Consider the following 72,089-nt stretch of genomic DNA (forward strand, 5'->3'; position numbering starts at 1 on the left):
TAGGAACGGGTCTAAGGCACCAAGGTCGGCCCGCAGTATGAGTTTATTATTAGTTAAGTGTGGGCGGGGCCCGTACCTCTTAGTTAGTTGAGTGTGGGCGGGGCCCGTATCTCCTAGTAGTTTGGTTGCAATACGATTCATGATTAGATGATAGATTTAGTATACTTGTTTCTGTGTGATACTTGTATGTCAATGTAGTAGCTGAGTGTGGGCGGGGACCGTATCTCATAGAAGGCAAGTGTGGGCGGGGCCTGTATCTTAAAGATAGCAGAGTGTGGGCGGGGCCCGTATCTCCAAGTTAGCGGAGTGTGGGCGGGGCCCGTATCTCCTAGTTAGCGGACTATAGGCGGGGACCGTATCTCCATGAGTGTGGGCGGGGCCCGTATCTCCTAGTTGCATGTTATATGTGTATGGTATGTGGTAGTTTGGGGGGGGGGGGGCTCACTAAGGTTCGTGCTTACGGTTTCAGTTTTGGTTTCAGGTACTTCCACTAGCAAAGGGAAAGACTCGGGATGATCGCATGGCACACACCACAGTCTTCAGCCTGGGAGTTTCACTCTGATATTTTGTTATGATACATATATGAGACAGATTTTATGATATGTTATGATACATGATCCACGATTTTTATTTATGATGCTGGATGGTTTATGATTTTATAATGATTGAAAATGAAATTTTTGGGCCGTATTTCTGGGATGTTTTATTTATGTATTTAAACAGATACTTTATAGAAGATCCTTGATTGCACCATTCAACATTAATATGTGTCTGATATCTTTTTAATAGATATTTGTTGTATGGAACAACATTTCTATTATCCAACTTGACACCCGACTTTTCTACAAAATGACCACCGTTTCTTCTCCTATATAACGGAAAACCATTTTGATCAACAGACGAATGATTACAGAATTGTTTTGGAAAGTTTTTAGAGCACTTCTTATCCACCATGCATGGACAATTGATATTTTCAGCTCCACGTGGACAATGAATCATGAACTCATTGACAAGTGAATACAATTCTGGCTCTTCAATTTTGTTAGGTATCTCGGCGGAAATTATCGGATCGATAAATTCAACAGTGGGTAACTTGTTGTCAGAATGCATAAATAAACATATATGACTATGTGGCAAACCTCGTTTTTGAAATTCAATGGTATAAACATCTGCAAAATATTTGGCAAAAAAACAAAATATGATTAGACAATAAAAAGATATAAAAAATATACTATAATAAGAGTAATGTTTTATAAATAATGAAAAAATATGAATTTAATTACATGCTTGAACTTTGCCAAAAATTTGATTCTCCCTTAAGTCTTTAATAAATGCATCGAGCTTGATCTTGAACAACCTACATAATATATCAGGCCTGTCTTCCGGTTGAAGTGAAGTATCCTTAAGAAACCTTTTAATCTCTGGCCATTTGAGATTACACGTAAAGGTTATAAAAAATCTGGATATCTAAACCATTTACATAGTGACATGGCATCCAAATAGTTTTGCAACATATATCGTGCGCCACCAGTAAAGGACGAAGATAATATGACACGCTGGCCGACATTGGAGATATTAGTGGTTCCTTGAGCTTTTTGGTTACGTAAATTCTCATAAGACTCGCATCTAAGAACATGTTGTTGCCTGCGTATGTAATGCAATCTCTCCATTTCCATCATAGTATATGCATCTACCAGAAACTGTTGAAACAACCTTTTTGAATTAAGAATGAGTGAGAACGAATGATCTATATCTTGAATTCTAAAAGCGAAATATTCTCTCATTGTACATTTCGCCCACTTGCTGTTGGTCATAAATGTCACACCTCTATGAAGAATGTCAACACTGTAACCATCATCCCCATATGGAAATAGCAGTGGATATTGAAGAGGAAGGTATGAAGGATGCAATTCACTGATACGCTGTAGAAATCCAGTTTTTGTTTGAACAACAATATCCCTCTTTTCAATTGAATCACAAATGTCACCGACAATTAAAGCGACAACCTCAGAAGCAGTCAGTGGGTTATATGTTCTTCCATCTCGCTCCCTTCTCCCGATAAATCGTAATTGCATATCAACTTGATGATTTTTCTGAAAAGTATCTCTTACCATTCTATAAGATCTAACCAACACATTATTTGAATCCAACATCACCTTAATATCTTCAATAATATCACTATCAATTGCTGTTGATTGATCTTTTTCCCCACTAAAATAAATAAATTTATGTAACATCCAAAATTTTACGCCAAATTTAAACTTTTCAAGCATAAACAAAACCAAATATTAATTGTTTACAAAAGTGTTTTCAATTCATTATTCAATCAGAGTGTCCCAAAACCCAGATCATAAGTATAAGGAGCGGTACGGTCACGCCTTCGCCTTGCCATGAACTCCTGAAGTACCTGAAACAATAAACTGAAAACTGTAAGCCCGAGGGCTTAGTGAGCTACCCCCAAAATTCCAATATCACATTGATAATACCATATCCGTAATAATCAATCAATCAACATGCATACTGAGCCATCGGCCTGACTGGACCGCCCTACAGGGCCTACGGTCCAACTGAATCTATACCGAGCCTTCGGCATGACTGGACCGCCACGTGGGCCTACAGTCTTCCCGGACCGCTCATAGGGTGTGTTGGCCTTCAGCACAAAGCAGGACCGCCTCAACCCAAGCAACAAGCAAATAACCATGTGCGCATAACTAACATTTACTGGCATATACAAACATCGAACATATTTATCTCACTGATTACCAAACATAGCAATCTCTCATAACTAGAGCACTGACCTAGCAGGTCAATAACATATCAATCCCTACGGATCATAAGAGCATAACATACCGTCTATCCTGATTATGATCTAACAGATCATATCCACATGTAGCATACCATAACGATAACAACTAAAGGGCCGACCTTGGTGCCTTAGACCCTATCGATATAGTGAGGATAACTCACCTTGCAGATGTCGACTCGGTAGATAAACTTCAACTATCGGATCAATGCCACAAACTCCACCACCTATTACCATAGTATAATCATACCCACAAGTTCCCAACCCTTCAAGTGTAACGCCCCGGTTTTTCTCGGTACGTTTGGTTATTTTAATTTAATTATCCTTGTAACCTTGGGTTAATTTATTTAACCAATGTCTGATTTCTTATGTTATTGGACTCTTTTGATCATCTTGTAAACTCCTTTTATTGAAGTCCATGGGCTATGGGCCTATTTGCAAGTCCATCTAGTAAATAGTACTTAATGTGTTAATTGAGTCATTTGGAACACACACAAGAAAAACACTCTAAACCCTCCATCTCTCTCTCAAATCGTCCTCTCTCTCTTTGGGATCAAGAGCAGCCAAGGGGCTGTTGTTTGGAGCTTAATTCTTGTTCATTTCCAGCCTTGATTCGTATTGGTATGAACCTCCTTATCATTTCTTACAACTTGATTCATAACCTTGTTCTAGTTTTATGATTTCATCTTCACTTCTTCTCCTTCCTATTTGATTTGTAATTATATGTTATACATCATCTCAAGATCCTATCTTCACCCCATATATGGTGGATGATGGATCTAGGGGATTACATGTGGCAAAAGATCATGGAAACCCTAAAAGGGAGAATGGTGATTTTATGTGCTTTATGTTCATTTTCATGTTGATTATTATTACAATCTTGTGGCAAAATGAAATCCTAATGATACCTAACCCTTTTTAGTACCACCATGATCATGGGGACTAAATTGGGATGATGAACACATCTTAAAATGTGTTTCAAAGGGAGAAGGATGGATAAGCCAAAAAGGAATCACGGGTGGCTACAATTCTGTTTTCCATCAGATCTGTAGTCATTTTGTAAAATTCATATCTTGAGCTCTAGAACTCAAACGGACCCCAAACCAGTTCCAAAAGTTCATAAATTGAGTTGGCTAACTTTCTTAAGCAGGCCAACCTCACTGATAAGGACTTTATCTATGGGAAAGAATGGCATATTTTATGTTAGGTCTGATCTGGGTCTGTTCTGATATGTCATTTTGTTTTCATCATTTCTAAGGCTTGGAAAAGGATCCAGAGTGATTCCAAGTTTCTATATGTTCCTTATATTATGAATTTAAGATCTGGAGCAGATGGGGTGTTATTTCCAATTATAAATTGGTTAGAATGGATCCACACTCCAGATCAGTGGGCAGTCACCAGCTTTTGCTAGTGCTGTGATTGTCCACAATGTGAATTTTATATCTGGAGTTTGGGAGATGCTTTTCATTAAATTCCAACTCTGAGACTTTTATTTGTATGTCCTTTACTTCTCTGAATTTTGGTTTGGACGAATTCTACTCACAAGTTGGGTAGAATTGGCCAACATCACTTGACTGTATTGTTGGACACAGAAGTGATACACCATTTTGTAAAATTCATATTTAATTCATCTTTTGGAGTTAGAAGGAGTTCTTTATAGTTCTGGAATCCTAAACAACCATAGTTTCCTATAAAATTTTGTTAAAGCTATGTTTCTGTTTTATATTTTGGAGTAAATCCGTTTTGAACAGCAGGTCTGTTTTAGAGACCTTGCTGTGATTACTCTTTTCTCAACTCATAGCTTCATTACTTCTCCTTTCTAACCTTTAGTCCTTCTTAGGTGAGGTTTTGAAGTTTGCTCAAGCTTGGTAGCATTATTTGATTGTTAGCTATCCTCACTACTCACTCAAGGTGAGTTCTCTCACACCGTTGTATTGATGTTTGCGTTTGCTAGTTAGCTCGTGTGTGATTATTTGAATTTATTATAAAGGCATGCTATATAACCATTGTTTTAATTCGTACATGTGCACTGTATGTAACTAATTATGGATATGGGGACACCACCAAACGATACAGATTTACCGGTGCGGTGGGTAGGTAATATCACCAACGTAATACTCATCATGAGGTGCGGTGATTAGGGCCAAATGATACGGGATCTTTCCGGTGCGGTTCAAACCTACAAGTCCTTCTTGTATTATAGGCATTGATTCGTTCTTTGCCCTTATCATATAATTATAAATGGAAAATGGATTAGGGTTAGTAAATATGAATGTTAGTACAATGTCTGTGTTTGAATTCACTAAGCTTTGTGCTTACGGTTTCCCTTATAACTTTTCAAGTGTTAAGATTAAAGAGGCTAAGGCTTGACATGGAGCACCGGGACATCGCTACTAGTTATTTTTGTTGGGACCTTATTATTATTATTATTATTACTTCTGCACTTATTTTATATGATTATTAAGTTGATGGATTATGTTATGACTATTTCAGTTGTTTTAATTTAATTTAACATGCGTTTTAAAAGTTTAAAATTTTTGCAAAAAAAATTTGGGTGTCACATCAAGGTACCCCTTAAGCCAACTAATCAAACCCTGGTCAAAGTCAAAGTCATCAGTCAAGGTCAATAGTCCATGTTGACCTTGACTCGCCGAGTACCCCCGGCTACTCGCCGAGTTCCTTGAAGTACTAACCCACTCGCCGAGTCACCTGAGTGACTCGTCGAGTTCCTTTGGTTTACAATCGAGACCCTAAGGCCACTCGTCGAGCTTCCTTCTTGCAACTCGACAGTTACCAGCGCATACATGAGTTGGGGCAACCTCATCCGACTCGCCGAGTTGTTCATCCACTCGTCGAGTCTACGGCAATTTTCATTAGACTCGCCGAGTTGTTCTTCCAACTCGCCGAGTTAATGCCTATCTTCATATGACTCGCCGATTCGACCATGCGACTCGCCGAGTCCCTTCAGTCCTTTTTGCCATACAGACTCATTTGAGCCATGCAGCGGCTCCAAACTACAGATCCAAGCTTCTAAGGCATGCTTTTCACGTAAAGTTGCAAACTTTACGTGCATGCATAGCTACAAAGGCTCTTAATGTCAAATCCTAGCTTACAATGGGGGTTTCATGTTCAAAGAGGTTTCATTCACGCCCAAACCAAAAACTTTATGACTCTAGGACTTAGGAAGGGTCCAGATCTGAAGTTACAACTTCAGATCTAGCCCATAGTCCACCTTATCAACTCAAAGATCCATAAAAGCCCCAAACTCAACCAAAAATAGATCTAGAAGGGAAAAGAAGTAAAGGTGGCGACTTGATACCTCTGGAAGATGCTAACTGAGGTAGATTCTGATTCCCACACTTTCCTTGCTCCAATTCCCTTTCCTTCCAAGTTCCTCTTCTCCAAAGATCTTCCTCCCAAGCTTAATACACACACAAAAGAGCACCACCCGAATTAGGGTTTCTCAAGAGCTCTCTATAACTGCAAAGAGGCCAAAGGAGGCTTATGTTTCCTTAAATAGGGTGCAAAACCCCGAGATTTAGGGTTTCCTCTGCCAGCTCCTACTCGTCGAGTCCCTTCATGGACTCGGCGAGTAGGTCACTAAACACGCGTACCAAGCCCGTTGCTACTCGACGAGTAGGGCAACCAACTCGTTGAGTAGGCCTTGAAACCAATTAAATTCTTATTTAAACAATACCTGAGAATCGGGGCGTTACAATTCTCCCCCACTTGAACTAGACTTCGCCCTCGAAGTCTGCTGGAATAAACAACGCCGGTTAATGCTCCCGCATTTCCGCCTCCGGCTCCCACGTCCACTCGGATCCTCTCCGATGCTCCCACTGCACTTTTACCAAAGGTATTTCTTTGTTCCACAAAATCTTCTTCTTCCTTTCCAAGATGGCTATAGGCCTCTCCACGTAATTGAGGCGCTCATCGACCTGTATATCATCCAACGATACTACTGCCTCCTGATCCGTAATACACTTTCGCAACTGCGAAACATGGAACGTGCTATGAATTCGGCTGAGCTCCTCAGGTAGCTCTAGCCTATAGGCCACTCTGCCAACCCTAGCAATGATCCTGAACGGCCCAATATAACGGGGACCCAATTTTCCCCTCTTCCTGAAGCGGATCACACCCTTTCAGGGCGAGACCTTCAGAAGTACCATGTCACCAACCTGAAACTCTAAATCCGATTGGCGTCTATCAGCGTAACTCTTTTTTCGACTCTGAGCGGTCTGCAGCCACTGTCTGATCTGCTGGATCTTTTCGGTAGTCTGCAAGACTACCTACGTCCGACCCATCACTCTGTGTCCAACTTCACCCCAACAGACCGGGGTTCTACATCTCCGACCATACAACAGCTCAAAAGGCGCGACACCAATACTGGAATGTAGTTGTTGTAGGCGAACTCTGCCAGCGGTAGGTGAGAATCCCAGCTCCCACCGAAATCAATAACACACGCCCTCAACATATCCTCGAGGGTCTGAATGGTCCGCTCGCTCTGACCGTTGGTCTGCGGATGGAATGTTGTACTAAAGTGCAGCCGCGTACCTGTGACAACCGTCAAAATTGAGTCAAGTCAAAGTCAAACAAAGTCAACAAGTCAAAACCAATCGACTCAATTAACCCTTGTATATTAGGGTTTACACTATGTAATTACTGTACAATGCAATATCTTAATGAGAGAAACATCATTTGGAAAGTTCGTGTGTTGAATTTCCTAAGTAAACATTGAACCAAAACGATAAAACATTATTGCACACTCATCGGGTGTGTGTACGACACTAAAACACGGTTTAACGGGGTTTACGAACCTTGCGTTGTGAAGCCGGACACTCAAATTAATCACAAACGAAACCTCTCTAAATCGTTTTCACTCTATCTCTTTCTATTTGAAATCTCTCCCAAATCTCTCCCAAACCTCTCTCAAAAGTTACTTTAACTTTTTGTAATCATTTGGGTCATATCGACCCTTAACCGGGTCAAAAATCGCTTGAAACGGGATAAAAACGGGTAAAATAGCCTTAAGGACCTGGAACTGAAGCTTCAGGACCGAAGCCTCTCATCCGAGGCCTCGGATCCGAAGCCTCTCATCAGGACCGAAGCTGAAGCCTCTCAGGAGACCGAATCCGAAGCCATCAGACAGCAGCCTCGCATGCGAGGGTCCGAATCCGGCCTCCATGCGAGAGGTCTCGCAGACGGCCCCTTTTTACCGGTTTTTCGACTACGACTTCGTTTTAACTCCGTTTTTCATTATTTTAACGTGGGATTTTCACCCAAAACTTTATTTTATAAACTAAGACCCCAAAATATATAAAAATATATTTTGCTTTTCCCCAAGGTTTTTATAAAAATATATTAAAAGAATTAGTGGTTGAACTAATTATTGAGGGAATATTTGCTTTTCCTTATTTTATGACAAAAGCAAACCACCACCACCTCACTCTATGATCAGCCACTCTTTCCCACTACCCTTTGTCACCTTGGTGGACCTTTACACCCAATCTCCAGCTCTTCCCACGTTCTAAGAGCTGGAGAATTGGTCCTCTCTCCTCATTCTCATTAACTTCTTTCATTCTACACTTAGCAACCAAAGAACACTCTCCAAAATTCTCTCATCTTTTCTCTCAACTTCAAGAACTTCAAGGCTTTCTCCAAGGATTTCTTTCTTCAATTAGTAAGTATCTTCATCATTCATATAATTATTACACTTCATTCTACTCAAATCATTGATATCTTACACAAATTCCATCTTATTCGGTGTTAGATTCTCGAATCATCAAGACATCTTCTTAGTGTTCTTGGGTTGAACACTTCCTCTCTTTTACTTTCATCTACTGAAACCACATAGGGTGAGTTCATACCCCTACATTTACATGTTTTTCTTAAGTTTTAAGGGGGGAATACAAGTAAAATCATCAAGAACACAATTAAACTTTTTCTATCAGATTACATCAGAAAAGATGAACTTCGATCACGAACTGTTTTGGTCAACTTAAATATTTTAGTTTTCAAAACTATTCCAGTTTCAAGTAGTTCAAACTCTTAGCTTTAAAATGGCTACTTGCACATCTCCATATGATTTTTCTACAATTTATGGTGATTTTTACAAAACTGCCTATCATTTCATAGGCAAACCCGGACCAGTCTGTGATTATGAACATTTTCACCTCTGTTAGAGATCACTAAAAATCATGATAAAATTTACGAACAAACTAGACTCATATTCCAAACTCTCAGAATTTGTGGAATTAGATTTAGAGCTTTGATGATTTTTCTATAAATTTTCTAAGAACAGCAACAGAAACTGTATTCAACAAAAAGCTGCTGTCAATTTCATTTCACCTTGTAACATGTTGAGCAAGGTGTATATCTTTATGTGATTATATGTTGTTGCAATATATGTCATTTTGTCTTAATATATAGACACACATCAGTTTACAAATGGATTTGGACATATTGAATATAAAGAATAACAAGTGATTATAATCAAAGTACAACCGATATATTCAAACATTTAATAAACTATTTTGAATATAGTTTGCATACATTACTACGTACTACCCTTGGTTGATAAAATATAATAGGTATAGTTTATGATACATTACATAACACATACATTTAAAAAGGGTACATTTATACAAAGAAGATTTTCATTAAGCAAGGTACGGCCATACGGTACCAAGTTTTCATTACACTACACGTAAATTCGTTAATGACTTCTGTGAGACATTCGATTCAATTTACAAATAAGTCCTGTATTATAACCATAGTCTCCTCGAGGGAGAGCGTGATACTTGTGTATAGATCTATATTGGGTTTGACAAACCCACACCTAAACTGCATGCAACAGTTAGACCGATAGGTCTGGGGTGACAAATGTCATAACATTTCTGACGCCTGAAGAACGTCGTTTCAGGACAACTAGGTCATAGCATGGTTATAATAACTCACATGTGGTATTAACAAACATATAATTTACGGGGATTTCACTAAAATCAAACGAGTTTATGTCGATTTAAACTTGCATTGTTTTACTATAAGGAACGAACACTACTTGTACATTTCGGTCTTTGGGTTTTAAGACTACATTTACACATTAAGGAAAATATTAGATTTTCTGGAACGAACACTACTTTTACAAGAAAAGGCTTTTATAATAACTCACATGTGGTATTAACAAACATAGAATTTACGGGGATTTCACTAAAATCAAACGAGTTTATGTCGATTTAAACTTGCATTGTTTTACTATAAGGAACAAACACTACTTGTACATTTATGTCTTTGGGTTTTAAGACTACATTTACACATTAAGGAAAATATTGGATTTTCTGGAACGAACACTACTTTTACAAGAAAAGGCTTTCATAAACTCACATTAAATATAAACAAACATAGAATTTATGGGGATTTCACTAAAATCAAACGAGTTTATGTCGATTTAAACTTGCATTGTTTTACTATAAGGAACGAACACTACTTGTACATTTCGGTCTTTGGGTTTTAAGACTACATTTACACATTAAGGAAAATATTGGATTTTCTGGAACGAACACTACTTTTACAAGAAAAGGCTTTAATAAACTCACATAAAGTATTAATGAATATTGGAATTTACGGGAACTTCATTAAAATTAAACGAGTTTATGTCGATTTAAACTTACATTATTTATTGTAAGTAAGAAAAGTTACTTATACATTTCGGTCTTTGGATTTAAGACTACATATACATTTTAAGGAAAATATTGGATTTTCTAAAACAAATAATACTTTTATAAACGAAAGGCTTTTAATAATACTAAACAAAAGCTTATGAACTCACCAACCTTTGTGTTGACACTTTTTCAAACAACTTGTATTCTCAGGAAATCATTAAACAGGTAACCAAGTGCATTTGAGGATGGGACGCTAAGGCGTCTACTATTTCATATTTTGTCAACATAATGTAATTGATTCGTAAACATGTAATTCATACAATGATGTAACTTTTTCAATTATATATATGTTGGTTGGGTTTGCTTGAATTACTATTACAATTGTTGTTATGATACTATACATGAAGTCCTCCACCCCTGGACGTTTCCGCCATCCTTGGTTTGGGGGTGTGACAGTACCCAGTTCCTCGTGGAACTTCTGCCAAAAACGGGAAGTAAACCTGACATCCCAATCGGAGACAATGGAGACTGGAACCCCATGGCGAGAGACAATCTCGCTGACGTACATATCGGCCAATCTCTCGGCCGACGAACTCTACCGTATGGCCAAGAAATGGGCACTCTTGGTCAATCGATCCATGATGACCCATATAGCATCAAGCCCATTCGCCGTTTTCGGCAACTTGGTAATAAAGTCCATCGTGATCTGTTCCCATTTCCACATGGGAATCTCCAGGGGCTGTAGTTTACCATGCGGCCTCTGATGCTCGGCCTTGACCATCCTACAAGTCAAGCACCTCTCGACGTACCAAGCGATTTCTCGCTTCATGCACGGCCACCAGTAGCTCAAACTCAAATCCCGATACATCTTTTGGTGGCCCCGGGTGTATAGAAAAGTGAGACTTATGAGCCACCTCCATCACTGTCTGTCGGATCCCTCCGGACATCGGGACCCAAACCCGACCGTGTCGGGTCAATAATCTGCGGCTATCCTGAACAAACCGGGCGTTCTCGCCCTTAATCCGCTCCATCTTCCAGTTCTCTGGTCTCATGCCCTCGACCTGAGCATCCCTAATCAAGCTCACAAGTGGGGAATCCACCGCTATCCTCATACACCTTGCCCGGGTAGAAGACCCAGCTGACTTGCGGCTCAAAGCGTCCGCAACCACATTCGCTTTACCAGGATGGTAAAGGATCTCACAATCATAGTCCTTGACTACATCCAGCAACCTGCGCTGCCTCATATTCAGGTTCGGCTGATCCATGATGTGCCTCAAACTCTTGTGATCCGTGTATATAGTACATCGGACCCCGAACAGATAATGCCTCCAAATCTTGAGAGCGAAAACCACCGCTCCCAACTCAAGATCGTGCGTAGGGTATCTCGTCTCATGCGGCTTCAGCTGCCGCGATGCATAGGCTATCACCCGTCCCTTCTGCATGAGGACCGCCCCCAGACCTGTGATGGACGCATCACAAAATACTACGAAATCCTCGACTCCCTCGGGGAGCGTCAACACTGGCGCCTCACACAAACATCGCCGGAGGGTCTCAAACGCCCTCTGCTGCTCAGGGCCCCACCGGAAATCCACCCCCTTCCTCGTTAGACTAGTGAGGGGTACTGCAACCTTGGAAAAATCTTGAATAAATCTCCGATAGTACCCTACTAATTGTAACATCCCGGAATTCAGGTGCGTCTCTTAAACCCTTATTCTTTCTAAGTTGTCTTGTTTAGCCCTTAAAAGTAGAGTGTGGCAAATGAGTAGGCTGGGCGTACTGAAGAGTACGTTGCACGTACTCATGGGCGTGTTTTGGACGCAGACTCCACTCGGTACGCTGGGCGTACCTTAGGCTACGCTGGGCGTAGCGGGTCCAGACTCAAAACCCTAAATGAGACTTGAGCCCTATATAAAGAAAGCTATGGCCTTATCCTCAGCCACTATTTGGGAGAGTGAAACCCTAAGAGAGAGCCAACATTCGTTCTAAGCTTGTGTGTGAGTGTTCTTGACCTAAAAGTGCCTTTGTGTGTTAGTGAAGAAGAAGAGGAGGTTCTTGTGAAGGCTAGAAGTTGGAGTGCAAGCTTGGATCTGAGTTCTACAGAGGGAGGAGCTTCACTTGGAGGTAAAAAGCTATGAGCTTTCCTTGTTATTGTTGATTTGTGCTTCATGGACCAATTTTTAGGGTTTTTGGTCCCAAGGTGGAGACTTTATGAGCAAAAGGTCTCCATAAGCTTAGATCTACTATATTTCAGAGTATTGTGAGTTGAGGGTTCATAAAAATCCAATCTTGGACGTGAATATTAAGCCATGCATGAGATCTAGGCTTTATGAGGGAAGAGGAAAGGTGTTAGAGTGATTAGTGACCTTTATAGCCATGCAAAGGCTTAAAGGTCTCGACTTTATGGATTAAGTGATCTTAGAGAAGTCAGATCTGGAGTTTGAGTTTATGTCTTAACCGTTTAAGACCAAAAATCCATGAGGGCATGAAACTGAGACTTACGCTGGGCGTAAATCTCAGTACGTACAGCGTAAGGGTTTGAGACCCCGATTCTGGATTGTCGGAGTACACCCCGCGTACAAGAGCTGGTACGCGCCGCGTACTGCCCCCTGTTGACTTTCGTTGACTTTTAGGGTTTTGGTCAACATTTGGACTTTTAGGTTAGGGAGGGGTAAAATGGTCTTTTACCCTTCTGTGGGTTGGTAGAAAGGGATTTAATCTAGCCTTTGAGAGCCATTATTTATTTGAGGAAATTGTTTATGTGATTAGGCGGGGGCTAGATCAGTATATCCGTGTGCGAGATTATCCGAGTTACCCGAGGTGAGTCTTCTCACTATACTTTACCTTGAGTGGTAAGTAGAGTTATGTGACAGAGTATCTTGTATGCTATGTATATGATGTGTTGCACTGCATTATTTCTATGTGATTTATGCTGTGTGTATTCCAGAGTTAGGACCGGAAGGTCCACAGAGTTAGGACCAGAGGGTCCACAGAGTTAGGGCCAGTGGGCCCACAGAGTTATAGCCTCGAGTGGCTAATATGTGTTATATGTGGTATTTTGGGGAACTCACTAAGCATTTATGCTTACAATGTTTTTTGTGTTATGTGTTTCAGGTACCAGTGAGGATCGCGGGAAGGCGCCGGCATGATCAGTACACACTTGTGGAGTTTTTATGTATTGTGATCTTGGGATGAATTTTATGGATTTGATATGTGATACATGGAGATTTATAATATTTATGAATGGAATTATATTTTTAAAAAAGTGAAAAATTGTTTTGGAATTTACGACGTTACAAGTTGGTATCAGAGCCTTGGTTTGAGGGATTTGGATGCACCTTCGGGCGCATTTGAACTCAAACTGAGGATTTGAGAAACTTTTCGAAATAAAACCAAATTTTTCTAAAGGAATAAAAGGTTTTGAAAAGAGCAGAGCAGAGCAGTGTGTACGATCAGCCAGCGCCCGAACGGTGATTTCCCAAAATACCCTTATATTATGTGTTATGAGATATGATATCATATGTTATGCATGATAGAGTAGGCTAGGTATTCTTATTAGGACTAGAGTGGCCTGATTTGTGATGCCTTAGCCTAGGGGTTTTGCTGCTGGGAGATGCTTGAGAGTGAGTAGATAGCAGTGAGGAGCTTATGAGAGGTCTGCTAGAGAATAGCCTATGCATAGTGAGAGTAGAGTACTTGGGATTTAGGATCCTAGGAGGAGGACTTGGGGTGAATACTGATGCGGTGTGGACGGTAGTATTGGGCCCGTACTACTGAAGACATCGGATCAGTGCACAGTCCAAGTAAGAATCCTTAGGGTACTAAGGAACAAATAGGGCTGAGTTTTCGAGTGTGAGTATGCTTGAGCGAGTCTCTGATATTTCTTATGTTGTATTTCAGAGACATCATGGTTAGGACACGCCACAGACCAAAGACCAGCGGTGTGAGTGACGAGGAGCTTCGTCAGATGATCCACGAGGAGGTGGCTGCGGCTATCCGCGCAGAGATTCCGGAGATGTTTGGGTCTATTAAGACCACATTGATTGAGACCTTTGATGAGAGATACGCAACGGTTACTGAGGCTGCAGCTGTTGCAGCTACCGCAGCTGTTGCTGCTGCTAGGCCTCAGGGTGGTGATGCGTTGCTGTTCCGGGAGTTCAGCAACACGAAGCCACCAGAGTTTAATGGGACGCAGGATCCGATTGCTGCGATGAGATGGGTTTCTGACATCGAGGGATGCTTCTATACGTGTTCTTGTCCAGAGCATCTGAGAGTTCGGTTCGCGCAGAACCAGCTTCGCTTGGGAGCGAAGGACTGGTGGAAGTTTGTGACAGCGCACTATACTTCTACAGAGCTTGCCGCGGTGACCTGGGAGAGGTTCACCGCTATGTTTCGTGATGAGTACGTTCCCCCGGTGGAAAGGGAACAGTTGGCCCAGGAGTTCTTGACCCTCAAGCAGGGTACTGAGTCTGTTACTGTGATCACCAGGATGTTTCATGAGAGGGCGATGTTCTGCCCTGAGCACGTGTCTTCCGAGCAGGCACGCATGAGTCGGTATTTGAGTATTCTGAGGAGAGACATCCGCGAGTTCGTGGCGAACTCGTCATACCATACATTTTCCGAGCTTCAGGCGAATGCTCGGAAGACGGAGATAGAGCTTGAGACACAGGCTAGGGAGGAGGCGGAGTCTCAGGGGAGGGATTGGCGACCGGCACAGTCCCAGCCGGCAGCCAAGCGGGCCAAGCCCGCTAATTCGAGATCAGGGAACCAGAAGGGCCGCACTTGTGGCAAGTGCGGCAAGGGTCACGAGAGGATTTGTAGAGCAGGGTCTTGCTACAAGTGTGGCAAGGAGGGGCACATGGCCAAGGATTGCCCCAAGGGGTTTGCAGTCTGTTTCCACTGCAACCAGACCGAAAACCAGAAGGCCGAGTGTCTGCAGCTGCGGGGGTCAGCACAAGGAGCATCGCAGGGATCTGCCCCTGCTACTGTACGAGCTGCTGAGAGTAGGCCAGTGAAGGCTGAGACGCCAAAGGCTCGCGGGAGGGCCTTCCAGTTGACAGCGGAGGAGGTCCGCGCAGCGCCCGATGTCGTGGCTGGTATGTATTCTTTCATGTGTTTATTTTGAGTTTGAGATATTGTGCTTATATTATGATATGCGTAGGTACTTTTCTTGTGAGTTCTGTACCTGCCTTGGTGTTATTTGACTCGGGTGCGAGTCGATCTTTTGTATCATTAGCCTTTAGTCAGCACATTAGTATCCATCGAGAGGCGTTGAGTCGACCTCTGCGGGTTTCCATAGCTGATGAGAGAGCGGTGTATGCCACTGATGTGATTCGAGGATGTGTACTCGAGATCTTCGGCGTTGAGTTTCCGATTGATTTGGTCCCGATTGCCATGGGAGATGTCTGTGTCATCGTGGGCATGGACTGGTTGAGCAGATTTGGAGCGGTTATCGACTGCGAGCGATAGCTGGTAACCATACGAGACCCTAGTGGGGGAGTTCTTACGGTGTACGGCGAGGGTACCCGTTCTAGGTCAGCGTTTTGTTCGGCCGCTAGAGCGAGGCAGAGCCTACAGCAGGGCTGTAGTGGATTCGTGGATTATGTGATGGATACGAGGTTTGATGCAGAGAGTCGGAGCACGGTCGATGAGGTTCCGATAGTGCGTGAGTTCCCGGATGTTTTCCCCGAGGAGTTACCAGGTGTGCCTCCCGAGAGGCAAGTAGAGTTCCGTATCAATTTGGTTCCGGGGGCAGCGCCTATCGCCAAGGCGCCCTATCGCCTTGCGCCTCCAGAGATGCATGAGTTATCCTCGCAGCTTCAGGAGTTGCTGGGGAAGGGGTTTATTCGGCCGAGTAGCTCGCCGTGGGGAGCGCCGATCCTTTTTGTAAAGAAAAAGGATGGTTCACACCGGATGTGCATTGATTATCGAGAGTTGAACAAGTTAACGGTCAAGAACCGTTACCCCTTACCGAGGATCGATGATTTGTTCGATCAGTTACAGGGAGCGTCTTGGTTCTCCAAGATCGATCTGAGGTCTGGATATCATCAGATGAGAGTGCGGGAGGAGGATATCCAGAAGACGGCGTTCAGGACTCGTTATGGACATTACGAGTTCGTGGTGATGCCTTTCGGGCTCACCAATGCACCGGCGTCGTTCATGGATCTCATGAACAGGGTGTGCAGACCGATGTTGGATCATTCAGTGATAGTGTTCATTGATGATATATTGGTGTATTCGAGATCCAGAGAGCAGCATGAGGAGCATTTGAGGGAGATCCTTGGAGTTCTGAGATCGGAGAGGCTTTACGCCAAATTCTCCAAGTGTGATTTCTGGTTACGAGAGGTCCAGTTCCTAGGACATCTCGTTAATCAGAATGGGATATTGGTCGATCCGGCCAAGATAGAGGCGGTGATGAGTTGGGAGGTGCCGAGATCCCCCACCGAGATCAGGAGTTTTTTGGGGTTGGCCGGCTATTATAGGAGATTTATTAAAGATTTCTCCAAGATTGCTGTTCCTCTCACCAGGTTGACCCGGAAGGGCGTGGCTTTTAGTTGGGGCCCAGAGCAGCAGGCCTCCTTCGAGACACTTCGCCAGAGATTATGCGAAGCCCCGGTGTTAGCCCTTCCGGAGGGGATGGAGGATTTTGTAGTGTATTGTGACGCGTCGATATCGGGACTGGGTGCGGTGCTAATGCAGAGGGGGCATGTGATAGCATACGCATCGAGGCAGATGAAGCCTCATGAGACGAGGTATCCTACTCACGATCTGGAGTTGGGGGTTATGGTGTTCGCCCTCAAGATCTGGCGTCACTATCTGTATGGGGTCCGGTGTACCATATACACGGATCACAAGAGTTTGAAGTATTTGATGGATCAGCCCAACCTAAATATGCGCCAGAGGAGATGGTTGGATGTGGTAAAGGATTATAAGTGTGAGATTATGTACCACCCAGGCAAGGCTAACGTTGTAGCCGATGCCCTGAGTCGTAGAGCAGAGAGTGCTCCGATACGTGATGTTTGTTTGAGATTGACGGTGATGACTCCGGTGTTGGACACCATTCGGGAGGCCCAGGCAGAGGCTGTGAGACCGGAGAACCACAAGAGAGAGCAGGTGATTGGGCAGGTATCTGAGTTCGTTACCGATAGTCGGGGGCTTATGATCTTTCAGGGTCGGATTTGGGTGCCGTTTTTGGGCGGGGCACGTGCCATACTGATGGAGGAGGCGCATAGATCGAGATTCTCGATCCATCCCGGGGCCACTAAGATGTATTTGGATCTGAAGAAAGATTATTGGTGGCCCAGTATGAAGAGGTGCTTGACCTGTCTAAGATTATTGGTGGCCCTGTAAGAAAGATTCTCGATCCATCCCGGGGCCACTAAGATGTATTTGGATCTGAAGAAAGATTATTGGTGGCCCTGTATGAAGAAGGATGTAGCATGGTTTGTTGGGAGGTGCTTGACCTGTCGCAGGGTTAAGGCTGAGCACCAGCGTCCGCACGACAAGTTGCAGTCACTTGAGGTTCCCCAGTGGAAGTGGGAACAAATTTCCATGGGTTTTATCACCAAATTGCCAAGGACCGCGAGGGGTGTCGATGCAATTTGGGTGATTGTCGACCGGCTGACGAAGAGCGCTCACTTCCTTGCTATCAGTGAGAGCTCTTCTGCACAGAAACTGGCAGAGTTGTATGTGAGGGAGGTGGTATTGCGGCATGGAGTACCGATCTCGATTGTGTCAGATCGAGATGTACGTTTCACTTCCAGGTTCTGGAAGAAGTTCCATGAGGAGTTGGGCACGAGGCTGCATTTCAGTACCGCTTACCACCCACAGACGGATGGACAGAGTGAGCGGACGATTCAGACGCTCGAGGACATGCTTCGGGCATATGTGTTGGACTTCGGAGGAAGTTGGGACACGTATTTGCCGTTGGCTGAGTTTTCCTATAACAACAGCCATCACTCGAGTATTGGTATGCCTCCCTTCGAGTTGTTGTATGGGAGGAGGTGTCGGACTCCTATTTGCTGGGGAGAGGTAGGACAACGCGTGATGGGAAGCACTGAGATAGTGCTTCAGATGACCGAGCAGATACAGCAGGTTAGATAGAGATTGTTGACAGCCCAGAGTCGCCAGAAGAGTTATGCGGATAGGCGACGGTCTGAGCTCGAGTTTCAGGTCGGGGATTTTGTACTCCTGAAGGTGTCCCCTTGGAAAGGAGTAATTCGATTCAGGAAGAGGGGCAAGCTGGGGCCCCGGTACATTGGTCCTTTCAGGGTGACCGCCAGGGTGGGCAGGGTAGCATACCGTTTGGAGCTGCCTGCGGAGTTGAGCCAGATACATGATACCTTCCACGTGTCCCAGTTGAGGAAGTGTATTGCCGACGAGACGACAGTGGTACCGCTGGAGGATATTCAGGTGGATGTGAGCCTGAATTATGTTGAGAGACCGATCGCGATCTTGGATCGGAAGATCAAGGTTCTGAGGAACAAGGAGGTGCCTCTGGTTCAGGTCCAGTGGCAACAACGGAGAGGGTCCGAGCTGACTTGGGAGCCGGAGTCAGAAATGCGGGAGCAGCATCCGGAGTTGTTTGCGGCATGAGACTTCGAGGGCGAAGTCTGGTTCTAGTGGGGGAGAATTGTAACATCCCGGAATTCAGGTGCGTCTCTTAAACCCTTCTTCTTTCTAAGTTGTCTTGTTTAGCCCTTAAAAGTAGAGTGTGGCAAATGAGTACGCTGGGCGTACTGAAGAGTACGCTGCGCGTACTCATCGGCGTGTTTTGGACGCGGACTCCACCCGGTACGCTGGGCGTAGCGGGTCCAGACTCAAAACCCTAAATGAGACTTGAGCCCTATATAAAGAAAGCTATGGCCTTATCCTCAGCCACCATTTGGGAGAGTGAAACCCTAAGAGAGAGCCAACCTTCGTTCTAAGCTTGTGTGTAAGTGTTCTTGAGCTAAAAGTGCCTTTGTGTGTTAGTGAAGAAGAAGAGGAGGTTCTTGTGAAGGCTAGAAGTTGGAGTGCAAGCTTGGATCTGAGTTCTACAGAGGGAGGAGCTTCACTTGGAGGTAAAACGCTCTGAGCTTTCCTTGTTATTGTTGATTTGTGCTTCATGAACCAATTTTTAGGGTTTTTGGTCCCAAGGTGGAGACTTTATGAGCAAAAGGTCTCCATAAGCTTAGATCTACTATATTTCAGAGTATTGTGAGTTGAGGGTTCATAAAAATCCAATCTTGGACGTGAATATTAAGCCATGCATGAGATCTAGGCTTTATGAGGGAAGAGAAAAGGTGTTAGAGTGATTAGTGACCTTTATAGCCATGCAAAGGCTTAAAGGTCTCGACTTTATGGATTAAGTGATCTTAGAGAAGTCAGATCTGGAGTTTGAGTTTATGTCTTAACCGTTTAAGACAAAAAATCCATGAGGGCATGAAACTGAGACTTACGCTGGGCGTAAATCTCAGTACGTACAGCGTAAGGGTTTGAGACCCCGATTCTGGATTGTCGGAGTACGCCCCGCATACAAGAGCTGGTACGCGCCGCGTACTGCCCCCTGTTGACTTTCGTTGACTTTTAGGGTTTTGGTCAACATTTGGACTTTTAGGTTAGGGAGGGGTAAAATGGTCTTTTACCCTTCTGTGGGTTGGTAGAAAGGGATTTAATCTAGCCTTTGAGAGCCATTATTTATTTGAGGAAATTGTTTATGTGATTAGGCGGGGGCTAGATCAGTATATCCGTGTGCGAGATTATCCGAGTTACCCGAGGTGAGTCTTCTCACTATACTTTACCTTGAGTGGTAAGTAGAGTTATGTGACAGAGTATCTTGTATGCTATGTATATGATGTGTTGCACTGCATTATTTCTATGTGATTTATGCTGTGTGTATTCCAGAGTTAGGACCGGAAGGTCCACAGAGTTAGGACCAGAGGGTCCACAGAGTTAGGGCCAGTGGGCCCACAGAGTTATAGCCTCGAGTGGCTAATATGTGTTATATGTGGTATTTTGGGGAACTCACTAAGCATTTATGCTTACAATGTTTTTTGTGTTATGTGTTTCAGGTACCAGTGAGGATCGCGGGAAGGCGCCGGCATGATCAGTACACACTTGTGGAGTTTTTATGTATTGTGATCTTGGGATGAATTTTATGGATTTGATATGTGATACATGGAGATTTATAATATTTATGAATGGAATTATATTTTTAAAAAAGTGAAAAATTGTTTTGGAATTTACGACGTTACACTAATCCCAAGAAACTCCTGATGTTGGAGGGAGATTTCGGAATCTCCCACTGCATAACCGCCTCGACTTTGGCCGGGTCGACCAAAATCCCCTCCTGGTTAACGAGATGTCCGAGGAACTGGACCTCTCGTAACCAAAACTCACACTTCGAGAACTTGGCATACGGCCGTTCTCGTCGCAGAACCTCCAGCAGCTCCCTGAGGTGCTCCTCGTGCTGCTCTCGGGTCTTGGAATATACCAAGATATCATCTATGAACACAATGACCGAGCGATCGAGCATCGGCCTACAGCTCGATTCATCAAATCCATGAATACTGCTGGCGCGTTGGTGAGCCCAAACGGCATCACCACGAACTCGTAATGACCATAACGAGTCCGAAACGCGGTCTTCTCCACGCTTTCCTCCCTCACCCTGACCTGGTGATACCCGGATCTCAAGTCGGTCTTGGAAAACCAAGATGCACCCTACAGCTGATCGAAAAGATCATTTATCCTTGGGAGTGGATAACGGTTCTTCACCGTTAGCTTGTTCAACTCCCTGTAGTCGATGCACATCCTGTGCGAACCGTCCTTCTTCCTGACGAAGAGGATTGGTGCTCCCCATGGGGAACTACTCGGACGAATAAACTGCTTACCTAGCAGCTCCTGCAACTGAGATGACAACTCCTGCATCTCTGGCGGTGCCAGTCGGTACGACGCCTTAGCGATAGGGGCCGCACCCGGCACCAGATCAATCCTGAACTCCACCTGCCTCTCCGGAGGCACTCCAGGTAACTCCTCTGGAAACACGTCAGCAAACTCTCTAACCACCGGGACCTCTGAAACTGAAGTCTGATCCCTGACCCGCGTGTCCACCACACACGCTAAATAACCTGCACATCCGTGTTGAATATACTGCCGAGCCCTGGCGACCAAACAAAACCCTGATCCTACTCTGGTGCCCTTACCATATACCACCAGTTCTCCCCCACTTGGGGTTCGAACTACTACTCGCTGTCCCTCACAGTCAATCATGGCGCCAAACCGTGCTCGTTGGCGATCGAAACTCGCAACGGACACTCAAGCTCATCTACCGACACACTGAACTCTCTACTGAAAGTCTGAGATACAAACGACCGACTCGCCCCCGAGTCAAATAAAACCAGTGCAGGCAAAGAGTTTACTAAAAACATACCTAAACACAGGTACCAACGATAAGCACAACATAGATAAAATGACTGAAACAGAACATAGAAACATACCAAGAACCACATCCGGTGCTGTCTTGGCCTCCTCGGCCGTGAGCTGGAAGGCGCGCCCCTGAGCCTTCGGAGGCTCCGCCTTGACTGGCCTCCCATCCCCAATCCTCAAAGTAGCCGGTGCGGATCCCTGCACATGCTTGGCGGCGAGCTGCGGGCAGTTGGTCTTCACGTGACCAACCTGATGACAATGATAACAAATCCTCATATCTACTGGAGGGCGGACTGGCGACAGTCCCTGGCATAGTGCCCCTCCTTGCCACATTTGTGGCAACCACCTCCTGCTCGACAAATCCCAGAATGATCCCTGCCACACTTTCCACAAGTGCGGCTCTGCTGACCCCCAGTCCGAGTATCAGCGGTCTTGGACCGCTTAGGTGCCGGCTGAGACTGTGCCGGAACCTGACGCTGCTCCTTCAATTGCAGCTCTATCTCCAATTCGCGCCGCCTCGCGGCTTCCTGAAGATCCAAAAGAGTCTCACAACGTTGCGTAGCAACAAACTGTCGAATATCAGTCTTGAGCAGGTTCAGGGCACACCTGACCTTCTGGTCAGTAGGACATGAACACGTGAAGAAACATCCCTCCATGTCAGATAACCACCTCATAGCCCTGATCGCATCCTGTGTACCATCAAACGTCGGGGGCTTCGTGTTATCGAAGTCTCGGTACTGGAAAGCCCTGCCGGCTCCTCCTCCAATCCTTGCCGCGGTTACAGCCGATGTGGCTGCAGCGGCAGCTGTCTCTGCTAGAGCTGCATATCGCTCATCAAAGTACTCAACCATCGCGATCTTAATCGACCCAAACATCTCTGGCAGCTGCGCTCGGAACGCTGCAGCAATCTCGTCATGCATAATCTCCCGGATCCTGGCATCCAACTCCTCTGTCCCTATCTGTACCACGGGCTCTGGTGCTATCGGCACCTCCGACCCTCCGTCTCCCGATCCTGATCCTGATCCTGACCCGGATCCAGTAGTAACACGTCTCATCACCACCATACTGAAATATATATTCAAGTCATCAGATAAATAACATAATATCGGGAGACCAAAACCCACAAACCCTAGGGGTTGTGACTTCCTTGCTATGCGTATGGGTCCTGTGTTTTCAGTAGTACGGACCCATACTACCTTCCACACCTACCCATATTTGTCTCAAGTATCACCACAACACCCTATCACTATCATCAACATAAAATGCGCTCAACCCTTACTCCTAGGGAAACATCGCCTATCCCACAACTGATCTCACAGCTCCTCACAACCCACACATCCATGAAACTTTCATCAACCCCTGCAGTGCTAGTGCAGGCTAGTCACACATAACACTGGACCCAATAGACTTTCGAATATCCAATCCTATCCGTAGACTGGATTAAACATTCTCAGGCTATAAGATCTTGATTACGCACAGCCGTGACGCCTACACTAACGACTACAGTAATAATGTCAATTCCATATACAAGAAACCCTAGGCTAGTACGCATCATACAATCAGGCAAGTCTATCATGAGATTTCTGAAGATCCCTAGCCTAGCACTAACATGTTGTTCTAACATATCATAATAACTGTATGGTATTTTGGGGTTTACTTACAGGCTCCGGCTGATCGTACCCTCTGCATCATCCATCCTTTATTTTGAAAACCATTTTAGAATTTATTTCGAAAATTTCCTTGATTTGAGACTGGGTTCACACGTGTGTTTCCCCCAATTCACTCAAACCAAGGCTCTGATACCAACTTATAACATCCAAAATTTTACGCCAAATTTAAACTTTTCAAGCATAAACAAAACCAAATAGTAATTGTTTACAAAAGTGTTTTCAATTCATTATTCAATCAGAGTGTCCAAAAAGCCAGATCATAAGGATGAGGAGCGGTACGGGCACGCCTTCGCCTTGCCATGAACTTCTGAAGTACCTGAAACAATAAACTGAAAACTGTAAGCCCCGAGGGCTTAGTGAGCTACCCCCAAAATACCAATACCACACTGATAATACCATATTAGTAATAATCAATCAATCAACATGCATACTGAGCCATCGGCCTGACTGAACCGCCCTACATGGCCTACAGTCCAACTGAATCTATACCGAGCCTTCGGCATGACTGGACCGCCACGTGGGCCTACAGTCTTCCTGGACCGCTCATAGGGTGTGTTGGCCTTCAGCACAAAGCAGGACCGCCTCAACCCAAGCAACAAGCAAATAACCATGTGCGCATAACTAACATTTACTAGCATATACAAACATCGAACATATTTATCTCACTGATTACCAAACATAGCAATCTCTCATAACTACAACACTGACCTAGCAGGTCACTAACAGATCATATCCACATGTAGCATACCATAACGATAACAACTAAAGGGCCGACCTTGGTGCCTTAGACCCTATCGATATAGTGAGGATCACTGCCACAAACTCGCCGAGTTGTTCATCCACTCGTCGAGTCTACGACAATCTTCATTGGACTCGCCGAGTTGTTCTTCCAACTCGCCGAGTTAATGCCTATCTTCATATGACTCGCCGAGTCGACCATGCGACTCGCTGAGTCCCTTCAGTCCTTTTTGCCATACAGACTCATTTGAGCCATGCAGCGGCTCCAAACTACAGATCCAAGCTTCTAAGGCATGCTTTTCACGTAAAGTTGCAAACTTTACGTGCATGCATAGCTACAAAGGCTCTTAATGTCAAATCCAAGCTTACAATGGGGGTTTCATGTTCAAAGAGGTTTCATTCACGCCCAAACCAGAAACTTTATGACTCTAGGACTTAGGAAGGGTCCAGATCTGAAGTTACAACTTCAGATCTAGCCCATAGTCCACCTTATCAACTCAAAGATCCATAAAAGCCCCAAACTCAACCAAAAAGAGATCTAGAAGGGAAAAGAAGTAAAGGTGGCGACTTGATACCTCTGGAAGATGCTAACTGAGGTAGATTCTGATTCCCACACTTTCCTTGCTCCAATTCCCTTGCCTTCCAAGTTCCTCTTCTCCAAAGATCTTCCTCCCAAGCTTAATACACACACAAAAGAGCACCACATGAATTAGGGTTTCTCAAGAGCTCTCTAGAACTGCAAAGAGGCCAAAGGAGGCTTATGTTTCCTTAAATAGGGTGCAAAACCCCGGGATTTAGGGTTTCCTCTGCCAGTTCCTACTCGTCGAGTCCCTTCATGGACTCGGCGAGTAGGTCACTAAACACGCGTACCAAGCCCGTTGCTACTCGACGAGTAGGGCAACCAACTCGTTGAGTAGGCCTTGAAACCAATTAAATTCTTATTTAAACAATACCTGAGAATCGGGGCGTTACAATTTATACATAATATTAGTAGTTAGTCTATATATAATAATTAATTATGAATAAGAAGTTTGAAAAAATACCCAAAGCATCTTTGTCTATTTGAAATTTCGTTCGCAGTATCATAAATGTATAACTGAGAGAATTTTGGTTCCGATCCTTTTGCTGGTAAAAGGCTTCAAATACTATGATAATTTTGACCACCCAATATGAAAATGTATGGAGCGTTTCCTCTATTGATTGAAGAATCAATTTTACCATCCATCGAGGTAAAAGAAAACATTGAATTGTAACGTCAAATGTTTTTCATGAAGTGTTTGCTTTTAGAATCCATATTTCGAAACATTCTTTCATAACTTGAGGGTGCTTTCTTTAAATCTGGAAGTTGAACTTTGCCGTAAGCACAACATAATGAATAATCCGTGTTCCCTTTTTCTTTACCTCTAATGGATTCATTTCTCCATAACTTTGCATGACATGTTTGACATACAACATTTTGATCACCATGATCCAAATATTCTGTAAAATAAAAGGCGTAGAAAAAAATATCAATGAATTTTATAAGTATATACAACAAAGTATTTGAAATGTAAAAAAAAAAAGAAAATGGATATTATTTTTTTGATTACCATTTGAGATACCAACTATAAGGTTTTCATTTATGACTTGATGTATATTTTCTACATCTTCTCTCAAATCAATCCATGGGATAGGGGATAAATGTCTCGTCTTCCTTTTTAATTTATGACATCCTGGATTTAACTTGATTGATGATGAAGAACCAGTTACTGTAGATGCATTTTTCGATGTCATATCATTTGAAAGTACATAGTACTGTCTTTTGTTTGGTAACTTGGAAGTAGCCTATTTATCGAAACTGATGTTATCTGACCAAAATAAATAAAATAAGTATATATATCCCGATTATATAGAAAATGGATAATACTATATTTTAAAAAACAATAAATTATTACCATTTGTAATGTTAGATAATGGAGTTCTAACATTTGTAATGTTAGATAACCGAGTTCTAATATTTGTAAAGGAAGAAGAGTATTGTACGGTTCTATTTTGGATTCCAGGTGAAGTAAATGAATTGACATTTTCAGTTTGACCAACAATGTTGGTTGATTGATTTGCAAATAACAAAAACTTATAAAAACTGGAGACATATGTATAAAACAAAGTAATAAACTGAAATCATATAATATTACAGGATAATAAAAAAAATATAAGAAATCATTTATTGTATATAAATGTAAAATAAGCGTAAAACATAGAATAAAAAATAATAATAGGGTTACAATTAATTATATTTTTAAGAGATGCGGTATTGATGTACTTGGAATGTTCGATCTTGTATTCATTTTCTTCGATCTTTTATTTTCCAAATATATTTTTCTTTGTCTTCTTTTCTCTCTGATTTGCAAGTGGTATATGTTATTGTTGTTTTTTGCATAACAGATAATAGGACAGAATATGAAATTTATAATTAGGTAAATAATATTTTTATATAGTAATATTGAAGAAATAAACGTACCTTTGTAAGCATCAGTTACAAATTTCGAAGAATATTGACTTGAAGCAGACGAAGAATTTGACAATTTATCTAATTTTTTTTATGTTAATAAATGTTTATATTATTAAAAAAAATTTATGTGAGTTAAAAAAATAAGAAATAATTATAATAAAAATTTTATATGAAAAAACTTAATTTGTAAATCGAAGTATTAACAGCTGTAGTTGTTGAAGATAGATGTGTTGATGTAGTACCCAAATTAATATTTTTTGTGTTATCTAAATAGAAACTATTTAGTTTTCTAGTCTTTTTAGAAGGAAATGAATGCATTGTATGACTGCAACATTAAAAAATAAATCAAATTAGTTTATAAATTAATATGCTTCACAAATTAGAATTAAGTAGTTCATATAATATTTATCTAGCGAACAAATGGGTAGAAAGTCAATTTGTAGTCATTTTTAAGTATTTTTTTTGTTAAGGATTAGCAAAAACAATACAATAAAATTGTGTAATTTTTTTGAAATGTTTTATTAAAATGTATATATAAATTAAAACTTAGTTTATTAATGTGTTATTTTTTTAAAAACATTTTACATTTAAATATAATGTAAGATCAATATTTGATATATTTTTATATTGTGTAATTGTGAGTATAATTAAAAATACTAAACTTAGTAATATATAATTGATAACTTTTAATGAAAAACCCAACGTATGAAATGTGAAACATAATTTGTCCTTACAATCTTGAAGGAAATCGAAGAGCTAGGATACGAACAGGAGAATGAACCCTAGCCCTAAACATGATTTCAGCACAAACACATTAATCGAAGAGGAAGGAATCACATTTCAGAGCTAAATACTATGTGGAGGTAAGTGATGGCTATTGCGATTCAGTCATTACTCACATTTGAAGGAACCACCGGCAAAAAACCATTTGTGTATCCATCGATCAACCAGAGATAAATAGGGGATAGTTTTATGCATTTCAATTCAATCCAAGTGTGTTTTTTTTTCTTGCTTCCCAATCTCTACCCGCCTCTCGTCGTAACCCTAGCTCGGACTACCTCTCTCGCTTACTGTTGGAGCGTTTTCTTCTCTGTTTGCGTTAATTCGTGTTTATTGAAACAGATTACAATTATCGGCATCCAATTTCTTTATTAGGGTTTCAATTAATCGTGATTGTTCCTCTTTCTCACATCATGTTTAATTTTTTTAATTTTTTTTTCCAAAAATTATTCTAATTGTGTGTATTATGTTTTACAGATGTTCGTTGTGTTTCAGGTAGACTAAAATACGATGTTGAGCTTATTGGCGATTAATTGGAAACCCAGAGGAAGTTTAATGGTTTGCCCCTTCATATGTTTGTAATAGTGTGTGGGATGACAAAGGATATGATCATAATATTGCTTAAACTTTTATTAACCAAAATGTTGCCTGAAATGGTATGACAGAGATTAGTGATATCTGATGTAATGAGATCTATAAAAGGAAAGTAAATTGATTAGAGTTCATTAATATTGTAATTATTTTCCAAATCATTATTTTTTACTTACAATTGTGTTTGTCTTTATACTTTGTGCAGATTGTTGGCATAGTATCACAAGGGCATTTTCGTCATCATTTTCTAACAAACTACAACTTATGATAAGTTTCATAATAATGTAAAGATAATCTTATCTTATACACAATAAACCTTTGTAATTAACTTAAAAGTGAAATTATGTATACCTTTCCAGAAATTATTCAAGCTCCAAACTTTGTCTCAGGCCAACAGAGATCCAACACCATTGCACCGTGCAGCAAGAGTATTGATAAATTGTGAACTTGTAAGTGTTTTGCCATCATGTTTTCAATAAAACGTTAGGTACAATGTGGGGTTCAAACATTCAAAAAAGTCAAATTTGTCAAGTTTCAAACATAAAGATGCTTTTTGATTACATGGGTTTCTTTAGTTTGGTTGGCATTGGAGTTCAATTCCATTCCAAGGCTTAGTTGCAAATGAGTATGAAATTGGAATCCACAAAATCCTTTGACTAACAAATTTCAACATCCATACAGAAACCCATGTAATCTAATTTCAAAACACTAACCTGATATGTGAATATGGAAATCTTGCCGGAAGTAAGAGGGCTTTAAAATCAAAAACAATTGACGAAAAGAAATAAAATGAGGAATAGAAGTTGTATGAAGAAGATTGAGGTAACAAAGCCAACAGAATATTCGCAGATGCATATGAAAGGCAAAGAAGACGAATAAGGAATTTCAAAATCATGGATTTCACGTTTTGAGGTAATATTTATAGACACATTCACATATTACCATTAGGAAGCCTTGAAGTTACATCATTATATAACCCATGTATGCAACTTAATTGATATATGCTTTGATCATGTTATATCATCTTAATCATTTGTTTAAATATTAACATTACAATTAAAATACATGAGTCGTAGCAAGAAAATAAAATTCATTATCAAATCCCTCAGATAGTCAAATATTCAAGTAATATAATCTATCCATCGTCCCCAAAATTTTAATTAAAAAAATTATTTTTACTTTTTATCAAGTATTAAAGAAGATGATATGAAAGGTTTTGTAACTTGTAAATTTAACATGTCAACATGAATACCACTTTCTTGGAACTCAAAGCATGCGAGCAAATAACACAAGACTCCATTCATTAAAAAAAGAAAAAAGGTACACACACAAACATGTACATATACACATGCTAACAGATACATATACAAAGAAATCGATAAAAAGAGCAGTAGAAGGAAGACGAAGATGAATGAAACAGATACCTTAAAGAAGAAGAGACAGCGAACTGAATTGAATATTTGATATTGCGTTCTCTTTTGCTCTGGAATTTGGATTTGCCGTGAATGAAAAAAACCGTGATAATGTATTTAAAAAAATAAGATTAGGTAAGTTACGGTATTTAAGGAATTGATAAGCATCAAATATTTGAAAGATTTATTTATCGTTTTAAATAAAATTATGATTATTTACCTTCCGTTTTTTTAAAAATTGCAGGAAATTGACTAATTGAAGTTGACTGCTAGATTTTATGAATTTATTGTTATTGAATTTGTATTGGATAATTTTTGTTACTGATTTTATGGGATTTAGTAGATTACAAATCAATTTAAATTAAATATAGGATTTGCATTTAATAAGGGATTACAGAAAATTAGGAAACAATCAGGTAAATGGACGAAATTAAAAGAGTATCTGTAATATTGATATCTTCGACTTACAAATCAAGTGTAGACTATCCCTGATTTATTGGTTTTTAAACGCAGAGAATGAGTTTATATTGGAAAACATATCACCTTCGTGATTTTGCTCAACTGCGACTTTAATGGAGGTAATGACATCCTTTTTGCATAATGTCGGCTTTATTAGTTAATTAAATTGTATATTTAATAAATAAAATAAATAAAATTTATTGTCCAGGTTTAATCTAGAAACAATAATAATAATTTGAAATCGTAATAAGTAATAAAAAAATTTGAAAAAAAAATATTAATTTTAAAAAATATAAGTTCTTTTATTAACTATTTAATGTTGGTTTAAAATAAATATATAAATCGTTATGAATTAATCTTATAAATAATTTTTGGCAAATTTTTTTTTGTTAGAATAATTTTAATAATAATTGGGAGTATCATTTGACATTGCATTTTAGGTATTTTGGGAATACCCTTAAAATAATAAAACATGATAACATCGACCCGTGTGGCTCTAGTTTACCCATTTGTATTTATTTAAAAAATCTATATAATAACTTTTCTAATAATTGGGAGTATCATTTGTCATTTCAACATGGCTGACCTTAAGCTTATTCTCCATGGTTACAAAATTAGATTCATTGACTTTGACCTTAAAAGTAAAACAGGAACAAAACTATAAATTTTAGTCTATCACAACAACTAAAAAGAAGGCACAATAACGATTTGGAAAAAAAGGTTAATAAATAATTCGTAAGCTGTTTATACACAAACACATCGATGCTGAGATTTAATTTACATATTTACATAGTAATAATAATATGTTATTGAAATAACATTCGACAACAGACGTAATATGAATTTGAATATCTGATTATCAAGATCAAAGAAGATAATGTATGTGTTGATTAAATATAAGAAATAGATAAAAATAATGTTTATATTAAAACCAAAATAATAAAAAAAATGAACCAAAATGAATAAAATTAAAATGAACCATCGTCTTAAAATTTGTCCCATAACAACCTACATTTCCAACAATCATTGTACCAAATAACCAAAACATTTTTTTAAAACCAAACCAACATCAAAAATTATTATTTGTTTGTGAAAACCTAAAACAACTCACTTTTCCACTTTAGGAACTAAAAGTGTATTTCCCTCTCCGATTGATTTTCTTTTAGATTTTGTTGAACTCAAATCACCTCCACAATCAACGTCATAAATGTCATGGAGGTTGCGCTTCAAATCACTTGATATTTTCATTGGACTGGTTGCAGATGATTTATCAGCTGTTGAGGGAGTAAAACTCTCATCCGTTTGTGATATCACATCCTAAATTTAAAAAACATAAGCTGTCAATTGGAATAATTAAATATTAGTAAAAGTTAATATGAGAATATAAAATACCTTTTGAACATTCTGAACAAAAGCATCTCATTCCAAGGGTACTTCATTTAAGGACACTGATTGAGTACTCTAGAAAATAAAATGGAAATATGCAAAACGTTATGTATGTAAATAAAAAAACAAATATAAAGGTTGAACATTAAAACGTTATGTACCATAAGTTCTAGTTTACTTTCCAATTGGGAAACAATGTTCATATCTTCTGTAATTTTTAACACGGTGTAGATATTATTATAGTTTTCGACGTTGTAGGATGTAATATCTACAAGAAACGCAAATTTGCGGTTTTTCAAGACGTTCATTTCGTTTGGAAATAGTTGCACACTGTCTCCAGCCTGTAAGAAGTCGTTTAATATATTAAAACAAATAAAATGTTATTCGATAAAAAAAATATGAATAAAATACTATACCACTTCATGTATTTTTTTCAACTCGTATGTACTTATATCCAACAACCTTTTTGCTTCCCTGTAAAAAAGAGTAAATCTGATGGTGCCGGTATGATCTTGTACGTTGATTGGAATTATATACCGAAACAAAAAAGTATTACATTAATAGTAATTTTGTTGAAAGTTTGAAATGATTAATATAAGTAGATATGTGTGTACTTTGTAACGGTATGAAAATTCGAATCATAGCAAACAACATCTTTACACTCAATAACAACACTTTCTGAAATTTTGTCGGGGGCAGTATAGGAAAGATTGGGTTTGGGCACTTTGTTTATCTTTTTCCCACATTTGTAGCACGCATCGTAATACCAATGTAGATTCTGTCTTATATTGATGATGGAACCAACTAATAGAAATTTCATTGCCTATATCAAATAAAATGTAAAACGAAAAGAAAAAACATAAAATATTTAAATAAAATCAAAGGATATAAAATAATGAAATATACCTTCAGTGGTTCTGTGATCTCATAAAACAGTTTTTAAAGGGAAATCCCCTTTAAAATCATCTATATAAGAAGAGTAACTTGGCAGTGTAGTTATGCTTTTTTCAGACATGCCTTCATTATCATCAGCTTTCAATCTGTAATGTTTAAAATTATATTATTAAATATAAGAGACTGTATTATTTAAAATATAAAAACAATATAAATTTTTTTAATATTTTAAATATAAATTAAAATAGACTAACTCTTTCTTGAAGTCATTAATTTCAACAATGTCAGAATTAATGAACATTTTGGTTACATCAAAATGACTTTTTGCTTGACCAATTCCTGTAAAAACAGATTAGTTAATAAAAGTAGATTGAAAAAAATAATTAAATGTATATAGTGTGACTACAAACCATCCCAAATGTTAAGTTTCACAAACTGCATCACTATAACAACTCAAGTAACCGTGGGGTTACTTTTCAAGTACTGTGACAATTGGTGTGCTTGACTTCCAAATATAGTGACCTGCAAGTGTACAGACCTAAATAAAAAAATAATTTAATTAGTAAGGGGAATGGATTTTTATAGTACGAAAAAATATGATTAAAAATAAGATAAATAAATGAAATTAATATAATCTCACTGTAAGTTGCTAAGTGTCATCTTCATGTAATGCTTGGATGGGTTAGGACTGGATGTTTCAAGTGGACGAAATGATACAATTTGTCCAATAACATCTACACAAGTTTAATAAAATAAAACAAATAATATTAAGTTAAATACTAACATAGTAACATGTATAATAAATTACACAAATTATAAAAGTGAATGAAATAAAATTAAACAACTAACCAAAGAATGAGTCTTTTGGGCAACTTTGTTCGATGATAGAATTAAGATCAACAAACACAAAACCATTAACTGGACCTGAAAAATCCTCATATTTTTTTTAGAATAGTTTTTCAATCCAAAGTTATGGTTTGTTTTTGACCGGTAACACTAAAACCATTTCTCACAACCGTCATATTGGGTTTTAAAATGATGTAACTTTGATCTTCCTTTAAAAGATTACCAAATCTGGAAAAATTTTGGTTGAATACACGAGATTGGTATTTTGTACCCTGTTAAATCAAATTAAAAAAAATTATTTTTATTGATTGAAACATATTGTCACACCCCCAAACCAGACGGCGGAAACGTCCGGGGGTGGAGGACTTCAATTGTAGTATCACAACACATGCATCATAGTAATCAAAGTACAAACAACCATTGTATTTAAAAAGTATAAGTATTTACATGTGTTCAATCATTGTATATTGAAACCAAAATAGTTATACAAATGAAGAAGATATGACTCAATTTAGCTCCATCTTCTCAAAAAGCTCGGGGAGTACCTGTTTATTGTTTCCCTGAGAATACAAGTACTTTGAAAAGAGAGTATCAACATAAAGTTAAGTGAGTGCATATATGTTTATGTTTAAAAGGATGTTTCGGTATCTCGAATATGTAAACTGTTCCAGAAAATCCTATATTTTCTGCTGTATATGAAAAGTAGTTTTATTCCCATAAAACCGTTCCATTTGTAAACCAATGTTCTGTATTTGTAAAACTTATAACTGAGAGTGTGCCTGGTTTCACTAGCTGTTATTGAAAACTGTATTGTACTATTGTAGTTGTATTCTGTAAACTGGTACTTTGAAGGTGTACTTACCTTTAGTTGATTATACACTAACGTATTGTTAATATCTTTTTAATGAGTTATTATAACCATACTAAGACATGATGGCCTGAAACAAACGCTTTGTGGGCGTTTAAACTGTTGATAACAATTGCCACTCATTGGCGTGTATGCCTGACTGTAGCTAGCAACCTGAGTGTGGGGTTGTCAATCCCAATATAGATCTACACACAACTTGTTTTGATCCCCTGACTAGAGACTCTGGTTATAATATCAGGACTTTACCTTGGTTGTCTAAATGAATTAAACAACCTGAATTGAATGACTCATCATATAAACGTTACATGTATATTAGTCATGAAAACCCAATCATTATGAAATAAATGATTGACAGTATATTCTTGAATTAGTATTCTGAACATGTATTTGACAATTGTAAACCCTTGATTTGTTTTGAATCAAAACCCTTGTTTCTTGTAAAACAGTGTATTCTAGTATACCTGAATCATGAATTATTGTTCTATGTATCATAAATAAGACCTATTATAATTTATATGTACTTTCTGAATCGATATTTAACTATTTTTTCATGTAACCCCTTGCTCAACATGTTACAAGGGTATTTGAACTGATGAAATAACTTTTATATTTATATACATACACAATTCTATATATAAGTAAAATTTAAACGACACTCGGACAAATAACCGGTACTATAAGCCCACATCCAAACAAGGAAAAAGACCCAGAATGAGTTATCAGTCCTAAGCCTTATAAATCTTATATATATATATATATATATATATATATATATATATATATATATATATATATATACAAATATGAATTTTGGGGAAAAATATAAGTTTATAAAAGAGTTTAATGTTTCTAGTATATTTTGATAATTTAATGACGTTTTATCATGATTTGAAATCATGTATTTATAACACAAAGTTCTTGTGTTATACTTATATTCCCCCCCCCCCCCTTTAAACAATAGAAATTATGAAAATACGGGGGGGTATGAACTCACTTGATAGGTGGTGATTTGGAGAGCGTTTCGTTTCCTGGAAGGAGTTTTTTTGACGAAAAACCAACTTAAATCGACCAGAGTTTCGACTGGAGAAAGTTGTTTTTCTCGGGAATCTCGGGGCTTCGAGGCTTGCTTAGGGTTTGAGATATGATACCGGGGCTTTAGGGGTTTTAGGATATTTTAAAGTGGTGAAAGAAGTGAAAAAGTGTGGAAAATGGGGTGAAAAAGGTGAAATATCCGGAGGGTCTCGCAGGCCTTATATAGGTCGAAGCCTCGGATCCGAAGCAAGGGGAGGCTGCCGCGTGTTCGGACATGTGGCGAGGGGGAGGGGCTCGCTTCGGACAGCTGGCTCGGTGGTGTCGGATCAGGAGTGGACCGAACTTCGGTCCAATCGGAAGAGGGCACGGTGCGAGTTCGGAAGCTCCAGCGTGCGAAGGGCGTGTCCGATGGCTACTGGACCGCGACTTCGGTCCAATCAGAAGGTGCCACGAACAACTTCGGTCCAATTAGAAGGTGCCACGAGGCAAACACGGAGAAGCCTCGCATGCGAGGGTGACATGGCCGAAGGTACACCATGCGAATTTTCCCGGTTTTCAACATTTCTCGATATTTTTGCCCAAAACTTGCGAAAATCATAACTTTCGCATACGAGCTCCATTTTCGACGTTCTTTATATGAACGCGTAGGTAAAATTATACTCTACGACTTTCTTTTAGACTTCGTCGGCTAATTTTGACTTTATTTTTAATATTATTATTTTTAACAGCCCGGGACAGGAAATCCGTTAAAAAATCACAACTTCTTCATCCGACGTCCGTTTTTGTCTGTCTTTTTACCGTTGTACTACTATTGACGAGACCTTCAATTCTCATTTAGGCTGTGTCGGCTAAAAATCACTCGATCGATATTTCGAGTTTTTAGCTGTATATTGTTATACTGAAACTTAGAAAAATCATAACTTGCTCATACGAAGTCAGATTTTGATGTTCTTTTTATGAAAGTTCTCGGTTTAACGTAATCTACAACTTTCATTTAGATTGTTTTGCCGGTTTTGTCGCGGACCTTCGATTGGTCATAACTTCTTCGTTATAACTCGGATTTTAGTGTTCTTTATATTTTTGGAAACCTTGTTATAATCTCTACCACTTGGTTCATCCCAATCGAGATTGTTTAATACTTTATTTTTGAGGGTCAATTATGTAAATATACACAGTATGCTAAAATTTCTCTTTATTATTTTAAAAAGAACTACAAATTGACCTACATTATTACATAGGTTTGAAATAACAGTTTGTTACATTATCCCCCCGTTAAAGAGAATTTCGTCCCGAAATTAGCATTACAGGTAGACTAGGGAAAAAGATGTGGATATTTCTGTCTATCTCTGGAAGCTTTAAGTCGCTCCCGAATTTGTACGATTTTCTCGGTAGTTTCTCGAATAATTTTCGGACCAGTGAGAGCACTGTCAGGAGTTTGATCTCTAGCTAGCTGCGTGTCACCCACTTCAGCCGAACACAGAGGGGATCTGCACTTGCGGCCATAGAGGGCTTCGAATGGAGCAGCCTTTATGCTAGTGTGATAACTGTTGTTATAAGAGACTTCAACAAGGGATAAATGAATATCCCATGCCTTTCCAAAGTCTATCACGCAAGCTCGTAACATGTCTTCTAATGTTTGAATCGTCCTCTCACTTTGTCCGTCGGTTTGTGGATGGTAGGCTGTACTCATGTCCAGCCTAGTTCCCAGAGAGTTTTGTAAAGACTGCCAGAAACAAGAGGTGAATCTACTATCTCGGTCTGAAATAATAGATATTGTCACACCATGCAGTCTAACAATCTCCTTGAGGTAAGTTCTTGTTAGCTTCTCCATCTTGTCGGTTTCCTTTATTGGCAAGAAGTGTGCGGATTTGGTTAATCTATCGACGATTACCCAAATAGTATCATAACCACCCGTTGTCTTGGGTAACTTAGTTATGAAATCCATTGTAATCCGCTCCCACTTCCATTCAGGGATTTCAGGTTGTTGTAATAAACCTGAAGGTTTCTGGTACTCTACCTTGACTTTGGCACAAGTAAGGCACTTGCCCACAAAGGTAGCGATTTCGTCCTTCATGTTAGGCCACCAGTATAGTTTCTTGAGGTCCAGATACATCTTGTCTGAACCTGGATGAATGGAGTATCGGGTTTTGTGTGCTTCATTCATAACCACGTCTCTGTAACCACCGAACTTTGGTGTCCAGATCCGGTTCATGAAATAATAGACTCCATCATCCCTGACTTAGAAGTTCTTATCCATTCCTCTCAGGGTTTTACCTGCCATGTTTTTGGGTTTCAAGGATTCAAGTTGAGCTTCTCTGATCTGTGTGGACAGATGTGAATGGATTGTCATGGTCAACGACTTTACCCGACGTCTCGGGTATTCTTTTCTGCTAAGGGCGTCAGCTACTACGTTTTCTTTACCAGAGTGATAAAGAATTTCACATTCGTAATCGTTCAGTATCTCCACCCATCGTCGTTGTCTCATGTTCAACTCTTTCTGATCGAAGATGTGCTAGAGAATTTTATGGTCCGTGAATATTGTGCATTTCGTGCCATATAAGTAATGTCTCCAGATCTTCAGAGCAAACACCACTGCTCCTAGCTCAAGGTCATGTGTTGTATAGTTGATTTCATGCGTCTTAAGCTGTCTTGAGGCGTAGGAGATAACCTTTCCTCTTTGCATAAGAACACACCCAAGCCCTTGATTTGAAGCATCACAATACACTACAAAGTCCTCTGTCCCTTCGGGTAGAGACAAGATCGGTGCACTGCACAAGGCTTGTTTGAGCGTTTGGAATGATGTTTCTTGCTTCTCTCCCCAACTAAAAGTTACACCTTTTTGCGTCAGGGTGGTAAGAGGCTTAGCTATTCGAGAGAAATCCTGGATGAATCTGCGATAATACCCAGCAAGACCTAAGAATTGACGGATTTCTGTAGGTGTTTTGGGTGCTGACCAGTTTTCAATTGCCTTTATTTTGGAAGGGTCGACGTGTATTCCTTCTGAAATGACCATGTGACCTAGGAAATCAACCTTCCTAATCCAAAACTCGCACTTTGAGAACTTCGCATAGAGTTTTTCGGTTCTAAGGGTTTGTAGTACTTGACGAAGATGTTGGCCATGTTCCTCTTTGCTTCTTGAGTAGATAAGGATGTCGTCAATGAAGACTATGACGAATTTGTCCAGGAATGGACGACATACTCTGTTCATTAAGTCCATGAACACAGCAGGTGCATTCGTCAATCCGAATGGCATCACTATAAACTCGTAATGACCATAACGAGTTCTAAACGCGGTCTTGGGAATGTCTTCCTCCAAAATCCGTAACTGGTGATACCTGGATCTTAAGTCTATTTTCGAGAAGTAGTTCGCACCTTGAAGTTGGTCGAACAGATCATCAATGCGAGGCAGAGGATATCGATTCTTGATGGTAAGTTTATTCAGCTCGAGGTAGTCTATGCACATGCGGAATGATCCATCCTTCTTCTTTACAAACAAACTGGTGCTCCCCGAGGTGAGAAGCTTGGTCTTATGAAACCTTTGCTAAGGAGTTCGTAAAGCTGGCTGGATAATTCTTGCATTTCAGAAGGTGCAAGACGATAGGGGGATTTGGCTACAGGGGTAGCTCCAGGGATTAAGTCGATTCGGAACTCGACTTGTCGTTCGAGAGGCACTCCTGGAAGATCATCGGGAAAAATGTCGAGAAAGTTACAGACCTCAGGAATGCTCGCGATGTCTTTCACTTCTTGCTTTTTGTCTACCACGTGAGCTAAGAAAGCACAGTACTCTTTGCGAAGGTACTTTTGTGCCTTGATGCAAGAAATGATCTGAAGGTTCGTTCCGGGTTTGTCGCCATAAATAACAAGAGTTTCGTTAGTTGGCAAGTTCAGACGAATGGCTCTTTCATAGCATAGGATGTCAGCATGGTTGGAGCACAACCAATCCATACCTATTATGACGCCAAAACTTTTGATAGAGACCGACATTAGGTCTATTGGGAAAGAAAAGTCATTCAAGGTAAGGATACATCCTATGTATATATCGTTGGTGGATTCGGATTTCCCGTTAGCCATTTCGACGTGAATGTTTCTTTTAGTGGTTGGGAGTTTTGATTTAGTAGATGTTTAAAATTATGGCTCACGAAGCTCCTCTCAGCACCACAATCAAATAGAATGCATGCATAAGTATTGTTGAGAAGGAACGTACCCGTTACCACCGCAGGGTCTGCCACCGCTTCTTCGTGACCCAGTGCTAGAATCCTCCCAACTGCACCGACATTTCCAACTTTTGGACAATCTCTTTTGAAATGCCCCACATCACCGCATTGGTAGCATGCTTGACCTACTCCAGCGGCAGGTACTTGGTTAAGTGGTTGGGGTGGTATTCTATAGAATCGGGCAGTATGCCCTTTCCTGTTGCAGTTACGGCACTGCATTTCTTGGCAATTTCCGTTGTTGTGAAAATTGCACTTGTTGCATTTAGGGACGTTACCAGCATAGGGCTTAGTTGGTGCAAGGTTATTAGGGACAGCAGCAGGTACAATGGTAGGTATGGTAGCAGGTACAGTAGCGGCATGGACTGCCACTACTTGTTGCTTCTTTGAAGGTTCCAGAGGAGATTTGCCCTTCCTCTTGTTCCAACCCTTCTTGTTGTTGTTGTTGTTGTTTCCCTTCGGTTGTTCCGGTAGAGCAACCACTGAGTTTTGACGGGCTCCGTGGTCGATAAGAGATTGTGCCAGCTCTTTGGCACTGTCAAAAGTAACAGGCTTCGAAGCTAAAACACTTGACTGAATTTGGGGCGACATACCCCAAATATATCTCTCAATCTTTTTGCTCTCCATAGGAACCATATCCGGACAAAGAATTGCCAGATCACAGAACCTACTGGTATAGGTTGATATGTCAGATCCAACCATGGTAAGACCCCAAAGTTCTTGCTCAAGTTTTTGAATTTCCCCTCGCGGACAGTATTCCCGCATTAACATGGCTTTTAAGTTCTCCCAGCTGATCGAGTTAGCCACTACCATAGTAAGTGACTTAATGTGGCCATTCCACCATGTTAAAGCTCTATCCGAAAAGGTACAAGCAGCGAATTTGAATTTGCTGCTCTCCGAACAAGAGCAAATTTCAAAGATTGCTTCTGTCTTCTCAATCCATTGCCTTAAAACCATCACTCCTCCAGTTCCATTAAAGGTCCTGGGTTTGGCATTCGAGAAGTCTTTATAAGTGCACTCTCGCGAGTGCTCATGACTCTCGCCATGGTTAGAAGGATGTGCACAAGCTCCCGACCCACTAGCACCAGGAGTATTGATATGAGACATGGCAGCAGTTATAGTTGCCGTGACCGCCGCTTGGAACATAGCGGGGTCGAATTGAGGAGGTGGTGGTGGCGTCAGTGCTTCATGGACATGTCTTGGATTTCTACGAGGAGGCATCTTTTCTATAAAAGTTAAAAGATAAAGGATGGTAAGATATCAAGAATGAATATGAATTTGATATCTCTGAACTAAACACTTAATTCAACATGAATCTTGTAAAGAATTGGAAATAAAAATCCACTGCAAGTACAACTTGCAACAGGATAATATGAAATTGAGTGGTTATTTTTCAAAGAGTATGAAAGTACATGTCGATTGTATTGGTATAGTACGTACATAAGGTCCGGAAAACTTGACCTTAAAGCAGGTCTATAATATACCACAATACTGAGAAAGTGTCGACATCAAACCGACCTACCGAAAATAAAATTTTCGCGGTCGTATTGAAAGCATGAAAAATAACACTGGACCATTTCTGTGATCCAAAACTTTGGAATAGGATGTTTATGAAAATCGTAATAACTCTTGTTGAAGTAAAGTGCTCATTATTTTATTGATACTCGGTTTTGTACATATCATGAAAAGTAGTCTATACATACAGTATCTTAAACTAGAAAGTAGAAGTAGTGTAAACACTACTTGCGGCGGTTGCTACGACGGTGGTTGGGTCCTGCTTCATCCTGCATTTTCCAGCGCCTTTCTTGTGCAGCTTGATGCTCTCTCAATTCCCTTATCTCATATTGAGCAGCATTGAGTTGCCTTTGAAGGGCTTCAGTATGGTGCTGGGTGTTGTCCTGCATCTCATCAAGACGAAGGATATCTGCAGTGTTAGCCTACGCAACCGTATTCACTTGTAGGATTCGATTGATCGAAATCCTTGATTGATCGGCTTGCCGGGCTATTCAGTTTACTATAACTGGAAGAGCTCTATCGACTGTTCCTTCTCTAGAGACGTTATAGAAACCTCGTGCCATTCCATAAGGAGGGCGTTGGCCGTCTTGCCGACTCCAATGATTTATATATTGGCCCCACTCGGGTATGGGTTCTGCTTCATCTTGTCTCAGGGGACGCTGGCCAGGATTGCAGACTTGTGGTTCTGTGTCAGTGCCACTTGATTCACTGTCTTCAAAGGGTTCTTCATCTGAGTCTGAAATCCAACCCGCGTTTTGTTGGTTGTAGGGGTCCCCAGGTAAATTGTGTTCAACCATAGGTTCTGTATTAGAAGTAAGGTTAGTAAAATACTCTCCGTAGTATTTTAATCTTTGTGTTTTGTTCTATAGTTCTTCTGAATATGTAGGGTAAGTTTTAGACATTTCGCAACGCTACTATCACTCCTAAACACATGTTGATCATATCTCAAATCAATATAGTTGATCAAGGTATATTAATTCCAGATATGATTACATAACTGCCCAGGTTTGACTATAGTGTTCAACATCCAAATACTTTTAAGTTCTTATGACTGTGATACTGTACTTGTAGGTATGAGTGTTAGTATACTTCTTGTAAAAATACTTAAATCTTAAAAAAGTATACTTGTAGTCAGAGCTCTTAGCCCCGATGTATTTATAGTTTGTATATCTTATATGGATTGATATACTGAGTTCACTATAAACAATGCTCTGATACCAATCTGTCACACCCCCAAACCAGACGGCGGAAACGTCCGGGGGTGGAGGACTTCAATTGTAGTATCACAACACATGCATCATAGTAATCAAAGTACAAACAACCATTGTATTTAAAAAGTATAAGTATTTACATGTGTTCAATCATTGTATATTGAAACCAAAATAGTTATACAAAGGAAGAAGATATGACTCAATTTAGTTCCATCTTCTCAAAAAACTCGGGGAGTACCTGTTTATTGTTTCCCTGAGAATACAAGTAATTTGAAAAGAGAGTATCAACATAAAGTTGAGTGAGTGCATATGTATTTATGTTTAAAAGGATGTTTCGGTATCTCGAATATGTAAACTGTTCCAGAAAATCCTATATTTTCTGCTGTATATGAAAAGTAGTTTTATTCCCATAAAACCGTTCCATTTGTAAACCAATGTTCTGTATTTGTAAAACTTGTAACTGAGAGTGTGCCTGGTTTCACCAGCTGTTATTGAAAACTATATTGTACTATTGTAGTTGTATTCTGTAAACTGGTACTTTGAAGGTGTACTTACGTTTAGTTGATTAGACACTAACGTATTGTTAATATCTTTTTAATGAGTTATTATAACCATACTAAGACATGATGGCCTGAAACAAACGCTTTGTGGGCGTTTAAACTGTTGATAACAATTGCCACTCATTGGCGTGTATGCCTGACTATAGCTAGCAGCCTGAGTGTGGGGTTGTCAATCCCAATATAGATCTACACACAACTTGTTTCGATCCCATGACTGGAGACTCTGGTTATAATATCAGGTCTTTACCTTGGTTGTCTAAATGAATTAAGCAACCTGAATTAAATGACTCATCATATAAACGTTACATGTATATTAGTCATGAAAACCCAATCATTATGAAATAAATGATTGACAGTATGTTCTTGAATTAGTATTCCGAACATGTATTTGACAATTGTAAACCCTTGATTTGTTTTGAATCAAAACCCTTGTTTCTTGTAAAACAGTGTATTCTAGTATACCTGAATCATGAATTATTGTTCTATGTATCATAAATAAGACCTATTATAATTTATATGTACTTTCTGAATCGATATTTAACTATTTTTTCATGTAACCCCTTGCTCAACATGTTACAAGGGTATTTGAACTGATGAAATAACTTTTATATTTATATACATACACAATTCTATATATAAGTAAAATTTAAACGACACTCGGACAAATAACCGGTACTATAAGCCCACATCCAAACAAGGAAAAGGACCCATAATGAGTTATCAGTCCTAAGCCTTTTAAATCTTATATATATATATACATACAAATATGAATTTTGGGGAAAAATATAAGTTTATAAAAGAGTTTAATGTTTCTAGTATATTTTGATAATTTAATGACGTTTTATCATGATTTGAAATCATGTATTTATAACACAAAGTTCTTATGTTATACTTATATTCCCCCCCCCCCCCCTTAAAACAATAGAAATTATGAAAATACGGGGGGTATGAACTCACTTGATAGGTGGTGATTTGGAGAGCGTTTCGTTTCCTGGAAGGAGTTTATTTGACGAAAAACCAGTTTAAATCGAGCAGAGTTTCGACTGGAGAAAGTTGTTTTTCTCGGGAATCTCGGGGCTTCGAGGCTTGCTTAGGGTTTGAGATATGATACCGGGGCTTTAGGGGTTTTAGGATATTTTAAAGTGGTGAAAGAAGTGAAAAAGTGTGGAAAATGGGGTGAAAAAGGTGAAATATCCGGAGGGTCTCGCAGGCCTTATATAGGTCGAAGCCTCGGATCCGAAGCAAGGGGAGGCTGCCGCGTGTTCGGACATGTGGCGAGGGGGAGGGGCTCGCTTCGGACAGCTGGCTCGGTGGTGTCGGATCAGGAGTGGACCGAACTTCGGTCCAATCGGAAGAGGGCACGGTGCGAGTTCGGAAGCTCCAGCGTGCGAAGGGCGTGTCCGATGGCTACTGGACCGCGACTTCGGTCCAATCAGAAGGTGCCACGAACAACTTCGGTCCAATTAGAAGGTGCCACGAGGCAAACACGGAGAAGCCTCGCATGCGAGGGTGACATGGCCGAAGGTACACCATGCGAATTTTCCCGGTTTTCAACATTTCTCGATTTTTTTGCCCAAAACTTGCGAAAATCATAACTTTCGCATACGAGCTCCATTTTCGACGTTCTTTATATGAACGCGTAGGTAAAATTATACTCTACGACTTTCTTTTAGACTTCGTCGGCTAATTTTGACTTTATTTTTAATATTATTATTTTTAACAGCCCGGGACAGGAAATCCGTTAAAAAATCATAACTTCTTCATCCGACGTCCGTTTTTGTCTGTCTTTTTACCGTTGTACTACTATTGACGAGACCTTCAATTTCGATCGATATTTCGAGTTTTTAGCTGTATATTGTTATACTGAAACTTAGAAAAATCATAACTTGCTCATACGAAGTCAGATTTTGATGTTCTTTTTATGAAAGTTCTCGGTTTAACGTAATCTACAACTTTCATTTAGATTGTTTTGGCTGAAAAGCCTTTTATTGAAAATTCAGTTTTTACACTCAACAGTGTTTTGCCGGTTTTGTCGCGGACCTTCGATTGGTCATAACTTCTTCGTTATAACTCGGATTTTAGTGTTCTCTATATTTTTGGAAACCTTATTACAATCTCTACCACTTGGTTCATCCCAATCGAGATTGTTTAATACTTTATTTTTGAGGGTCAATTATGTAAATATACACAGTATGCTAAAATTTCTCTTTATTATTTTAAAAAGAACTACAAATTGACCTACATTATTACATAGGTTTGAAATAACAGTTTGTTACATTATCCCCCCGTTAAAGAGAATTTCGTCCCGAAATTAGCATTACAGGTAGACTAGGGAAAAAGATGTGGATATTTCTGTCTATCTCTGGAAGCTTTAAGTCGCTCCCGAATTTGTACGATTTTCTCGGTAGTTTCTCGAATAATTTTCGGACCAGTGAGAGCACTGTCAGGAGTTTGATCTCTAGCTAGCTGCGTGTCACCCACTTCAGCCGAACACAGAGGGGATCTGCACTTGCGGCCATAGAGGGCTTCGAATGGAGCAGCCTTTATGCTAGTGTGATAACTGTTGTTATAAGAGAATTCAACAAGGGATAAATGAATATCCCATGCCTTTCCAAAGTCTATCACGCAAGCTCGTAACATGTCTTCTAATGTTTGAATCGTCCTCTCACTTTGTCCGTCGGTTTGTGGATGGTAGGCTGTACTCATGTCCAGCCTAGTTCCCAGAGAGTTTTGTAAAGACTGCCAGAAACAAGAGGTGAATCTACTATCTCGGTCTGAAATAATAGATATTGTCACACCATGCAGTCTAACAATCTCCTTGAGGTAAGTTCTTGTTAGCTTCTCCATCTTGTCGGTTTCCTTTATTGGCAAGAAGTGTGCGGATTTGGTTAATCTATCGACGATTACCCAAATAGTATCATAACCACCCGTTGTCTTGGGTAACTTAGTTATGAAATCCATTGTAATCCGCTCCCACTTCCATTCAGGGATTTCAGGTTGTTGTAATAAACCTGAAGGTTTCTGGTACTCTACCTTGACTTTGGCACAAGTAAGGCACTTGCCCACAAAGGTAGCGATTTCGTCCTTCATGTTAGGCCACCAGTATAGTTTCTTGAGGTCCAGATACATCTTGTCTGAACCTGGATGAATGGAGTATCGGGTTTTGTGTGCTTCATTCATAACCACGTCTCTGTAACCACCAAACTTTGGTGTCCAGATCCGGTTCATGAAATAATAGACTCCATCATCCCTGACTTAGAAGTTCTTATCCATTCCTCTCAGGGTTTTACCTGCCATGTTTTTGGGTTTCAAGGATTCAAGTTGAGCTTCTCTGATCTGTGTGGACAGATGTGAATGGATTGTCATGGTCAACGACTTTACCCGGCGTCTCGGGTATTCTTTTCTGCTAAGGGCGTCAGCTACTACGTTTTCTTTACCAGAGTGATAAAGAATTTCACATTCGTAATCGTTCAGTATCTCCACCCATCGTCGTTGTCTCATGTTCAACTCTTTCTGATCGAAGATGTGCTAGAGAATTTTATGGTCCGTGAATATTGTGCATTTCGTGCCATATAAGTAATGTCTCCAGATCTTCAGAGCAAACACCACTGCTCCTAGCTCAAGGTCATGTGTTGTATAGTTGATTTCATGCGTCTTAAGCTGTCTTGAGGCGTAGGAGATAACCTTTCCTCTTTGCATAAGAACACACCCAAGCCCTTGATTTGAAGCATCACAATACACTACAAAGTCCTCTGTCCCTTCGGGTAGAGACAAGATCGGTGCACTGCACAAGGCTTGTTTGAGCGTTTGGAATGATGTTTCTTGCTTCTCTCCCCAACTAAAAGTTACACCTTTTTGCGTCAGGGTGGTAAGAGGCTTAGCTATTCGAGAGAAATTCTGGATGAATCTGCGATAATACCCAGCAAGACCTAAGAATTGACGGATTTCTGTAGGTGTTTTGGGTGCTGACCAGTTTTCAATTGCCTTTATTTTGGAAGGGTCGACGTGTATTCCTTCTGAAATGACCATGTGACCTAGGAAATCAACCTTCCTAATCCAAAACTCGCACTTTGAGAACTTCGCATAGAGTTTTTCGGTTCTAAGGGTTTGTAGTACTTGACGAAGATGTTGGCCATGTTCCTCTTTGCTTCTTGAGTAGATAAGGATGTTGTCAATGAAGACTATGACGAATTTGTCCAGGAATGGACGACATACTCTGTTCATTAAGTCCATGAACACAGCAGGTGCATTCGTCAATCCGAATGGCATCACTATAAACTCGTAATGACCATAACGAGTTCTAAACGCGGTCTTGGGAATGTCTTCCTCCAAAATCCGTAACTGGTGATACCTGGATCTTAAGTCTATTTTCGAGAAGTAGTTCGCACCTTGAAGTTGGTCGAACAGATCATCAATGCGAGGCAGAGGATATCGATTCTTGATGGTAAGTTTATTCAGCTCGAGGTAGTCTATGCACATGCGGAATGATCCATCCTTCTTCTTTACAAACAAACTGGTGCTCCCCGAGGTGAGAAGCTTGGTCTTATGAAACCTTTGCTAAGGAGTTCGTAAAGCTGGCTGGATAATTCTTGCATTTCAGAAGGTGCAAGACGATAGGGGGATTTGGCTATAGGGGTAGCTCCAGGGATTAAGTCGATTCGGAACTCGACTTGTCGTTCGAGAGGCACTCCTGGAAGATCATCGGGAAAAATGTCGAGAAAGTTACAGACCTCAGGAATGCTCGCGATGTCTTTCACTTCTTGCTTTTTGTCTACCACGTGAGCTAAGAAAGCACAGTACTCTTTGCGAAGGTACTTTTGTGCCTTGATGCAAGAAATGATCTGAAGGTTCGTTCCGGGTTTGTCGCCATAAATAACAAGAGTTTCGTTAGTTGGCAAGTTCAGACGAATGGCTCTTTCATAGCATAGGATGTCAGCATGGTTGGAGCACAACCAATCCATACCTATTATGACGCCAAAACTTTTGATAGAGACCGACATTAGGTCTATTGGGAAAGAAAAGTCATTCAAGGTAAGGATACATCCTATGTATATATCGTTGGTGGATTCGGATTTCCCGTTAGCCATTTCGACGTGAATGTTTCTTTTAGTGGTTGGGAGTTTTGATTTAGTAGATGTTTAAAATTATGGCTCACGAAGCTCCTCTCAGCACCACAATCAAATAGAATGCATGCATAAGTATTGTTGAGAAGGAACGTACCCGTTACCACCGCAGGGTCTGCCACCGCTTCTTCGTGACCCAGTGCTAGAATCCTCCCAACTGCACCGGCATTTCCAACTTTTGGACAATCTCTCTTGAAATGCCCCACATCACCGCATTGGTAGCATGCTTGACCTACTCCAGCGGCAGGTACTTGGTTAAGTGGTTGGGGTGGTATTCTATAGAATCGGGCAGTATGCCCTTTCCTGTTGCAGTTACGGCACTGCATTTCTTGGCAATTTCCGTTGTTGTGAAAATTGCACTTGTTGCATTTAGGGACGTTACCAGCATAGGGCTTAGTTGGTGCAAGGTTATTAGGGACAGCAGCAGGTACAGTGGTAGGTATGGTAGCAGGTACAGTAGCGGCATGGACTGCCACTACTTGTTGCTTCTTTGAAGGTTCCAGAGGAGATTTGCCCTTCCTCTTGTTCCAACCCTTCTTGTTGTTGTTGTTGTTGTTGTTGTTGTTTCCCTTCGGTTGTTCCGGTAGAGCAACCACTGAGTTTTGACGGGCTCCGTGGTCGATAAGAGATTGTGCCAGCTCTTTGGCACTGTCAAAAGTAACAGGCTTCGAAGCTAAAACACTTGACTGAATTTGGGGCGACATACCCAAAATATATCTCTCAATCTTTTTGCTCTCCATAGGAACCATATCCGGACAAAGAATTGCCAGATCACAGAACCTACTGGTATAGGTTGATATGTCAGATCCAACCATGGTAAGACCCCAAAGTTCTTGCTCAAGTTTTTGAATTTCCCCTCGCGGACAGTATTCCCGCATTAACATGGCTTTTAAGTTCTCCCAGCTGATCGAGTTAGCCACTACCATAGTAAGTGACTTAATGTGGCCATTCCACCATGTTAAAGCTCTATCCGAAAAGGTACAAGCAGCGAATTTGAATTTGCTGCTCTCCGAACAAGAGCAAATTTCAAAGATTGCTTCTGTCTTCTCAATCCATTGCCTTAAAACCATCACTCCTCCAGTTCCATTAAAGGTCATGGGTTTGGCATTCGAGAAGTCTTTATATGTGCACTCTCGCGAGTGCTCATGACTCTCGCCATGGTTAGAAGGATGTGCACAAGCTCCCGACCCACTAGCACCAGGAGTATTGATATGAGACATGGCAGCAGTTATAGTTGCCGTGACCGCCGCTTGGAACATAGCGGGGTCGAATTGAGGAGGTGGTGGTGGCGTCAGTGCTTCATGGACATGTCTTGGATTTCTACGAGGAGGCATCTTTTCTATAAAAGTTAAAAGATAAAGGATGGTAAGATATCAAGAATGAATATGAATTTGATATCTCTGAACTAAACACTTAATTCAACATGAATCTTGTAAAGAATTGGAAATAAAAATCCACTGCAAGTACAACTTGCAACAGGATAATATGAAATTGAGTGGTTATTTTTCAAAGAGTATGAAAGTACATGTCGATTGTATTGGTATAGTACGTACATAAGGTCCGAAAAACTTGACCTTAAAGCAGGTCTATAATATACCACAATACTGAGAAAGTGTCGACATCAAACCGACCTACCGAAAATAAAATTTTCGCGGTCGTATTGAAAGCATGAAAAATAACACTGGACCATTTCTGTGATCCAAAACTTTGGAATAGGATGTTTATGAAAATCGTAATAACTCTTGTTGAAGTAAAGTGCTCATTATTTTATTGATACTCGGTTTTGTACATATCATGAAAAGTAGTCTATACATACAGTATCTTAAACTAGAAAGTAGAAGTAGTGTAAACACTACTTGCGGCGGTTGCTACGACGGTGGTTGGGTCCTGCTTCATCCTGCATTTTCCAGCGCCTTTCTTGTGCAGCTTGATGCTCTCTCAATTCCCTTATCTCATATTGAGCAGCATTGAGTTGCCTTTGAAGGGCTTCAGTATGGTGCTGGGTGTTGTCCTGCATCTCATCAAGACGAAGGATATCTGCAGTGTTAGCCTGCGCAACCGTATTCACTTGTAGGATTCGATTGATCGAAATCCTTGATTGATCGGCTTGCCGGGCTATTCAGTTTACTATAACTGGAAGAGCTCTATCGACTGTTCCTTCTCTAGAGACGTTATAGAAACCTCGTGCCATTCCATAAGGAGGGCGTTGGCCGTCTTGCCGACTCCAATGATTTATATATTGGCCCCACTCTGGTATGGGTTCTGCTTCATCTTGTCTCAGGGGACGCTGCCCAGGATTGCAGACTTGTGGTTCTGTGTCAGTGCCACTTGATTCACTGTCTTCAAAGGGTTCTTCATCTGAGTCTGAAATCCAACCCGCGTTTTGTTGGTTGTAGGGGTCCCCAGGTAAATTGTGTTCAACCATAGGTTCTGTATTAGAAGTAAGGTTAGTAAAATACTCTCCGTAGTATTTTAATCTTTGTGTTTTGTTCTATAGTTCTTCTGAATATGTAGGGTAAGTTTTAGACATTTCGCAACGCTACTATCACTCCTAAACACATGTTGATCATATCTCAAATCAATATAGTTGATCAAGGTATATTAATTCCAGATATGATTACATAACTGCCCAGGTTTGACTATAGTGTTCAACATCCAAATACTTTTAAGTTCTTATGACTGTGATACTATACTTGTAGGTATGAGTGTTAGTATACTTCTTGTAAAAATACTTAAATCTTAAAAAAGTATACTTGTAGTCAGAGCTCTTAGCCCCGATGTATTTATAGTTTGTATATCTTATATGGATTGATATACTGAGTTCACTATAAACAATGCTCTGATACCAATCTGTCACACCCCCAAACCAGACGGCGGAAACGTCCGGGGGTGGAGGACTTCAATTGTAGTATCACAACACATGCATCATAGTAATCAAAGTACAAACAACCATTGTATTTAAAAAGTATAAGTATTTACATGTGTTCAATCATTGTATATTGAAACCAAAATAGTTATACAAAGGAAGAAGATATGACTCAATTTAGTTCCATCTTCTCAAAAAGCTCGGGGAGTACCTGTTTATTGTTTCCCTGAGAATACAAGTAATTTGAAAAGAGAGTATCAACATAAAGTTGAGTGAGTGCATATGTATTTATGTTTAAAAGGATGTTTCGGTATCTCGAATATGTAAACTGTTCCAGAAAATCCTATATTTTCTGCTGTATATGAAAAGTAGTTTTATTCCCATAAAACCGTTCCATTTGTAAACCAATGTTCTGTATTTGTAAAACTTGTAACTGAGAGTGTGCCTGGTTTCACCAGCTGTTATTGAAAACTATATTGTACTATTGTAGTTGTATTCTATAAACTGGTACTTTGAAGGTGTACTTACGTTTAGTTGATTATACACTAACGTATTGTTAATATCTTTTTAATGAGTTATTATAACCATACTAAGACATGATGGCCTGAAACAAACGCTTTGTGGGCGTTTAAACTGTTGATAACAATTGCCACTCATTGGCGTGTATGCCTGACTATAGCTAGCAGCCTGAGTGTGGGGTTGTCAATCCCAATATAGATCTACACACAACTTGTTTCGATCCCATGACTGGAGACTCTGGTTATAATATCAGGTCTTTACCTTGGTTGTCTAAATGAATTAAACAACCTGAATTAAATGACTCATCATATAAACGTTACATGTATATTAGTCATGAAAACCCAATCATTATGAAATAAATGATTGACAGTATGTTCTTGAATTAGTATTCCGAACATGTATTTGACAATTGTAAACCCTTGATTTGTTTTGAATCAAAACCCTTGTTTCTTGTAAAACAGTGTATTCTAGTATACCTGAATCATGAATTATTGTTCTATGTATCATAAATAAGACCTATTATAATTTATATGTACTTTCTGAATCGATATTTAACTATTTTTTCATGTAACCCCTTGCTCAACATGTTACAAGGGTATTTGAACTGATGAAATAACTTTTATATTTATATACATACACAATTCTATATATAAGTAAAATTTAAACGACACTCGGACAAATAACCGGTACTATAAGCCCACATCCAAACAAGGAAAAGGACCCAGAATGAGTTATCAGTCCTAAGCCTTTTAAATCTTATATATATATATATATATATATATATATATATATATATATATATATATATATACATACAAATATGAATTTTGGGGAAAAATATAAGTTTATAAAAGAGTTTAATGTTTCTAGTATATTTTGATAATTTAATGACGTTTTATCATGATTTGAAATCATGTATTTATAACACAAAGTTCTTATGTTATACTTATATTCCCCCCCCCCCTTAAAACAATAGAAATTATGAAAATACGGGTGGTATGAACTCACTTGATAGGTGGTGATTTGGAGAGCGTTTCGTTTCCTGGAAGGAGTTTATTTGACGAAAAACCAGCTTAAATCGAGCAGAGTTTCGACTGGAGAAAGTTGTTTTTCTCGGGAATCTCGGGGCTTCGAGGCTTGCTTAGGGTTTGAGATATGATACCGGGGCTTTAGGGGTTTTAGGATATTTTAAAGTGGTGAAAGAAGTGAAAAAGTGTGGAAAATGGGGTGAAAAAGGTGAAATATCCGGAGGGTCTCGCAGGCCTTATATAGGTCGAAGCCTCGGATCCGAAGCAAGGGGAGGCTGCCGCGTGTTCGGACATGTGGCGAGGGGGAGGGGCTCGCTTCGGACAGCTGGCTCGGTGGTGTCGGATCAGGAGTGGACCGAACTTCGGTCCAATCGGAAGAGGGCACGGTGCGAGTTCGGAAGCTCCAGCGTGCGAAGGGCGTGTCCGATGGCTACTGGACCGCGACTTCGGTCCAATCAGAAGGTGCCACGAACAACTTCGGTCCAATTAGAAGGTGCCACGAGGCAAACACGGAGAAGCCTCGCATGCGAGGGTGACATGGCCGAAGGTACACCATGCGAATTTTCCCGGTTTTCAACATTTCTCGATTTTTTTGCCCAAAACTTGCGAAAATCATAACTTTCGCATACGAGCTCCATTTTCGACGTTCTTTATATGAACGCGTAGGTAAAATTATACTCTACGACTTTCTTTTAGACTCCGTCGGCTAATTTTGACTTTATTTTTAATATTATTATTTTTAACAGCCCGGGACAGGAAATCCGTTAAAAAATCATAACTTCTTCATCCGACGTCCGTTTTTGTCTGTCTTTTTACCGTTGTACTACTATTGACGAGACCTTCAATTCTCATTTAGGCTGTGTCGACTAAAAATCACTCGATCGATATTTCGAGTTTTTAGCTGTATATTGTTATACTGAAACTTAGAAAAATCATAACTTGCTCATACGAAGTCAGATTTTGATGTTCTTTTTATGAAAGTTCTCGGTTTAACGTAATCTACAACTTTCATTTAGATTGTTTTGGCTGAAAAGCCTTTTATTGAAAATTCAGTTTTTACACTGAACAGTGTTTTGCCGGTTTTGTCGCGGACATTCGATTGGTCATAACTTCTTCGTTATAACTCGGATTTTAGTGTTCTTTATATTTTTGGAAACCTTGTTATAATCTCTACCACTTGGTTCATCCCAATCGAGATTGTTTAATACTTTATTTTTGAGGGTCAATTATGTAAATATACACAGTATGCTAAAATTTCTCTTTATTATTTTAAAAAGAACTAAAAATTGACCTACATTATTACATAGGTTTGAAATAATGGTTTGTTACACATATGTAATATTTAATAGGTTAAAAAAAATATAACAAACCTCCTCGTCCATGACGATCATTTCAATCGATATGACCATATTATTCTTTATAAAATTTCACATCTTTAAAACCCGTAGTTTGAGATGTGAATCATCAGCAAAACTTTCAATGTCTTTTAGGTATACTTTATTACTTATATTCATTTCCTGCAAACAATTGATAGCATAAGAAAATAACAATATATTATAAAATATTTTCAGATATTGTTTAAACCATTAAGAAAAATAATTAGTATTAACTTTTTTTTATAATAAAATAATTAGTATTAATTGCAGACTTAATTGATACATATACCATTTAGTTACAAAAGGAAAAATGAAAACAGATACATATACACACGCAAACATATATATATATATACACACACAAACAGATACATATAAACACAAACAGAAGTGACCGTTATGCCCCTGTTATTGATTTTGTAAAAAAAAATTAAAAAAAGCTAGTTTTTTATATCATTTGAGAGTTAAAATAAATATTGATATATGGTCCCTGATAAATAAAACATATTGTGTTAGAATTAAAAAAAAGGAAAAATGAAAACAATTATGTTGATTTAAAGTAGGAAATTTGCAACTTAAATTAATAAATTAAGAAACTGAAAATGTCATTTTTTTTAAAAGTAGGATTCTAATGATGAACTATTTGTGTACCTGATGTCACAAATTTAATGCAACCCCTACAAAGGTTCAATGTGACAATCTTATTAGTACATGGGACATTGCTATTAATTGCTATTAAGAATAACACAAAAAATATATATATGCTAACAATTCTGATCATTGTTTATATATTCATTCATTGAGGAAAAAAAATTGTTGTGTAATGAATAATGACAAGACTGGCCTTGTATTCAAATGAAGTTTGATAAGCATGTTATATACATACAGTAACAGTTAAATACACTTTCACATATTACCATTAGGAAGCCTTGAAATCAGTCATTATATAACCCATGTATGCAACTTAAAGTATATATGTTTTGATCATGTTATATCATCTTAATCATTTGTTTAAATATTAACATTACAATCAAAACGAATACCACTTTCTTGGAACTCAGAACCATGCGAGCAAATAACACAAGACTCCATTCATTAAAAAAAGAAAAAGGTACACACACAAACATGTACATATACACACGCTAACAGATACATATACAAAGAAATCGATAAAAAGAGCAGTAGAAGGAAGATGAAGATGAATGAAACAAATACCTTAAAGAAGAAGAGATTGTGAACTGAATTTAATATTTGATTTTGTGTTCTCTTTTGCTTTGGAATTTGGATTTGCTGTGAATGAAAAAAACCGTGATAATGTATTTAAAAAAATAAAATTAGGTAAGTTACGGTATTTAAGGAATTGATAAGCATCAAATATTTGACAGATTTATTTATCGTGTTAAATCAAATTATGATTATTTACCTTCCGTTTTTTTAAAAATTGCAGGAAATTGACTAATTGAAGTGCAAGAATAAAGGAACGGACGTGTTTAATGAAGGTCATAACCGGAAATTCACATTATGCAAAAGAGTGGGAAAATTCGATTGGGGGGGGGGGGGGGGCTGTTTGACTGCCACGTGTACAAATTCTACCTATTTATTAGAATAGAGGATATATATATATATATATATATATATATATATATATATATATATATATATATATAGGTTTCCGGGCCAGCTTTCGTGCACAGACTAATCCCCTGCTGCAAACATGAGACTTTGCCTCATGCCCTGGAGTCATTGCAGGCGAACCTCCATGGCCACAAGGGCTGTGTGGTACCAGGATTTGAACATGAGTCAATAGGTTATCCACCATATCTTCCACATGCCTTACCAAATCACCACAACCCAAATTGTTACTTATCTTATCCTTAATATTAGGTTTTAGGTTATATGATTTTCCATGTCCGCTGATATTCTTCATTTTCCCTCAGGAATTAAAACTCGAGGAGTCGATAATACTAATAATATTCACTGCAACTAGGTTTTGTAATTATCAAAACATAAACTTTCAATTTATCTCCCTCTACTAATAATATTCACTGCAACTAGGTTTTGTAATTATCAAAGCATAAACTTTCAATTTATCTCTGAGGGAATCGTAAAACATTAATTATTTTTTATATTTAATTGTTTTATTTGTTATCATATTGTATTCATATGGATTAATTACTTTTCATTTATTGTAATTTACAAACAATGAGTAGATTTCAAGGGTTGTGATCGAACACAATTTCATATATGGGTATACATTACTTGTTCAAGTGATTGTGATTATTTTAATGCATCATTGATCAAGATTTATTTTTAATTTTTATAAAAACGGTTAATATTTTATTGTAATATAGTTTTAATGGTTTTATACCTAACAATAGATACATGACAAATATATATATATATATATATATATATATATATATATATATATATATATATATATTCGAAATTTATGACCGTTGAATGTTCAAGAAATGGAAAAAATGAGAAAAAAGGTGCGACAATATTCTACCACACGGGGGCAAAACTACCACACTACCCAGATGACGGTGTTCACTGTCACGGGGCAAAACTGCACCCGAGACAACACCACTCACCAAACCTTAGACACAACTTAAAAAATAAAGTAGGGAAACTTTATAAGACAAATTAAAAGGTACGGTTTCCATCAATAACCATGAACAAACACTCTCTCCTATCTTATAACATCTGTTATGAAAGAAACATTGCATGGTATCTTATGAATCCATTTCACATACTGACGAGAAAAGGTTACAATTTCTTTTTCAAAGTTTCCTTATGCTGTTTTGGATCTGAACTAACTAGTTGAATCTCATAAGCTAATTAGATCCGGAAATTCAATGGTGTTTTCTTGCACTAAATGATTGATTATGATGTTGTTCTTCCCAGGAGGAGAAAACAAATCGATAAGCTCAGGATCCTTATTTGATTTCATCTGTTTGCTTTCAAAAACCTCCCAATCATCTCTTATCACAGTCTTCAGAGTTGTTGAGTTGTCGAGATTAGGTGTTTTCGTCGAATCATGGTGCTCCATAACAATTATGGATTTCTCCTGTTCTTGTTCAAGTTTGAATTGCTCTGAAGCTTCATTTATTATCTGTTCCAGTTGTCGAATACCTTCTTCAGGCATTTGTTCCATTTTGGGGATTTCAGAGGCGTTACCAACACCGATCTCCCAGCAAAAATCAAAATAAAGCGAGATCTGTTCATGTTGAACTTTGGCTTTCTGCATGATTGACAACACCATTTTGGCGTCGTTTTTCCCTACACAGTAAATCGTCAGAAGAACACTTCCAATTCCATTGCTAATGCGGCCGCATATATCATAAAATTCGATTACGATGCAGTCCATGGCTTCAAGAACAAGCAAGTTGACCATTTGCCTAGACTTAGGTCGGATCTGGAGCAACAAATCGAGCAATCCTTGTAGTTTCTGCAACCAAATTAGATCTTGGATTGTCGATTTCTCTTTTTGCTCTTCAGTCGATCCCTCTCGTGATAGCAAGGCCATCTGTTCCTTGACCCTTCGATCTCTCTGTTCCTGCGAATGGAAGAATATGAAGGCCGATTTCTCATCCAGAAAAACATAATACGCACGGATAAACTCGTTCAAACCGGATAATTTCCCACGCCTTGTATGCTTATCTTTGAAGTTCATCATATCAAAAGGTAACCGTCCTATCTCTTGAATTCCAGGAACTTTACAACAGAAAACTCCATGCAAAAGCATGAGTCCCTTCAACACCACCACCCAGTTGTGGGACCTCCACATCCTGTGTGTAAGGGCCCACAACACCTGTCGCAGATAGTCGTCAGAGATCCCCACCCAGGCAAAAACACGTTGAGCGTTACGGTAATCAACACGGGTTTCGTCATGCGTGGTGGCTTTGATGACCACCACTTCTATGTCGGGATTTCGGAAAGCGGATTGTTGAGTGAAGCTCGCCTTCAGAAGACTTCTGCGATCTTTTAGTGCTCCGGAAGCCCTTTTCCAGAATTTCATAGTCTCTTGCGATCTGACCACTCCGGTTGCTGGTATAATTTATTATTTTCAATTTGAATCCTTTTTCTCAAGTGAATTTTATAGTGACAGATGTAGGAATGGGGCATGAGTGCCGGCCTGTTGGTTCCTAAATTTGGAGTCAAGTTTTGGTTGGAAATTCGAACGTATTGTTTGGTTTACAATGAACTTGACTTTGACAAACTTGTCATTAGGGTCATACCGTAACTTTTGGGTTTCAAATTCTACTTTTGTATTACAATAAAAATATGTAACCAACTCTAGTGGGTAAGATATTCGTGTATTGCTTGCCTTTTTTTTTAATCTTTTTCTATCTAAATATGCATATTTAACTATTCACACATTTTTTTCCTTCGAAAATCGTTTATTACGATTTACAACCACCGATCATGTGAAAAAACACATTTTTTTCCTTCGAAAATCGTTTATTACGATTTACAACCACCGATCATGTGAAAAAAATCGGGACTCACATTTATATATTTATTTCGTTCGACTCCTTCTCTGCATAATTTTGTTGACCTATACAATTTACATAAGGGTAATTGAATAATCTAACCATTTTTCTTTGTTTTTTTTAAATATAACATTTTTCTTGCAAAATAACCACATATTCCGGAATGGGTCGTTCCGGAACGTATTTCGGATTATTTTTTAGGTGGCCCGGCTCATTGCATTGAATCTGGAATGCCCATTCCGGATCAACCGTATATGTTCCGAATCGGGATTCTGAATTTCAAAATCCGGAATGTAATTTAAGGCGACGATTTCATTCCGGAAAAGGCGCATTCCGATTTCGACGTTCCGACTCATTCCGACTCAATTCCCATCTCTGGCACGCATCCCATCCCCGACATGGAAGACGAGCACTACGACCTACGATCTTCGTTTTCCTTGTTTGTTTAAGGTTCCTATTTTTCTAATGTTACTGTTCCGGAATTCGTAGACCACCTCCGGAATGCACTGAAAACGTTCCGGAGTTTAAATTAAAGATGTCATTATTGTAGGATCAACTGGAAAGTAGTTTAAATGTTTAGTTATTGTGATTTACATCGAAATGTCATGTTCTGGATCTTAAAATTTCATTCTGGAAGCCTCAGGAACACGAAGAACTGTTCCGGAACACGATGAACTCGTCCGGAACATGAAGAACATGTCTGGAACTGCTCCGGAATATTGGTCATTTTCATTTCAGAATGAAATGATAACACATTTTTTATTTGTGCAACACGACATGGATTTTGATACATCAATTACACTCTCGTGTAAATCCAAAATCGACAGAGAAATTCTTGCGTCATTTAAAGACAGACCCGAATGCGAGACTATGTTCTGGAATACATGTTTTGGGAGGTGGTTATACATTCCTAACGTAGATGGGGATCCTTTGCTTCTACATTACATCTTTTGCCACAAAGTTGTCACCGACCCCCGAAGCTAAGTACAAGAAATGGTTTTTTAGATTGGGGTTTACGGACTGTCTTTCAGGAAGAAAGAATTTTGTTCAACAACGGCTTCCGGTTTGGTGATTATTTTCCTGATTCTGCATCCGTCGTCGCCTTCCGTTCCCGTGTCTTTCCTATGGTCCTAAAGAATGTCTCGGCCAAATTAAACCATGTTACGAAGGTGTTTAAAAATTCACTTCATGAGTTATCAGACTAGGATGCAGTCCATGTATGTCTTCTATACCTGTTAGAGAAGGGCTTCAATATGTAGTTGGCTAAACAGTCTGTTACAGAAGAGTGTTTCGTTTTGCTATCCAACCTTGATAAATTCAACAAGTATAATGTCGTTTATTTTATAATTATTGATTATAATTACTTATCGTTACTAATATTTTTTAGAAATTTAATTGTTAACTAATTTTTTATGTGGTAGATATCCATGGGGGAGGATAATTTGGGATCAATTGTGCAAACATCTTTTTACTGTATTCAATATGGTTGACAAGTTTATACATCCAGACGAACCGAAAGAGAACGAACTTCAAAAATTGACCTACACCCTATAGGGGTTTTTTTACGCTTTTAAGGTAAGTATATGATGAAAAAATTATTATTTATTTTTGTTTGTTAACATTCTAACTATTTTTTATTTATTTGTTTGCTATCATTCAGAATCTTCGGTGAGCAGTTTGTTTGGTACCCGACAACAGAATGTGATTCATCGGGCTGTTGCATGGTCAAAACTGAGGGCGTTACAAAAGACTCACTGCAACCAGCTTTTTCAAATCGACGATGTATGGTTACTTTATTATTTAAATATTTATTTATTTTATAATTTATGTTTATTTATAATATTATAATTTTGTTAGCATGGTAATAGACTCGTATAGAAGTTGGAGCCGACGAAAGATGAGATGTGAGTTGAATGGTGGATTGTTAGCTCGGCGTGGATTGTGTGACAATCGTCAAATTCAAGTCAAAGTCAAACAAGTCAAACCGGTCGAATTTAATTAGTGCTTGTATGTTAGAAGTTATTCTATGTATAAAAATGTGCATTTGTATGTCAAAAATTTAAGTGTCTCGAAGAATCTATGTGTTAACAATGTAAAAACCCTAAAAGGGAGTTAAACGCATCAAAACACGACTAAGGACCCTTTCGGGGACTTAAAACAATCATAAACGAAGCATAACGGGGTTCACGAACCTTGCATTACGAGATTATACGATAATAATGGCTAAGGTGAAATCTCTTCAAGTATGTGAAATCTCTCCCAAATCTCTCCAAGTATGTGAAATCTCTCCCAAATCTCTCCAAGTATGTGGAATCTCTCCCAAATCTCTCCAAGTATGTGAAATCTCTCCCAAATCTCTCCAAGAATGTGAAATCTCTCCCAAATCTCTCCAAGTATGTGAAATCTCTCCCAAAATCTCTCCACAATCTCTCTCAACTTTTTATAGTCATCCCGACCCTTAACTTGGCCAAAAACCGCTCGAAACGGTGAGTTATATCAAAAAACAGCTAAATAGAACCGAAACCCCTCTTAGGAACCAAAACCCCTCTTAGGAACCGAACCTCTTAGGAACCGAACCTCTTAGGAGCCGAACTTGTCAGAAGCGAACCTCCCATTCTCGGACCGAACCTACATCAGAGCCGAAACCCTCTCAACCGAAATGGACCGAGGGCTCGGTCTATTTCGGTTCCCTAGCTACTTCGGACCGAGACCTGACCTTCGGCCCTCCCCTCGCACCTTCGGCTTCCACCCTTCGGACCTTCGGTCTTCTCTCGGTTCCTTCTCCCCTTCTCTCGGTTCTCAACCTCTTAGAGCCGAACCTCGCAGGTTCGGTCCCTATTGTCCGGTTTTCGACCACTTTCGCTTCCTAAGCCCGTTTTTGACGGGATTTTTTCACCAAATTCATATTTTTACCATTATTAACCCCCAAAACTCATATTTTATTTATTTTTCAAGGATTTTTAATTAAAAATCATTATTTTATTATAAGAGGAGTATTCTACCCCACAAGTGGGTCAAGTGTGCCCACTTGCCTCCATGTGTCATCCTCTCATTTGCCACCTTATCGACATCACACAAACCAAGGCACACATCATTTCAAACTCTCAAGTTACTCCAGCAACCTTCTATATAAAGAAATCCCTGGAGGATTTCTTGATTTACTTGCTCATTTTAAACATACACACTTCTCATATCACCTCAAGAAAGCTTCCTTCTCTCTACTTTCCACCACCTTGTGCAAGTGTTCTTGAGTTGCTACTGCACTTTTTGGATCATCCAAGTCTTCACGTGTCCACCAAGTGCTCTTGACTTGATATTCCGTAACTTCAACCTCCCACTCTTCAAGTCATCACTCAAGGTGAGTTCATACCCCTACATTTTCTAGTTTTCTTCAGTTTTCAGGGGGGAATACAAGTTAAAACACCAAAACATATTCAAAACTTAACTCGACAGCTTACAACAGAAAAGTTGTGACTTGTTCACGAACTGTTTTACCTAACTTAAACTTAATATTTTTCAAAACTGTTTAATATGCAAGTAGTTCAGGTTTGTACCTTTAAAATGACTACTTGCACATCTCCATACGATTTTTCTACAATTTATGGTGATTTTTACAAAACTGCCTATCACAGCAGTAACAAAATCAGACTAGTTTGTGAAGATGAACATTTTCACACTGGTTTGAGACCACCAAAAATTATGGGAAAATTTATGAACACAGTAGACACTTTTTCCAAATGCTCAGAGTTTGCGGATTCAGTTTTCGACTTACGATGATTTTTATATAATTACTCAAAAACAGTGAAAGTTAAGGGTAAAACTGTCGAATACATATTTAAGAGTTATTCACGCCTTGTAACATGTTGAGCAAGGTGTGTAAGATTTACACTTAGTATTTCCAATGACATTTATTTGAAACACATATACATGCGTAACAAGGTTTCATACCATCATATAACACTTTTGATAGACTATAATAGGTATAGTCTTGAACACTTCATTTAACAAAGAAAACAATAACATTATCGATTTACAAAACGAATTTTTCACTACACACTATGTGAACTCGTTAATGAATATTTGTGAGACATTCTCCTTCGGGGTACTCTAAGTACCACAGAAAAGTCCTTTAGTTATAATCCGAATCTCCTGGAGGGAGAACATGATAGTTGTGTATAGATCTATAATGGGTCCGACAAACCCGCACCTGAGCTGCGTGCAATAGCTAAACCGGCAGGTCTGTGGTGACAAGTGTCATAACTTTCCGACGCCTGAAGAACATCGCATTTCAAGGCCATCTAGTCTTTAGTATGATTATAACACCTCGCATGGAATATTAACACAGCATACAGTTCACGGAAATTCTAAGGCTTTATACCAAGGGGTTTTATTTAAATATAAAACACACACATAAGTATGACGATTTACTTGCACATACTAAGCCTTGTTTCATTTCCATTTACAACAAATCTTTTAGAAAATATTGGATTTTCTGGAAACAAACCCGTAACAAACGTTAAGGAAATAACATTCATTTTTATAAAATATTTATGAACTCACCAGCTTTGTACTGATACTCTCTTTTCTGAAGTCAAGACGCTAAGGCGTAGATTCTTTTGCTACATTTTATCATCATATGTAATTTAAATTGGGAACATGTATTTTTGGAACATGTCATCCGCCCCCGAACGTTTCCGCCGTTCTGGTTTGGGGGTGTGACAGATTGATCGCCCTGATTTTCCCGACACCGAAGTTCACAGGGCACCTTCCCTAACACCATTACCCAAACAACTCCCCTACCCATGAGCCCCGAGAAAAGAAGGCACGAATAGATGATCCATCTCACCCGCCACCACTACTATTGTTGGTCGCTAACCCATCAACTTGACAAGGACCGAATTATTAGTTACTTGCATAACGAGGTTCGTCAATTGAAAAATGAGGTCTGTGAATGTCGTGAGCAGTTGCGGTCTCAGGATGAGTGTTTAGCAGAGCATGAGGCTACTTTAGCCATGGTTCTAAAACTTATCAATAAGACTCCCGAAGATGATGTTGGTACCTTGAAGGTGATGGAGGTACATTTTTAATTATTTCATCGTTTATGGTCGTTATGTTTTTGCATCGTTTACAAGTATACATGGATACTACAATGACAATGAGTTATGGGAGCATGATTATGTCTTCCGCACCCCCGAACAGCCGTTGAATGACAGCCCTGAACAGCCGATGAATGACGGCCCTAAGCATCCGTCTCCAGTTATTCACTCGTCGGATTTAAAAGAGATTCCGCAGGATGAATACAAAACGCCGCCGCCAGCACCTCTTAGGTGTTCTAAGCGCCAAAAAGTTATGTCTATATAGTATAAGTCGATATGGATACAAATGAATAGGAAAGGTGTTACACGGCAACAACCAGCACTGTTGGACAATATTTTAGATCCTACCGTACACACTGTTTATAAAGTACGATATGGCTCGTTGTTGTTTGGTCACAATTATTTAACTGGTTTTGCTACACTTGAGTTTTGGACACGGTTATATGCGGATAGTCATGGAGGATGGTTGTCATGTGATGTAAGTAATATAATTATTTGTTTATTACATAATACGTTTCTAATAACAATACTTACTTTACTGCAAAAAAATTAATTGGCAGCACATCATGATGTGGATCTTATTGTTGGTAGAGCGTAGAGCGGATGATGCTCGGTGGACGGTTGTGCCGTCAGCTTTCAACACTGATACATTTGACTAGAGAGACATGGCTGATGGATCTGTTTACCCAGCTTGAGCAGAGTGTGATACGGTATAATTTTGTTTGGATTGCATTACTTAAGTACTTATATACTAATTAATGTTGGTGATTTTAGTGTCATCATGTCATTTTATGTAATTAGAACCAACATGTGAGCTAAGGGGATTCATAATTTGTACTCTAATATATGTACGAGTTTGTGCGGAGTGCATGCATGTATAAGATCGAATTAGAAGTCGGTTCGACGAAAAGTCAGGGGTCCGGGGGCAACGCCCTTGGGTCTCGGGGTTCCAAAGGGGCAACGCCCCTTTGGCGGGGTCTAGGGGCAGCGCTCCTAGCGGGGTCCAAAGGGAAGAGCCCTTGGATGGGGTAAAACTAACGAAATTCGTTAGTTTTGGAAACCATAAATCCTCATTAAAATATGGATTTCCCTAACTTGCTTCCAAAGTAACCCATGTCGGCCAACCCTAAGAGGCAAACCCTAATCTTGTTTATTATAAATAAACGACTCTTCTCTTTGAGAAGACACACGAAAATCATTAGCTCACTTTTCTTCAAACGAACATAGAATCCTTCTAGCAATTTGGTTTACGATTTTTGTGCCTAGATTCGTAAAGGTCCTCTTGGATTATCCTAAAGTGAATTTCTTGCAACCTAGGCATATGGTAGAAATTTCAGTTCGGAAAGTGTTCACACGATCCAAGGGGTATCCATATCTCCAACATAAACCCTAATTCCTCCAAAAATTAATTACTTCTAACCTTTTCTTGTAGCTTTACATCCCACTCAATATACCACATGCTCATTGGTTTTTGGGTGCTTTGGATTTGAAGACATTCCAAATGACTATATACGATAGTCATTGGAAGGCGCGACTACTGTTCGGAAAATGGGGATTGGTTTATACGCATGAGAGCCCACATCCACAAACTGCTAGTGGCAGTCAAGTACTGGGGTACCGTACCAACTGATTCAATCCCACTTGAGAGCTTCAAGATGACCCTTGAAAAGGCCCCAGACGTCCCTCAACAGATTGGCAATAGAGGGGATTGTGGGGTATTTTTGTGTTGGTTCCTGGATGCGTTGGTAATCGGGAAATCGACAAAGATAATTTGAACAATGTATTTGTAATATGACCTACAGACACATTTTTTATCTATTTTATGTAATTATTAGTTATTTGTTGATTTTAATTGCATTTTATATGTTATAAAACCAAAAGTTATACATTTTATGAAAGCAAAACTTATACATTAATTTTTTTTTATTTATAAAACCAAAACGAAACGAAAATCCACATGTTACACGCAAAAAAAATGCCAAAGGTATTCTGGAACCATGGTTGGGAATCGTATTCCGGAATTTCGGAGACCTCTCCGCAACAATGTGTCCGGAGAATGTTGTTACTTTACAAACAAAAAAATAGTCATTTTTTTTCAAAAAGGTCATTTATAAGGGGTAGATTACTCAATTTCCCTTTCCATAATGTAATTCTCATTTTGACATCGAGTTTATATTATTATTTGAATTGTATTTGACCGAAATAACAAATTTAAAAGTCTTGGATTTATATAATTGTTTAGCCATTAATATTGTCATTTTACTGTTTATATCAATAATTTTTTAAACGTATTAAACAGCCCATAAAAATTTTATGTAATTGTTTTCGGTTATGGTATTGATATCAATTTAAGTTGGTAAACATGTGATGTTTTGATGTTGTCTAATAGTATTATATATATATACAGGGCCGGCCCTATGTGTTATTAAGTTAAGTTAGGGCTTAGGGCCCCATTTTTTAAAGGGCCCCTCAATGTCGATATTTCTTCTTTCTCCAACTCTATTCTTTGATTACCGATACACACACGCCTCCTCAAAAATCAAATGCGACGTTCTGGATTTTGTTTTTCTTCCTTTCTTCTCAGTTCTACGTTCTGGCTTTTGTTTTTCTTCCTTTCTTCTCAGTTCTTGTTGTCGCTGATTGCCTGATTGACTTGATTGAATGGACTAATTGTCGATTTAGGCTTCTCCAATCTCGATTCTTGAACATTGTAAGGCTGCCTGAACTGTTGATTGTTGAAATACCCTTACCGTTCTTCTTCCTTCTCCATTCTTGGATTCTCTAATGAATTTCTCTGCCTCTCCATTGTTCAAAAATCATGAATTTCTCTGCCTCTCCATTGTTCATTGAATTGATTCAAGGTATGTGTTCTCAGTGTTTTCACTTGATTTTTTCATTATCAGACTATCTATAAGGGTTAATAGCCGATTAGGGTTATTATTATTCTCCATTATCTGATATTTTTCATTGTTCTTTGTTCATTGACTTATGCTCAATTTCTTTGTTTCTGTTTGATTTTTGTTTTTTGAGTTGGTGTTTCCACACAGTTTTTGCGTTGCTGGTTTGCTGCTTGATTTTTATGTTTCCCTTTTTAATTATAAAATCACACAACTTGAGTTGCTCTGTTTTTACATCAAGTATCACATCTAAGCAGAGTATGTAATGTAACCTGAAGCTAAAGAATGTTGGTTATTGTCTTATTGGTTGATTTCTGTGTGGCTTGTTCATTGATTTATGTGTTTACTTGTGCACATACTTTAGTTAAAAAGAAAGAAAAAAAAAACAACCTTTCACTTTTATATTTTTTTTATTATAGAACCACGGTTGGAACGAGTTAGATCCCTAAAAATTATATATATATATATATATATATATATATATATATATATATATATATATATATATATAAGGAAGGGTTATTTGGAAAACAAAAAAACCCTAAAAATTAAAAAAAATGCATAAAAAAAATACCAAGACATCACAAAACTTTTTTTTGAATTTTTTTATCAAAAAATCGCAGCATTTTTTACAATTTCGCTGAAAAAAAAATAACAAATCAAAATTTTTTTTTTTTTGAAAAAAAAAAATTCTTTACAAAAGTTTTTTTCAGCAATTTTGACCTAAAAGTTGCGATTGTTTGATAAAAAAATTCAAAAAAAAGTTTTGTGATCTCTAAGTATTTTTTTATGCATTTTAATGATTTTTAGGGTTTTTTGTTTTCCATAGAACCTAAACGTGTGTGTGTATATATATATATATATATATATATATATATATATATATATATATATATATATATATATATATATATATTAAAGCGCATGCCGCATTTTAACAGTAACATTTACATATTTATAATTTTAACACTATATTTTTAGTTTTTCTTAATTTTGCCACTAAAGTTTCAACAAGCTTTTTCTTTTTTTAATTTTGCCACTTTATTTTTACTTCTTCATATTTTTGCTACTAAACTTTCATTTTTACTTCTTTAAAACCTTTTTTCTTTATTCTTTTATAATTTTACCACTTTATTTTTACTTTTTTATAATTTTGCCGCTAAAGTTTCAACAAACTATTCCTCTTTATAGTTTTGGTACTTTATTTTTACTAATTTTGCCACTAAAGTTTCAACAAACTTTTCCGCTTTATAATTTGGACACTTTATTTTTACTTCTTTATATTTTTGCTACTAAACTTTCACCCATACAATGCACGAGCCTTTTTCTAGTTGAGATCAATTTTAACGGAGCATCGGGGATCTTTTTGTTGGAGTTTATTTCACAAAAAGCTTAGTATGAAAAAAAAAATCATTTTACTCCATACTATAACAGCATTTACAATTAGTTTTTGTGGAATATTTATATAATTAGTTTATTTTTAACTGATTGAAAAACTTGTTAATTAATAACCTCCATGAAAAAAAACTTAACTTTGAGAAGTTTTATCAAAATGTTTTTTCAATTTATAAGTGTTTTTCAATATATATATATATATATATATATATATATATATATATATATATATATATATATATATATATATATATATATATATATATATATATATATATATAGGTTTAGGTTCTATGGAAAACAAAAAACCCTAAAAATCATAAAAATGCTTAGAGATCACAAGACTTTTTTTTGAATTTTTTTTTGAAAAAATCACACAATTTAACACAAAATCGCTGAAAAAAATTTTGAATTTTTTTTTAATAATAATAAAATTGGTTTTTTATTTTTTTTCAGCGAAATTTTAAAAAAAGTTGCGATTTTTTGATGTGTAAAGTTAAAAAAAGTTTTGTGATGTCTAGGTATTTTTTTTATGCATTTTTTTTTATTTTTAGGGTTTTTTTAGTGTTTTTTTTGTTTTCCATATAACCCTTCCCTATATATATATATATATATATATATATATATATATATATATATATATATATATATATATATATATATATATATATATATATATAGGCGCTCGTATACCAATATTGTAATGTGACATCACTATTATGAAATGTTTATATTGTATTTACATAGGCTTTAAAATAACATCCTAGCTTTTCTTAATCTAAATTTCATAAAATGATACAGTTAGAGATGAGTATATGGACCGGGGAACCGGCCGGAACCGGTACCGGAACCGGAACCCGATGGAACCGGTCGGGCCGGGACCGGGACAATATTCTTGTGGATTTTTGGAACCGGGAACAGGTAGGAACCGGCAAAAACCGGTAGAACCGGCAAAAATCGGAACCGTTTGTTGCTATTTATCGAGGACCGGTTCCAATATTGAAGACATGACAAAAACCGGTAGGAACCGGGAACCGGTAGAACCGGCGGTCTGGTTCGGTTCTTAATTTCGGTCGACTTCGGTTCCCGGGCCGGATCCGATTCAGGCCAGTTCCAGCCGGGTCGGTTCTTTTGCTCATCCCTAGATACAGTTATTCTTTTTGTATATGTTTATCAGGTGATCCTAAATGCACGAATGCATTCTATATATACAAACAACAAAGACCGCTCTTTATGTATTTTTTTTAGAAAATGGTCCAAACCACAAAAGTTTTGGATTGGTAGTCCTTTTCAGCTAGTTGTTTGTGGTTTTGATCCCTCGGAAAACTAAAAAAACTAAAATGACCTCCTGATATATTTTATATGTTTTTTTTATTAATTTAAAGTTTTATTAATAATAAATATGGGGTCCACGTTGTAACACCTGCAGATTCGGGCTACACAAATAAGCGATAAAATGACTTTTTGATAGAATATTATTTTGGATAAATAATTTTTACCAAAGTTATAGTATATATGTGACAAAGATTTCGTACATATAAAGAACGATAAAATCTGACTTCGTGTGAGAAAGTTATGATTTTTCGAAGTTTCAGTGCGGCAGTGCGGACACAGAAATTGAAATAAGATCGGTCGATTGTTAGGAAAAACAATCGAAAAGAGAGTTGAAAATCTCATCAATACATATTAGTTGATATAAAGACACTTGATAACGGATATCGTATGAGCGGGTTATGATTTTTATACGGACTTTAACAGTCTAAACCTATAAAAATATAACTTTAAAAATTAAGTGAAAACTAGCCGACGAAGTCTAAATGAAAGTTGTAGATCTCGTCGATAGCTACATGTGGATATAAACAACGTCAAAAACGAAGTTCGTATGAAGAAGATACAAATTTTTTAAGTTTTGTAAAAGTTTGCACGCACAGACAAGTTACGTGGCGCGCATCGACATTGCAACGCAGCCCCACCCGTTAGCCACCACGTGTCAAGCAACGACTTAAGCCACGTCACACGCCCCAACCAGATGTGCGGCGTGTAGAGTCAATTTCCAGTCTATAAAAGGCAGCAACCCCTCATTCGACATTTAGACCATCCCAACTCATTCTCTCGAGTTTCTCTCAACTTTAGTCCAAGTTTTCTTTAGTTTTTAAGATTCTGGCGAAGCCCTGAGCTCTATGCGTTTCGAGCATTAGTAGCTATCAGGCCGGAGTTCTGCTAGTATAATTTCTGGACTTTTGTCAGGAAAATCTCTGTAAGTTAAGCTACACTTATATCGCTTTCAGTGTAACTTATATGTATTTTCATAATCGTTATTTTGAACCTATAAATAATATTTATCAGTGATTCCAAGTCAAAATACTGATTAATCTACTTGAGTGATGTCTTGGTTGGATTTAGTGAGGTGTTTAAAGTGGGATTTCCAAACAGTATACTCTGTATACCAAACGGACCATACCTCTGATATGATCCTACCTGATTGTTCCTTACTTGATAGATCTTCATGTAGACATTGGGATTATTGAGGAATCTAGACTATCATTAGTCCCCAGGAATATAAACTAAGACTAGGTGGCATTCGTACCTAGGTCACATCAAGGGAGGAGTCAAGGTGTTAGGTGGAGTGTTGCCAAATTCTTCAGTCACCCACCTAAGTTAGGTGAGTGCATAGTCTCTTTCATTAACATGATTTTAATACAAGTATTAATTAAAGTATTAAATATATGTAAAAGAGTTTATATGTGAGCTATATGCTTATTACCTGGAATATGTGTGAAAAACATATTTGATGATATACGATATGTGAACTAGTTATGGTTCTACATATATATATATATATATATATATATATATATATATATATATATATATATATATATATATAATAAGAGTACTAATAGAGAGAAAGATAAAAGTATATTAATACCTAAAATACTCGGTGTCAAGTAAATACACTAAGGTAGGATAATGCTGCTTAAGCGGAGTTGGTATTAGGAGTTGAGCATTGTAGTCTTACCGAGAGATACGAAAATACTTGTAAAGGAGGCTTAAGTTAATAAAGATAGATATTGGGTAGCATTTTCTTAAGAGTGCGTATGAGAGATGAACGGAGGATAGAACTCTGACATTTCAGTATTCCCCCTTTCTCTTCGAATAAGTTTCGTAACTCATCTAGCAGAGTATAAGATGACCATCCTTGATAAGAATATGACTTGTGGTGTTAATTCATCACTGATCCGAGAGTATGGATTGGTTACAGTCATTCATCACTGATCTGAGAGTATGGGTTAAGTATAGTCATGCATCACTTATCCGAGAGTATGGATTAGGCATAGTCATTTATCATTGATCTGAGAGTATGGATTAGGTACATTCATTTATCATTGATCCAAGAGTATGGATTAGGTACATTCATTATGATCCGAGAGGATGGACTAGGTATAATAATTCGAGTATTCCATTCCTTTCTCTGTTGTCTCCATAGATCCTCGTCTACTGCTAAGGAATCCTTAAAGCAACATAGTCAAATTATTGTTGATGTTAATCCCTCTGGATAAATTTCGAAAGTTTGTATAAGAACAATATGTGAGTATCGATGGGATGATTGCTTATATGAGATATATTTGCATTAATGATAAAAATTGATCTTACAAGTTTTGATTTATATTATATATATATATATATATATATACACACACACACACACACGCACACACATTATAAGATTGTGGGATTGAAATCCCTATGTACTCACCAGGTTTCCCAACCTAACCCACTAAGTGTCTTTGTATCACAGATATCGATACGAAGGTATATGATGTTTGAGTCTTATAAGAGATTAAAGAAAATATAGGCCATTATATATTATAAGGCCAATAATATTTATGTTTATGCTTATAATTCTTGTATCAGTTATGACATTCCAAGTTTTTAATAATTAATGTAAAACATTTCTTCGGAAATATCTTTTTACGGGAAAATTTTTGACATATAAAGAATACTCTGTTTTTAAAATAACCATAAATAAAATGGTCTTTTTTTCGTAAAAATTGGGATGTCACAGTTGGTATCAGAGCATTTGTTTAAGTGAACTAGGAATTTAGAGGATTTCTAGACTTAAACTTAGAAAGATAAGAAATGATCATGAGATGTGTGTCTACTAGATTTTAGGTAGTATGTCTAAATTGACACAAGCACTATCTTACTTTAGGAAAGATGCCTAAATTTCTTTTATATGCTAGATGATTTGTAGCATGCTTTAGGTTGCCTAAATTATTATTACCTGATTAGATCTAAGGTCTGTTGCCAATCTTGATTAGGAAATTTTATGTGTTCAGACTTCTAAACATTTAATTATTGTATTAGAACTGGCATATAACTTCTCAGGGTGATAAGGAGGGTTACGCGTCTAAACATAACTAAAACCTTCCTTATCATAATATACTCGCGATGCCAGTACCTTGAACGATTGTTCTGGTGTACATAACGACATGGTGAGAACTCGTAGCGGATTAGGAAACGGTAATGAGAATCAGCAGCCTGAGCTCCCTGTAATCGAGTGTACACCTGGAGTTGTGCCAGTAGTTGAACCTCTCACGATGGCAGGAATCCAAGCATTGATGCAAACCATGTTAGATCGGCAAATGCATGATACTATACGACTCCTACGAGAGAACTGTGATGAACCTACGGTACCTACTGTGCAACCTGATCTGAATGAAGAACAATCTGAGGAGGGAAACTATAGCCAAACTAT

The 72,089-nt window shown here is 38.5% G+C and overlaps 2 protein-coding genes and 1 long non-coding RNA gene across 11 annotated transcripts in view; 1 reads left to right on the forward strand and 2 right to left on the reverse strand.

Moving 5' to 3' along the window:
- The window catches only part of LOC145164701 (uncharacterized), a 4,485-nt gene extending 2,371 nt beyond the window's left edge, over window positions 1–2,114 (reverse strand). Inside the window, exons 1-2 of the mRNA XM_079083405.1 lie at window positions 1,481–2,114; window positions 811–1,169 (exon numbers count right to left, since the gene is read on the reverse strand). Of these exons, the coding sequence (XP_078939531.1) occupies window positions 811–1,169; window positions 1,481–2,114 (993 nt within the window). The remainder of the gene's footprint in view (window positions 1–810; window positions 1,170–1,480) is intronic.
- A 25,362-nt stretch (window positions 2,115–27,476) lies between these two features.
- LOC145167310 (uncharacterized) lies at window positions 27,477–54,979 on the forward strand. Of its 9 annotated transcripts, none has more exons than XR_013741053.1 (7): window positions 27,477–27,629; window positions 28,024–28,104; window positions 28,343–28,421; window positions 28,497–28,586; window positions 28,976–29,049; window positions 30,063–30,127; window positions 54,891–54,979. It is a non-coding gene; the product is annotated as an uncharacterized LOC145167310 (long non-coding RNA). The 9 variants fall into 9 exon arrangements; XR_013741050.1 differs by lacking the exon at window positions 54,891–54,979 and adding an exon at window positions 31,175–34,061; XR_013741051.1 differs by lacking the exon at window positions 54,891–54,979 and adding an exon at window positions 31,653–34,061.
- A 1,000-nt stretch (window positions 54,980–55,979) lies between these two features.
- On the reverse strand, window positions 55,980–57,633 carry LOC145167311 (putative clathrin assembly protein At1g25240). Its single transcript, XM_079086474.1, has one exon. It carries the CDS (start codon window positions 57,465–57,467, stop codon window positions 56,277–56,279), a length of 1,191 nt encoding a protein of 396 aa, XP_078942600.1. The 5' UTR covers window positions 57,468–57,633; the 3' UTR covers window positions 55,980–56,276.
- Between the last annotated feature and the right edge of the window lie 14,456 nt (window positions 57,634–72,089).

This window comes from Lactuca virosa, chromosome 3, assembly GCF_052849685.1.
Source record: "Lactuca virosa cultivar CGN04683 chromosome 3, Lactuca_virosa_CGN04683_v6, whole genome shotgun sequence".
NCBI lineage: Eukaryota > Viridiplantae > Streptophyta > Magnoliopsida > Asterales > Asteraceae > Lactuca > Lactuca virosa.

What these genes read in the sequence shown, in the direction of transcription:
- LOC145167311 (XM_079086474.1), bottom strand. Translation starts at nt 57,467, where the DNA reads ATGAAATTCTGGAAAAGGGCTTCCGGAGCACTAAAAGATCGCAGAAGT.